The sequence below is a fragment of the Carassius carassius genome, chromosome 15, assembly GCF_963082965.1.
Source record: "Carassius carassius chromosome 15, fCarCar2.1, whole genome shotgun sequence".
Classification (NCBI taxonomy): domain Eukaryota; kingdom Metazoa; phylum Chordata; class Actinopteri; order Cypriniformes; family Cyprinidae; genus Carassius; species Carassius carassius.
The window spans coordinates 10089110-10161198 of record NC_081769.1 but is presented as its reverse complement, the minus strand read 5'-3'; positions in this window follow the sequence as shown (position 1 = coordinate 10161198).

Sequence of the window (72089 nt, the reverse complement as noted above, 5' to 3'; positions counted from 1 at the left end):
TTGTCTTACAGAAATGCATTCATCCACTACAGAAGGCCATTATTTACCCCCCGGAGCCATGTGTGGCACGTTTTATTATGAATGTGTTCACGCTTTATTTGATGACTTGTGGACTGTTCAACTGCAACACCCGCTGACTGCAATGATAGAGCTTTAAATAGCCAGCACAATTTTTTATATAACTCCGACTGGATTTGTCTGAAAGAAGAAAGTCATATACACAAAGGATGACTCGAGGGTAAGTAAAACACAGTCAAATTTTCATTTTTGGATGAACTAACCCTTTAAGGCAGTCTGCTGGAGCTGCAGGAACAGGCACAGCTGAGCAGCAGGAATACATCAGGGCTAGGCTTCTAGAGTTATTATTGTGGTATGAATGAAGCACAGAGGTGCCCTGTGACACTCTGTGAGGTTGACTGCCAGTACATCTTATGATTTACAAGGCTGATGCAGTACATTGTGTGCTGTATACTTCCATGATTGTTCTTGGTTTAATCACTGATATATTATAGACCAGTGGGTTCACTACAATATGTGATATATTTAAAAAATATTGCAACAATACAATACACATTAATATGAGACTAGGTTGAGAATAACATAATTTAGAAATATAATATTTTAGCTCCTGCTGTAACCATGTAAACCTAGCAAACATAGCAACACCCATGTGATACATTAAATAATAATATATATGGATATAGACGTGCCTGTCTGCAATGTTTGTATAGAGTAAAAATTAATATCGTATTTCCATCACTCCAGGACTATTTAGAAAACTTGACCACATAGCACATTTTTGTATAAAATATGTCTATATAAATTCTTTAACAAACTGCTTTTGCTGTGGAATGACTAGAAGAAGTAATTATGTGGTAATCAATAGCATGCCACAGATGCTGCCAATATAGCTTAACTTGTATTGGGCCCAGAATCATGAAAAAATTTAAATATACAGACATTGACAAGAGACTGTGATTTCTGAATGATATATTTAAAAACATGATCTTGGGTACTTTGAGATTTTAAACAAAAAGCACAATAATGAAAATAAGGAGAGAGCCGACTGTGGATTTGCCATTAGAAGCTTTTGTGAATACCTTTTTTTTCTGGGTAACATGCTTTCCAAAATCATATTTAATGGCTTTTTGCAATTTGTGATCTGTACATGTTGTTCCCAATGAGTCCTCGGCGAGTCTGCAGATTGATGAACTACTATGCGATTATCATGCTGGTTCATGTAGTTTTGCTTCATAAAAGCATCAGATCTGAAATTTAATCACTGAGAGAATAGGTAGCCTCGTGGTAAGAGAAGTGGCCCATTACCTAGAAGGTCAATTTGATTCCCTGTGCTAGCACTGCACATCAAGCCAGTTAATACCATTTCCCTTCTTTGCTGCACTGTAATTTTTCTCATTCTGTTTCAACAATAGTGAGATCATCATAGTGAGATATTGTATTTACAATAAGAGGTTCCCACGTATGTACCATTGCAATTTAGTGTTCCAAGAACAGAGAAGAACTTCATTGTTTAGGCAAGATGATCGTACTTTTTTTTTAAATTCATAAATAAATGAATTTATTAAATTAAAAAATAATAATAATAATAATTAAAAGGGAGTCGATACTTCAAGTCAAGTCAAGTCACCTTTATTTATATAGCGCTTTAAACAAAATACATTGCGTCAAAGCAGCTGAACAAAATTCATTAGCAAAACAGTGTCAATAATGCAAAATGACAGTTAAAGGCAGTTCATCATTGAATTCAGAGATGTCATCTCTGTTCAGTTTAAATAGTGTCTGTGCATTTATTTGCAATCAAGTCAATGATATCGCTGTAGATGAAGTGACCCCAACTAAGCAAGCCAGAGGCGACAGCGGCAAGGAACCGAAACTCCATCGGTGACAGAATGGAAAAAAAAAACCTTGGGAGAAACCAGGCTCAGTTGGGGGGCCAGTTCTCCTCTGACCAGACGAAACCAGTAGTTCAATTCCAGGCTGCAGCAAAGTCAGATTATGCAGAAGAATCATCTGTTTCCTGTGGTCTTGTCCTGATGGTCATCTGAGACAAGGTCTTTACAGGGGATCTGTATTTGGGACTCTAGTTGTCCTGGTCTCCGCTGTCTTTCAGGGATGTAGAGGTCCTTTCTAGGTGCTGATCCACCATCTGGTCTGGATACGTACTGGATCCGGGTGACTGCAGTGACCCTCTGATCTGGATACAGACTGGATCTGGTGGCTACGGTGACCTCAGAATAAGAGAGAAACAGACTAATATTAGCGTAGATGCATCTTCTAATGATGTAGCAAGTACATCGGATGGTATGGGAAGTGTTCCCGGTTCCGGTTTACCTAATTAATGCAGCCTAAAAATCCTTTAACGGATTTGGATATTAAAAGCATATTAGTATGTTATGTGTAAACCAGGTTAAAGAGATGGGTCTTTAATCTAGATTTAAACTGCAAGAGTGTGTCTGCCTCCCGAACAATGTTAGGTAGGTTATTCCAGAGTTTAAGCGCCAAATAGAAAAAGGATCTGCCGCCCTCAGTTGATTTTGATATTCTAGGTATTATCAAATTGCCTGAGCTTTGAGAACATAGCAGACATAGAGGATTATAATGTAAAAGGAGCTCATTCAAATACTGAAGTGCTAAACCATTCAGGGCTTTATAAGTAATAAGCAATATTTTAAAATCTATACGATGTTTGATAGGGAGCCAGTGCAGTGTCGACAGGATCGGGCTAATATGGTCATACTGCTGCATTTTGGACTAGCTTTAGTTTGTTTACTAAGCGTGCAGAACAACCACCCAATAAAGCATTACAATAATCTAACCTTGAGGTCATAAATGCATGGATTAACATTCCTGCATTTGACATTGAGAGCATAGGCCGTAATTTAGATATGTTTTTGAGATGGAAAAATGCAGTTTTACAAATGCTAGAATAGTGGCTTTCTAAGGAAAGATTGCGATCAAATTGTCACAGTGTCTGGGTTGTGTTCCCTGGGTTTCCACTAGGTGACCTCCTTTCTCACGGTGTCTTTCTCCTTATCACTTCCTGTTCCCTTATTTGGTCACCTTCCTCCTGGTTAGTAATTGATTGTTCCCCACCTGTCTCCTGTTCCCTCATTATCCTTCTGTGTATTTATACCCGGTCTGTCTGAGTCTGTGTTACGGAGTCCTTGTTTAATGTTGATGTTAATTCATGTCCGTCATCTTGCCTTGCCTTGTCTTCGTGTCTTGTTTATGTTGGATTTGGATTTGTTGGATATCGACCCCTGCCTGGACTGTTTATTCTTTGGATTGCCCCTTTAATAAATACATACCCGCAATTGGTTCTATCTCCGTGCCTAATTGGATCCCTGCCGTGACAGAAGGACTCCGTCACACAGACTCAGACAGACCGGGTATAAATACACAGAAGGATATTGAGGGAACAGGAGACAGGTGGGGAACAATCAATTACTAACCAGGAGGAAGGTGACCAAATAAAGGTACAGGAAGTGATAAGGAGAAAGACACCGTGAGAAAGGAGGACACCTAGTGGAAACCCAGGGAACACAACCCAGACACTGTGACACAAATAGCACACCTAGGTTCCTAACTGATGACGAAGAATTGACAGAGCAGCCATCAAGTCTTAGACAGTGTTCTAGGTTATTACATGCAGAGTTTTTAGGTCCTATAATTAACACCTCTGTTTTTTCAGAATTTAGCAGTAAGAAATTACTCTTCATCCAGTTTTTTATATCGACTATGCATTCCATTAGTTTTTCAAATTGGTGTGTTTCACCGGGCCGTGAAGAAATATAGAGCTGAGTATCATCAGCATAACAGTGAAAGCTAACACCATGTTTCCTGATGATATCTCCCAAGGCTAACATATAAAGCGTGAAGAGTAGTGGCCCTCGTACTGAGCCTTGAGGTACTCCATACTGCACTTGTGATCGATATGATACATCTTCATTCACTGCTACGAACTGATGGCGGTCATATAAGTACCATTTAAATCATGCTAATGCACTTCCATTAATGCTAATAAAGTGTTCAAGTCTATGCAAAAGAATGTTGTGGTCAATTGTGTCAAACACAGCAGTAAGATCCAATAAAACTAATAGAGAGATACAACCACGATCAGATGATAAGAGCAGGTCATTTGTAACTCTAAGGAGAGCAGTCTCAGTAATATGATACGGTCTAAATCCTGACTGGAAATCCTCACATATACCATTTTTCTCTAAGAAGGAATATAATTGTGAGGATAGCACCTTTTCTAGTATCTTGGACAGAAAAGGGAGATTCAAGATCGTTCTATAATTAACTAGTTCTTTGGGGTCAAGTTGTGGTTTTTTGTTGAGAGGCTTAATAACAGCCAGTTTGAAGGTTTTGGGGACATATCCTAATGACCAATAGGAATTAATAATAGTCAGAAGAGGATCTGTGACTTCTGGAAGCACCTATTTTAGGAGCTAAGATGGTATAGGGTCTAACATACATGTTGTTGGTTTAGATGATTTAACAAGTTTATACAATTCTTCCTCTCCTATAGTAGAGAATGAGTGGAACTGTTCCTCAGGGGGTCTATAGTTCACTGTCTAATGCGATACTGTAGCTGACGGCTGAATGGTTACAATTTTATCTCTAATATACGAAATACCTCTAGTCCTCCAGCTGCGCTCCATTTTTCGGGCTGCTCTCTAGAGTGAGAGTATGCTCATTATACCATGGTGTCATACTGGTTTCCTTAACCTTCCTTAAGCGTAAAGGAGCAACTGTATTTAAAATGCTAGAAAAGAGAGAGTCCATAGTTTATGTTACATCATCAAGTTGTTCTGAGGTTTTGGATATGCTAAGGAATTTGGATACATCAGGAAGATAACTTAAAAAGCAGTCTTTTGTGGTAGAAGTAATGGTTCTTCCATACTTGTAACAAGAAGTAGAATTTACAATTTTGGCTATATGAAGTTTGCACAAAACTAAATAATGATCTGAGATATCATCCCTTGGCTGCATAATTTCAACACTATCAACATCAATTCCATGTGACAGTATTCTAGAGTATGATTTCGACAATGGGTAGGTCCTGAAACGTGTTGTCTAACCCCAATAGATTTCAGAATGTCTATAAATGCTGATCCCAATGCATCTTTTTCATTATCAACATGGATATTAAAATCACCAACTATTAAAACTTTATCTGCAGCCAGAACTAACTCGGATGTAAAATCACCAAACTCTTTAATAAAGTCTGTATGGTGCCCTGGTGGCCTGTATACAGTAGCCAGTACAAACATAACAGGGGATTTATCATCAACATTTGTTTCTCTGGATAATGTTATATGAAGCACCATTACTTCAAATGAGTTATACTTGAAGCCTGCCCTCTGAGAAATCCTGAAAACGTTGTTATATATTGAAGCAACACCTCCCCCTTTGCCTTTTAGACACGGCTCATGTTTATAACAGTAATCTTGGGGGGTGGACTCATTTGAAATAATGTAAACATCAGGTTTTAGCCAGGTTTCTGTCAAACAGAGCACATCTAGATTATGATCAGTGATCATATTATTTACAAAAAGTGTTTTCGTAGAAAAGGATCTGATATTCAATAATCCAAGCTTTATTATTTGTTTATCCGTATTGCATGTGTTTTTTAATTGTTGAACCTCAATTAAATTGTTAATCTTAACTTGGTTTGGACGTTTTTTGTATTTTCTAGTTCGAGGAACAGACACAGTCTCTATAGTGTGATATCTAGGTGAAAGAGTCTCTATGTGCTGAGAATTAGCTGACCTCTGTGACGTGAGACAGCTAGCAGATGGTCGGCTTAGCCAGTCTGTCTGCTTCCTGACCTGGGCCATAGTTAGTCAAGTATAAACACTAAACTCACGGATATAAAATAAAAGTGAACGATCAAAATAAATCTGATAAGATTGATCGATAATATCAGAAATATGGTGTGAATTAAGTAATATTTTATCACTTTAAAAAACAGAGAGTTATAGTAAGATAAAGATTCAGTTAATTATACCCAAAACAAGGCAAGACTAAACCGAAAACTCAATAAATAACTAGTATAACAACAAACAACAGACAAGATGTGAATACAGGAGTATAAATTCCACAGACACCAGAATAGGAGACTGGGAATGGCTATAACACAGTTTGTTTTAACATCTGTAACTTTTCAAAATGTATCTGATACCCCAAACTGTAACTCATAAAAAAAATAAAAAAATGAATAAATAAATAAATAAATTTAAATAAATAAATTTATTTAAACTTGCACAAAGACATACTGTTTTGTGGAGTGCTACCCACACGAACTACGGCTCAGGAATGTTTCCGTTGCATGGATAACTACTTCAAAGAGAACTGCCTAGACTGGCAGAACTGTGTTGGGGTGTGCAGCGATGGTGCAGCGTCAATGACAGGCAGGCATCACGGTGTCGTCAGGCTGATACTTGGTCGTGCCTCAGAGGCTAAATGGACCCACTGTTTTCTTCACCGTGAAAGCCTTGCGGTAAAAAAAATGTCACAAGAGTTACATGAGATTTATTTATTTTTTTAAATAAAAAAAATAAATAAATACATTTTTTCCCCCTGTGATTTAACACTCAGTAACCTGTGAATCAAATTATAATTTTTGTTTGACTATTATTTGATAGGAATTTTATTCCCTTGCTGAATTTCCAATTTGTTAATTCTTACAAATTGAGCTAATAAGAATATAACTTTAGTAAATAATAATGGCTTAATAAGCATTGTTTATGTTTGTTCATATCACTCTACACGGCCTTATTGTTTCACATAATAATATAAAAAAAATTTTCTTGATGTCGCCCAGGAGGTGCTTCGTTGGACATGAAAGCCTGTCCACCAAAAGATGCAAAGTGAGTTGAGCTGAGCAAGCTCTGACAATTCTAAAATCTAACAATTCTCCTTTTGCACATTATTGTGCCAATGCACAGTTCACAGCTAAACTTGCCTACCTCTGTGACATTTTTTCACTGCTGAACCAGCTGAATATCTCACTTCAAGGGAGAAATAGAAACATATTTTTTGTTGCAGATAAAGTTCAAGCTTTTAAGAGGAAACTTGCTTCGTGGATTAAGAGGGCTCAGGAAAAAAGGATGGACATGTTTCCCCTTTTGTCTGATATTTTGGAAAACTCCCCCCAGGTGAAGATTAGTGACTTAGTCTCACAGCACCTCTCACAACTGGCAGTGAAATTTGATGACTACTTTCCTGAGGATCCCAGAGAGGGACACATGTGGATTGTGGACCCATTTTCTGTGGATCCCACTAAAAATTATGTTGCTTTGCACTCAAATCTAGAATCCCAGCTTCTGGAAGTAGCCACTGACAGTACTTTAAAGTTGCAGTGGGGCAAACTGGATCTGTGCTCCTTCTGGATTTATGTCTCAAAAGAGTACCCATGTTGAGCACTGAGGGCAGTGAAACTACTCCTCGCATTCACAAATACATACCTGTGTGAATCAGGATTCTCCATTGTGGCCACAACTAAGACCAAGGCCCGAAACAGACTCAAAGCAACACTGGAGGCTACTCTGAGAGTGAGCCTTTCCCCCATTCCACCCAGACTGGATCTGATAATGTCTGTGAAGCAGGCCCAAGTTTTTCATTGAGAGGGGAACATAAATAGGGAGTTGTAGCTTGTTCAAATTGCACTGCTGTGACTGTTATTGTTCATTTATAACAGATATGAAGAGCAACTTCAGGTTCTGCGATGCAAAAATTTAGACTTCTGAAACAATTATACAATTATTTAGCAAATTATAAAGCTATATTTATTCATTTGCACTTTATTTCAATTTTCATTTACAACTAATTTAATTTGAAAAATATAATTTTGAATTGAATTTAACATTTTATTGTTTTTTATTTATTTTTATTTATATACATTTTCTATTTTTTTGTAAGTTTATTGGTCAAATCGAACTGATTTTTGTGTCAATATGCCTGACTTGAGCCTTTAAATTTGTTCTTGATGCAGATTGATTTGTTCCATGAATTGTTGTGTATTTGGCATCTTGTTGTATGTGCAGGTCTACATGAATAATAAACTGTTTAACTGCATGTTGATTTAATTTAGTTATTGAATACAAATCAAACCAAGGGTGAGATCAATAAACCAATACAGTGCTAATATTTGAATGGGCCCTGGGCCACTTTGTTCTGTAAAATTTGGGGCCCGAAAAAGGTTAACAACCCCTGCTCTATGCTGGCCGGCAGCAGAGTATGTGAGCAGTGGGTGCGGAGCGAGGACTGGAGTGTTGTGATTTTGCCTGGAGCTAGGAGTGGATTTTTTGAAAGTCGCAACATTGAAGTTTTCATTCGCTCCGAGAACGCTCCGCTACAGCTCCGTCACAAGCACAAATTATGTCAACTCACGCATTACAACTCATGTATGTGAATCACATACAAAGGTTTACAACCATGGCAATTGATGAGTGCAGGAGGTTAAAGCATGTTGTAAGTTGTACAGTTTGTTAAATTTCATTAAAAACGAATGTGCTGCTACATTTCTGCACACGGACAGAGCACACAAGCTCACACATAACATACAGATTGCATGCTGTACATTCAGGAATGAAGAAAAACTGAAAAGTTACAGCATATTCTTTCTGTTTCGGAAGTTACTACTCTCAGCTTTGCCATAGTAGAGAGTGACGTTGCACAGACAAGTAAGCTAAGCGAGTTAAGCAGTCATTTAATCTGGACTTGGGCTAATTGTAGTGTTTTAATAAACCATGTTAAAACTATTCTTTTAGTATTATGCATTTATTTTTCGTTTAATATACTTTCTGTACAGAACTTTGATTTTCCAAGAATAGTGAGATATTATAGAGAAAAACTCTTGGAAAGTGTTTTCTCTACTTCCTGTTGGCCTTCTGTAGCTAATCGTAGCTCCGTGTAGCTGTTTTTATTTTATTTTTTCTCTAGAATCTCTATCTTACTATCACTCTCTGTTTTTTAAAGTGGTAAAATATAACTTAATTCACACCATATTTCTGATATTATCGATCAATCTTATCAGATTAACTTTGATCGTTCACTTTTATTTTATATCCAGAGTGCAGTACACCTGCAAAGCGTTAGCACTCGTTAACTTGTCATTAGCGTTTTCATTCGAACCTATCGCTGTTTTCTTTTCTCTTCAAGTTCATCAAACAACCGCAGTAAGAATATTTCATCAAACACGGTGAGTAATGGCTTCTCCTGCTATTGTTATTTGCACCTCTTGCCACATGTACAGTTTATCTATCTCTGTCGCTGATGAGGGATTCACATGTGATAAATGCAGGGAAATATTTAGGCTGACAGAGAAGATTTCAGAATTAGAGACACGCATCCAAACTTTAATTGAGGACAGTAAGAATGTTAGGGCTCTAGATACGGCTTTGGATGCGTCTAGCTCAGGGATTCCTGTACATTGTTCGGTTCCGGAAACAGAGCCCCTGCAGCAGGGCAACTGGGTGACGGTGAGGCAGCATAGTCGTGGGTCAAAACACCGCTCTTCTGTTCTGATAAAAACATAAAACAGGTTCTCCCCACTCAGTGATGCACCCACTGAGAAACCTGATGAAAGTGCTCTAGTTATTGGTGATTCTATTGTACGGAACGTGAATATAGAGACACCAGCCACCATAGTCAAATGTTTACCGGGAGCCAGAGCGCCTGACATCTTGGCAAATTTAAAAGTGCTGGCTAATGCTAAACGTAAATACAGTAAGATTGTTATTCATGCCGGCGCTAATGATGTTCGACTTCGCCAGTCGGAGATCACTAAAAATAACATTAAAGAGGTGTGTGAACTTGCAAGCACGATGTCAGACACTGTAATATGCTCTGGTCCCCTCCCTGCTTACCGTGGTGATGAGATAGCATAGCAGATTGTCATCACTCAATGGCTGGATGTCTAAGTGGTGCCCACAGAATAACATAGGTTTCATAGACAATTGGACAAGCTTTTGGGGCAGACCTGACCTGTTGAAAAGAGATGGTCTTCATCCCTCCTGGGGTGGCGCCACTCTTCTCTCTAGAAATATGGCAAATCGTCTTAGTGTTTATACTTGACTAACTGGGGCCCAGGTCAGGAAGCAGACAGACTGGCTGAACCGACCGTCTGCTAGCTGCCTCCCGTCACAGAGGTCAGTTCATTCTCAGCACATAGATACTCTTTCACCTAGATATCACACTATAGAGACTGTGTCTGTTCCCCGAACTAGAAAATACAAAAAACGTCCAAACCAAGTTAAGATTAACAATTTAATTGAGGTTCAACAAATAAAAAACAGAAGCAATATGAATAAACAAATGATAAAGCTTGGCTTATTGAATATCAGATACTTTTCTACGAAAATACTTTTTGTAAATAATATGATCACTGATCATAATATAGATGTACTCTGTTTGACAGAAACCTGGCTAAAACCTGATGATTACATTATTTTAAATGAGTCCACCCCCCCCCCCCCCCCCCCCCCCCCAAGATTACTGTTATAAACATGAGCCGCGTCTAAAAGGCAAAGGTGGAGGTGTTGCTTCAATTTATAACAACGTTTTCAGGATTTCTCAGAGGGCAGGCTTCAAGTATAACTCGTTTGAAGTAATGGTGCTTCATATAACATTATCCAGAGAAACAAATGTTAATGATAAATCCCCTGTTATGTTTGTACTGGCTACTGTATACAGGCCACCAGGGCACCATACAGACTTTATTAAAGAGTTTGGTGATTTTACATCCGAGTTAGTTCTGGCTGCAGATAAAGTTTTAATAGTTGGTGATTTTAATATCCATGTTGATAATGAAAAAGATGCATTGGGATCAGCATGTATAGACATTCTGAACTCTATTGGTGTTAGACAACACATTTCAGGACCTACTCATGGAATTGATGTTGATAGTGTTGAAATTATTCAGCCAAGTGATGATATCTCAGATCATTATTTAGTTCTGTGCAAACTTCATTTAGCCAAAATTGTAAATTCTACTTCTTGTTACAAGTATGGAAGAACCATCACTTCTGCCACAAAAGACTGCTTTTTAAGTTATCTTCCTGATGTATCCAAATTCCTTAGCATATCCAAAAACCTCAGAACAACTTGATGATGTAACAGAAACTATGGACTCTCTCTTTTTTAGCACTTTAAATAAAGTTGCTCCTTTACGCTTAAGGAAGGTTAAGGAAAACAGTTTGACACCATGGTATAATGAGCATACTCGCACCCTAAAGAGAGCAGCCCGAAAAATGGAGCGCAGCTGGAGGAAAACCAAATAGAGGTATTTCGTATTCCTTTACAGGAAAGTAACCTATCCTACAGAAAAGCATTAAAAACTGCTAGATCCGATTACTTTTCTTCTCTTTTAGAAGAAAACAAACATAACCCAGGTATTTATTCAATACAGTGGCTAAATTAACGAAAAATAAATAAATAAGTGAAGTGAAGTGAGTAAGTGAAGTGACATTCAGCCAAGTATGGTGACCCATACTCAGAATTTGTGCTCTGCATTTAACCCATCCGAAATGCACACACACAGAGCAGTGAACACACACACACACACACACACTGTGAGCACACACCCGGAGCAGTGGGCAGCCATTTATGCTGCGGCGCCCGGGGAGCAGTTGGGGGTTCAATGCCTTGCTCAAGGGCACCTAAGTCGTGGTATTGAAGGTGGAGAGAGAACTGTACATGCACTCCCCCCACCCACAATTCCTGCCGGCCCGGGACTCGAACTCACAACCTTTCGATTGGGAGTCCGACTCTCTAACCATTAGGCCACGACTTCCCCTCAACAATAAAGCCTCAACAAGTGTTGACATTTCCCAACACCACAGCAGTAATGACTTTATGAACTACTTCTAAAATCAATACTATTAGAGATAAAATTGCAACCATTCAGCCGTCAGCTACAGTATCACATCAGACACATCAGTGCACTATAGACCCCCTGAGGAACAGTTCCACTCATTCTCTACTATAGGAGAGGAAGAATTGTATAAACTTGTTAAATCATCTAAACCGGAGGAAAACCAAATAGAGGTATTTCGTATTCCTTTACAGGAAAGTAACCTATCCTACAGAAAAGCATTAAAAACTGCTAGATCCGATTACTTTTCTTCTCTTTTAGAAGAAAACAAACATAACCCAGGTATTTATTCAATACAGTGGCTAAATTAACGAAAAATAAATAAATAAGTGAAGTGAGTAAGTGAAGTGACATTCAGCCAAGTATGGTGACCCATACTCAGAATTTGTGCTCTGCATTTAACCCATCCGAAATGCACACACACAGAGCAGTGAACACACACACACACACACACACACTGTGAGCACACACCCGGAGCAGTGGGCAGCCATTTATGCTGCGGCGCCCGGGGAGCAGTTGGGGGTTCAATGCCTTGCTCAAGGGCACCTAAGTCGTGGTATTGAAGGTGGAGAGAGAACTGTACATGCACTCCCCCCACCCACAATTCCTGCCGGCCCGGGACTCGAACTCACAACCTTTCGATTGGGAGTCCGACTCTCTAACCATTAGGCCACGACTTCCCCTCAACAATAAAGCCTCAACAATAAAGCCTCAACAAGTGTTGACATTTCCCAACACCACAGCAGTAATGACTTTATGAACTACTTCTAAAATCAATACTATTAGAGATAAAATTGCAACCATTCAGCCGTCAGCTACAGTATCACATCAGACACATCAGTGCACTATAGACCCCCTGAGGAACAGTTCCACTCATTCTCTACTATAGGAGAGGAAGAATTGTATAAACTTGTTAAATCATCTAAACCAACAACATGTATTTTAGACCCTATACCATCTAAGCTCCTAAAAGAGGTGCTTCCAGAGGTCATAGATCCTCTTCTGACTATTATTAATTCCTCATTGTCATTAGGATATGAGGAGCTCTTTTCCAAAACGGTATAAATCCATTTCAGTAGTTTTCAGGAAAATTACATTTTTTACCTAGACCCACACATTTTGTGAATATTCAATTTATCCTGTTAAAATGTTTTTTTTGGCTCAGTCTGAACATGTTGAACAATGATTATTAAATCAAACAACAATTTTGTTGATGATAAATTCAAAGTTTATTTTTTTTTTCCCAAAACGCTATAAATCCATCAATTTTTAAAAAAAAATTATGGATGGTTGTTTAAAAAACAAACAAACAAGAGAACGTGCAACATATAATCAGGTACTCATAGTATAGATTCATATAAATTAAATAAGTGCAAATGCATGAAATAAATAAAAGCAAAATTAAATAAATAGTAAAATAAAATAAATAGTAAAATAAAATAAATAGTTAAAATAAAATAAATATTTCCAGTGACATGTTCTAATATTGTCCACCACATAAAACAAATAATTTAAAAATAACACACATACAAATACCAGTCCTTAAATACAACAATGTTAAAAATACATTCAAATCATTTAGTAACATATTTAGGCTAATAGTCATTCGGTGCCGAACCTGAAAACAGTTTTTTGTTATTTTTTGTTATTAAGTAATATATTTAGAGTCATTTTTAGTAAAGTGTCAAACCTGTAACAAGCAGGACCAATTTGTCCAACAAATATGCATGAAAAACATTCAGTATTCAATAATGCATTCAATAGTGCAATACATTCAGTAAGGCATACAGTAAAGTGTCGAACCTGTAAAACAGTTGTCTGCTATACATCTAAAAAAAAAAATCACAGTGTCTGTGTGTGAGATGTGCTTTGAGTGTGTGAGAGGACAGAGAGAGAGAGAGAGAGAGAGAGAGAGAGAGAGAGGGTGTGTGTGTGTGTGTGTGTGTGTGTGTGTGTGGATCACTCGTCATCACTCAGGCCTGCATTGTCAGTCATCTGATACAGTGCATCATCATAAAAAGCCATCTTTGCACATATCCCTGCACTGTTTACTGGCCGCATTTTGTACTTTTGCACTATCATCACTACACACAATCTACCATAGCACCTTATCATGGTCAGTGTATCAAAGGCCAGTCTATCTATCAGTAGGCTAGTAGAACTATTCAGTACTTTTAATGTCACGTTAGCCAGGGCTGCCAACTTTTGAGTTTAGCTTGGAGTGAGATTTTTTTTTTTTTTAATTTTATGACTGGTAGGATACAGTTTTTATTATTGCTTGACAAAAAATTCAAGATAAAAATTCCATTCTTGTGATTTGATTCCGATTTTGATTCAATATTGACTAATTTGGATACATGTTTATTTTAAATTTTATTTAAAAAATAATCTCACCTAATGCTGTAAACATAGAGGGCCCAATCTGCTGGTATTATTAAAGGTTAAAAATAACAAATTAAATTAAATATAAATGCAGTTTTTGTTATAATAACAATTATTTAATGACATAAGTAAAAATATAATAAATATGTAATATAGTGCTCAGCAAAATCTCCTCTCTAGAGATTTTTTTCTATTCAGTTAACATGCTATGGTCATTAAATGGCTTTCCTGAGGTAAATGTAACGTTATGTGACATAATTGTTCTCCTGCTGTTATATTGGTGCGAGGGGGAAACCTACAAAACGGTATTATACTAGTCAATTCTGAAACGAAAGTTGTACTCACCAAACACCTTTATGAAGGTCGCCTTGCAAACGGGCAACTTTCTCCGGATGTCTGTTGCACAAGAGACTGTACTTAACAGATACGTTCCAGTCTTTTTGTTTGTTAATGTCCTGGACTTTCTGACGCTTCCTTGTCACTTTGCGTGATGTCCAGGAGATGAAGTGTGGCCTGGTCCTCGTCAACCTTGTTTGGTTTTTCATAAAAATACTTGAAATTTACCATCAGATCGTCCGGCGACAGCCTCTCGGCCTGAAAGAAACCTTTGGCGGCAGCTTTGTGTTGACATCGCACTTGTTGGTATTAACGCGCCACCCGAGTGACGAACCTTCTTTTTTTGTTGTTTTTTGTGATTTTCTTTGTCCAGTCTGCGTTTTCTACCATCAGGTGTAGGTCTCACTGGCTCATCAAGGCCATCAAAAGTGTTACTACAGTTTAAAGCACTCATTTTGAGGAATGAATGAACATAAACAAAGTAACAAACCTCTGTTCAGATCGCCGCCTATTTGGATTACGTAGAATGCTCGCCGAATTCTAATTGGTTGAGAGGATATATCCTGTTTGGGCTAAAAATAGGTTCGGCGCTTATCTCGTTTTGGAAAGAAACTGCATCTTGCAGGTCATTTTAAACAAGGAAATATAGCGATTTGTCATGAAACGTTGATGGAGCAGTTAATAGGTTCAGTACACAGCAAAATGACATGACAAACAATTTTTTTTTTAAAATGGCGTTTATCCCGTTTTGGAAAAGAGCTCTTCATATGTCCCCAAAACCTTCAAACTGGCTGTTATTAAGCCTCTCATCAAAAAACCACAACTTGATCCCAAAGTTTTCCCTTTTCTGTCCAAGATACTAGAAAAGGTGGTATCCTCACAATTATATTCCTTCTTAGAGAAAAATGGTATATGTGAGGATTTCCAGTCAGGATTTAGACCGTATCATAGTACTGAGACTGTTCTTCTTAGAGTTACAAATGATCTGCTCTTATCATCTGATCGTGGGTGTATCTCTCTATTAGTTTTATTGGATCTTAGTGCTGCATTTGACACAATTGACCACAACATTCTTTTGCCTAGACTTGAACACTTTGTTGGCATCAGTGGAAGTGCATTAGCATGGTTTAAATCGTACTTATATGACCACCATCAGTTCGTAGCAGTGAATGAATATGTATCATATCGATCACAAGTGCAGTATAGTGTACCTCAAGGCTCAGTACTAGGGCTGCTACTCTTCACGCTTTATATGTTACCCTTGGGAGATATCATCAGGATACATGGTGTTAACTTTCACTGTTATGCTGATGATACTAAGCTCTATATTTCTTCGCGGCCCGGTGAAACACACCAATTTGAAAAACTAATGGAATGCATAGTCGATATAAAAAACTGGATGACAAGTAATTTCTTACTGCTAAATTCTGAAAAAACAGAGGTGTTAATTATAGGACCTAAAAACTCCGCTTGTAATAACCTATTACACTGTCTAAGACTTGATGGTTGCTCTGTCAATTCTTCGTCATCAGTTAGGAACCTAGGTGTGCTATTTGATCACAATCTTTCCTTAGAAAGCCACATTTCAAGCATTTGTAAAACTGCATTTTTCCATCTCAAAAATATATCTAAATTACGGCCTATGCTCTCAATGTCAAATGCAGAAATGTTAATCCATGCATTTATGACCTCAAGGTTAGATTATTGTAATGCTTTATTGGGTGGTTGTTCTGCACGCTTAGTAAACAAACTACAGCTAGTCCAAAATGCAGCAGCAAGAGTTCTTACTAGAACCAGGAAGTATGACCATATTAGCCCGGTCATGTCAACACTGCACTGGCTCCCTATCAAACATCGTATAGATTTTAAAATACTGCTTATTACTTATAAAGCCCTGAATGGTTTAGCACCTCAGTATTTGAATGAGCTCCTTTTACATTATAATCCTCTACGTCCGCTACGTTCTCAAAACTCAGGCAATTTGATAATACCTAGAATATCAAAATCAACTGCGGGCGGCAGATCTTTTTCCTATTTGGCGCCTAAACTCTTAAATAACCTACCTAACATTGTTCGGGAGGCAGACACACTCTTGCAGTTTAAATCTAGATTAAAGACCCATCTCTTTAACCTGGCTTACACATAACATACTAATATGCTTTTAATATCCAAATCCGTTAAAGGATTTTAAGGCTGCATTAATTAGGTAAACCGGAACCGGAAACACTTCCCATAACACCCTATGTACTTGCTACATTATTAGAAGAATGGCATCTACGCTAATATTTGTCTGTTTCTTTCTTATTCCGAGGTCACCGTAGCCACCAGATCCAGTCTGTATCCAGATCAGAGGGTTACTGCTGTCACCCGGATCCAGTACGTATTCAGACCAGATGGTGGATCAGCACCTAGAAAGGACCTCTATTGCCCTGAAAGACAGCGGAGACCAGGACAACTAGAGCCCCAGATACAGATCCCCTGTAAAGACCTTGTCTCAGAAGACCACCAGGAAAAGACCACAGGAAACAGATGATTCTTCTGCACAATCTGACCTTGCTGCAGCCTGGAATTGAACTACTGGTTTCGTCTGGTCAGAGGAGAACTGGCCCCCCAACTGAGCCTGGTTTCTCCCAAGGTTTTTTTCTCCATTCTGTCACCGATGGAGTTTCAGTTCCTTGCCGCTGTCGCCTCTGGCTTGCTTAGTTGGGGTCACTTCATCTACAGCGATATCGTTGACTTGATTGCAAATAAATGCACAGACCCTATTTAACTGAACAGAGATGACATCACTGAATTCAATGATGAACTGCCTTTAACTATCATTTTTGCATTATTGACACACTGTTTTTCTAATGAATGTTGTTCAGTTACTTTGACGCAATGTATTTTGTTTAAAGCGCTATATAAATAAAGGTGACTTGACTTTACTTGACTATAGCCGCGGAGTGGTGTTTCTGATCATTGGAGCGAGGAGTGGAGCAAGGAGTGGGAAATGGTGAACCTGGAGCGGAGTGATTATTGAATGCTTGGAGCGCAGAAGGGAAATTGTTGGCTCTCCACTCCGCTCACATACTCTGGCCGGAAGTGAACAACTTGACCCTGCTCACAAACACGTAATTTTACTGACTGCTGCTTCTCTAAAATCTTGGGGGGTTCAGCGCAGGATTCACTAAATGCTTGCTCCTGAAAGATGGCTCAGTACCCTGTTTATTTAGACCAGCTGGCTCCACTGAATCACAAGTATAATAAATCACAACAGACTGGGCCATCTGACTAATCAGACCAGAGTAGGCTCACAGAAAGGAGGGTTTTAGAGAGACTGAATATCAGAACTGCTTTGAACAAATCATTTAAGAATCTCTGGAAAATTAGGTGATATTTAATGCATATTTTGAGAAAACAAAAGTGTTTTTTGACCTCGCATGCATGTAATCCTATTGTAGGTGACTCCCAAAACAATATTAGGAACCTTAAAAATGGCATAATAGGGGTACTTTAAATCTATTTCACTGCTCCCGCTTTGCAGTAAACATGTCAATATTTGATTCATCTTGTCTACACCCACACCCACACACACACTCACACACACAAACAGAGGCACAAATGCATTCACAGCCACTAACACCGACAGCTGATTGGCAGGCCATGACTGCCCAAGGGAACTTCATGCTCAATGCAGTGTGAAATGAGCTCACTTTGGCAAACTCTAAATCCATTACTTGCAGCTGAAAGAAATCAGATTAAAAGCCTTTTGTTTAATTAACCATTTCTGGAGCACTGCAACTATAGGGAAAACTGTTAATCCACACACAAGACTGCATTATACAATATATGTCATGACATACCAGAAATCCATGCTATTCAAGTGTCATTACGTTCAGTCTTTGCCTTTGAATGAGTTTTGATTAGACAAAACATTCAGAATATTTTTCTTTTATGTATAGTTTATTGAACTGTTGAAAGTCCAAACCATTTTTTGTCAATGTTATTTAATATATTCAAGTATAAATAAATATAAAATAAACATTTTATTTAAATGTAAAAAATACATTATAAAATTCTGTCATCATTTACTTACTGTCATGTTGTACTAAACATTTTTATAGGCCATAAAATAATATTATCTGAGAAATGACTCATAAGAAATAAGTGCTTTTTGTCCAAACAGCGAAATAAATTGTAACCAAAACTGAGTGGCTACCAACACCTTCAACATCTTCATGCAGATGTCAAAGATACCAAAAACATTTTTATCAACTATCCATTCATGGTTCAGTAGATAATATGGGGTCATATTTTTGACTCTTTTATAAAAATAATAATAATAATAAATAGTGTAAAAACTGTAAAATAAACAACAATGCTGTTTAAATTGTGATTAGGTTTTAGAGTTGTACAGCACCCCACAGAACATGACAATGTCTCATAATAGTTTAATGTCAACTTTCCAAATAAGTATCAGAATCATTTCATTTCATTCATACACTTTTGTGTACATGTGTGTATGTGCATTAACATATTTTGTGTCATAAGAAACAGTGGAAGAGCTAGTTTGATTGAGAAGCACCAGAAGAGGAACCAATCCCAAAAGCATATGACCAGGCTTTGGACTGTTTCAGAAAACTGCTATATATATATTTTTTTTTTTTTTTTTTTTTATTATTTTTTTTTTAATGACAGTTAATGGTGTTTTCATTAGAGCCTCTTTTTTGATTAAATTAATTAACTGAATCAACATTGTACTAAATTAAGTAGATTAATATTTTGTAGACCTGCTTTACAACCATAAAATTTACTCTGAGAAAGTTAAATTTTGCAACACCGTTTTTCCGTTTATTTCTGTAAAACTAATTTGAACATATCTGTATTATATAAAGCACTATATAACTATATAACGCACACCACCATGGCCATGTACAAAAAGGCCTATTTCTCTCAAATATTGTTCACAAATCCCTGTCTAAATCTGTGTTAGTGAGCACTTTTCCTTTGCTGAGATAATCTACCTCACAGGTGTGGCACATCAAGATGCTGATTAGACAGCATGATTATAGCACAGGTGTGCTTTAGGCTGGTCACAATAAAAGGCCACTCTAAAATGTTCAGTTTTACTGTATTGGGGGGGCCGAAAACCAGTGAGTATCTGGTGTGACCAACATTTGCGATCAACACATCTCCATTGCATAGAGTTGATCAGGTTTGTTGATTTCTACTAGTCGATTTTTTAATAAAAAAATATTTGAGTTACTCGACTCGTGGTTCATGCTATTGTAAATGAAAACATATCAAATCGTTATTGATCAATAAATGCTTATTAATGTATAGCCTTGTGCAACAATTACATATGTAAATGTTATACATATTAAAATTTTCATGTACCAGCCAGTATTTGTATCTGTAACACAAAAAATTGTGTATCTGCATTCGGATACAACGTCGTACAGTTACCTGATAAGACCACTTTATTTTCGTACAGTAGTTATCACTGAACAAGTGTATCGTGTTAAACTAAAATAATTATTAATTTCTAAAATAATATTTATCATGCAAGCAGAGAGATTTTAACACGACTGAATCCATACAATGCACACATTTTCATTATGCAGAACTCTTTAAGCGAGTCTATAATGTTTAGTGAACTTAACTAAACAAATGTGTGTGTGCCGCGCAAACCAGCAAAATGTTAAGATGCAAACATGTAGGAGGATTAGATAATGTATCCGTATCTAAGCTGATTATTAGCCTACTCTTTAGTGAGAACTGGTTTGGTTTTTGAAAGCCTGAGATGCGCAACACGGCTGTTTGACTGGTGAGTGCGCTGTGCTTTTCCATTCATTCTTTTCATATCGCAGCCTAAGGTTTAAATCATTGCCTTTTAAATATATACAAATAATATTGTTACGTACATGGACTTTGAGTTTCCTTATTTGGTATTTTTCCTGTTCTTGTTTGGTTGACTTGATTAATCCCCACCTGTCTCCATTTCCCTGATTACCTCCAGTGTTCTTAAATACCCTGTCTGTTTAGTTCCTCCTCATCCGTGATTAAGTTAAGTTTATGTATTATGTTGGAAGTGCCCTTGTTCCTCCGCAATCATTAAAATAACCCCTTTGTATATCATCTTCCTCGTGTGCCTTCATTACACACCAGCAACCAGTAATAGAACCACGTACCAAACTGTTTATTTATCAGCGTTTTTCTTTCGTTTTGTTTTCCTCCCTCTCCCGGAATGGCAATCCCAGCTGTCCAACCCCTGTGCCTGGAGCAACTTGACCGTTTGCTGGAGGACCATACCAGGGACTTTGTAGATCTGGCATGCCTTACCCACTTACCCGACTGCTCACTCTCTAATTTCAATTACACCGGCCTGAGTGAGAGCGGTGTAAGGCACGCCTGCCAGTGAATGTTCCCAGAGAGGATTTCGCCGCCTTCGTGGAATGGGTGCTGGAGAAAAAATGGATCTTCGTATACCATCTGCAGCGCTGAAGAGGATATCTCCAGCCCCACTCCCGAACCAGAGACCAGCCAGCCGCCATCCCGCCACACGGAGCTAGAGCCCACCGCAGCCGCAGAGTCCGAGCCTGTCATTGTCGGGGAGCAAGGACTCGAGAGCGCGACTGACCAGGTGTGTGAGTCAGCAACACCGTGCGTCGTGGGAGTATTAGTGGAGACTGAGGGCGTGGAGGAAAGCCCTTCCCACACTTTTGTGACTGAGGGTGAGCTGCATTCGGTTTCTGGAAATTATATGGAGGAATTAATGGACATTATGGACTCGTTTGTGGAGGTAATTCCTGAATCCCCTGTGACTCCGCTGGTTCCGTCCAGCCCTGAATCTCCTGTTTCTCAGCTGGTTCCGTCCAGCCCTGAATCACCTGTCTTCCCTCCCAGCCTCCCTCTCCCACCTCCTCCTAGACCAGTCAGTTCTTCTTCTCCACTTCCGCTGGTTCCGTCCAGCCCTGAATTTTCTGTCTCTCCGCTGGTTCCGTCCAGCCCTGAATTTCCTGTTTCTCCGCTGGTTCCGCCCAGCCCTGAATCTCCTGTTTCTCCACTGGTTCCGCCCAGCCCTGATCCTCCTGTTTCTCCGCTGGTTACGCCCAGCCCTGATCCTCCTGTATTCCCTCCCAGCCTCCCTCTCCCACCTCCTCCTAGACCAGTCAGTTCCTCTGCTCCATTTCCGATGGTTCCGCCCAGCCCTGAATCTCCTGTTTCTCTGCTGGCTCTAGCCAGCCCTGTTCCTCCTGTGTTTCCTCCCGGCCTCCCTCTCTCATCTCCTCCTAGACCAGCCAGTTCCTCGACCTCATCTCCGCTGGTGCCAGTCAGTCCCGCAGCTCACCCTCAGTCAGCGCCATCTGGGCACGATGGTTCGCCGCGGGACTTCCAGTCTCCAGCTCTGCCTTGGCTAGTGGTTTCCCTGTCTCTGCCTCCAGCCTTCGAGCCCTGGACTCCACCACGGTCCTGCGACCCTGCGGCTCCGCCTTGGCACACTGCTCCCTCGTCTTCACCGTGGCCTGTCATCCCACCTTCTCCACCAGGCTCCCTCGTCCCTCCGGCTCCACCTTGGTCAGTCGTCGACCATCCGCCACCTCAGGACTCCACTCCTATGGCTTCTCCTCGTCAATCCATCCCTCCGGCTCTGTCAGGCTCCTCCTTCCCTCCGGCTCCACCTCCGTCCTCAGTCACTCCGACTCTGCAGCGGGCTTCCGGAGCCCTGCCTCCGCCTCGGCTAACGGTGCCTTCAGCGCTGCCTCGAACCTCCGGACCCTCTGCGTCACCCTGACTCTGTGGCTGCTCTGCTCCATCTTGGGCTCCTCACCCACTGGCGCAGTCTCCGTCTGTCGGCCCCCTTGTTTCGTCGGCTCCTCCTCCACCATGGTTCCTCCCGCTGTCGCCTCCCCCTGGGTCATCATCCTGGCTGGTCTCTGGAGCACCATCTGGGTCCTCCTTCCATCCACTCCGCCCTGGTTCCAAGCTCCTTGCTCCCTCTTTGCCTGCCCCTTGCCTGCCCCATGCCCACCTCCAGAACCCCCACCCTCCCTCCGCTGGTATTCCTCTTGCGGTGGGAGGACACACTGTTCCGGGAATGGGCGAACTGTTGCGTACATGGACTTTGAGTTTCCGTATTTGGTCTTTTTCCTGTTCTTGTTTGGTTGATTTAATCCCCACCTGTCTCCATTTCCCTGATTACCTCCAGTGTTTTTAAATACCCTGCCTGTTTAGTTCCTCCTCATCCGTGATTAAGTTAAGTTTATGTATTATGTTGGATGTGCCCTTGTTCCTCCGCGATCATTAAAATAACTCCTTTGTATATCATCTTCCTTGTGCACCTTCATTACACACCAACAACCAGTAACAAATATAACATGTATGATGTATTATTATAGGCAGGGGTGCACATAAGTGGTCCGCAGGTCCGCATGCACGACATGGTTGACAGCTGTTAATACACAATTACCATTTTAGATCACAGACTGTACTATATAAGTTTTATTTTCAACCTGAAAGCACAATGGAAAACTGTAAAATTCATCCACTGTTGCTCTTTTAATCAGCAGTAGCGCTAAATCCGGAAGCACTTATACTTACTTGCCGGCTACCCGCCAAAATAAAAGCCTGCTGATTTTAAGTTTGAATACGATGATGAAAATGCTTTTAATGTATTTATTTTCAGACTCTTTTATCCAAAGCGACTTAAAATTGGGGATAACATAAAGTGATTCTTCTTAAAGAGGCAAACAAAAAAATTAGTAGTAAATATTAGCATTTTATTTTTTAATTTACTGTAAAATAAATGTATTTGTATTTAATACTAGGACTGCCTTTTATTTTTAATAATATTATCACACACTTTTATTTAATTTATTTACTATTATTTTATTTAAAAAAAAGAAATAAAGTGCAATAATATTATACTTATTATTAATTTATATTTTTATAGTTATATTTAATGGGTCACGCTATTTGCAGTGTGAGGACCAAACCAAATCTCCAGGTTCTCTCATGAGAACCAGGCTGAAAAAATTATGTGCACCCCTGATTATAGTTGAAATTACTCTTGCAAAGCTCTGATTTCTGAGAGATGAACTAGAGGCAAAAGCAATGCGGTGTTTGATTTGTGCTCTTTTCACTCATAAAGTTTACATTCATTTACTTTACATTCGTGACTTTTTAGAGGTCTGTGTATAATATTGTGCTGATCCCCTGACTCAACCCTTATCTAGTAAACCCCAGACTGTGTCAGCTTCAGCCAAGTACTCAGGCAGAATTATTCCTTGTCCATTATTCGTTTTTGAAGCCATTATCTGTGCCATTCCGAATTAGGTATTCGGCTTCAGGCACAACCATAATTAATACATTAAATATGTTATTTTTACATGCAGCAAAGATAAGATCATAGAAAGTAACAGCTCCACGCAATATTGTAATCCTAAAATTCACATCGTACTTGCAAACTCTTTGTATGCATTATGGTTAATGCATGCTGGAGTAGTCATTTGTTTCCGACAGCTTCGACTAGTCTATGCAAGCTCTAGTACAGTATGACAAAAATGTTGCTGTATTTATATGCGCTTGCCCAGTAGAGCCAAACATATCCCTTCTAGCCTTAACCGAGCGCATGCGTCATATCCTGAGCTTTGTGTATGTGCACTGCACCAAGGCATTTTTGACCACAGACATAATGTCAGCAACAGCAGGATTATAAAGTAAATAAATTGTAAAGTACATAAAAATAATTTGACCCTACAGCTCCAAACTGGGTCCAGTGGGCCAGTGTCCTTTATAGAGTTTAGTTCCAACCCTAATTAAACACACTTGAACCAGCTAATCAAACTCTAACTAGTCACACTAGAATCTTCCAGGTGTATTAAGGCCAGTTGGAGTTAAACTTTTTTTTAGAGCATTGGCCCTCAAGGATCTAGTTTGGAGACCCCTGTCCTACAGAATTGTTACTTTGCACATGCTTTTTAATCATTATAAATAATAATGTAAAATTATTTTCTTAGAATAGAAGATATGCTGTCTCTCGCATCACATACATTATCAGTAGTTAAGTATGTGGTCTTGAAAAGGATCCTTTTTCTCTCTGGACTCGGTCTTGATTGGACTCGAAACTTTTGGACTTGGACTCGACTTGGACTCGAACCTCTTTGGACTCGGTCTTGACTCAGTCTCGACTAGTCCTGGACTTGGACTTGACTTGGACTTTACGAAGCTGGACTTGACTACAGCTCTAGGGATAAAGGCGGAAAATTCATGGACCCAAACTTCTGCAGCACACCATAGCTACTGTATGTACATACTCAACCATTGTTGATGTAAAAAATAAAAATTGCTCCTGTGTCAGTTTAATATATTCAAAAACAACAATAAACCATTCCTAGGCTGATTCCACCCAAAAAGTGTTTATTTTATTTATTTTCTCTGTTAGGGAGGCTGGGCTTTACTTCAAAACTGTCATTTGGGTGTGCATTTTATGGATGAACTCATGGATACAATCACAGAGATGGACAGCATGCATGAGACTTTCAGACTGTGGATGACCACTGAGGTCCACAGACAATTTCCTGTCACTCTCCTGCAGATGTCAATAAAATTTACCAACAAGTTTTCTCAGGGACTGAAAGCTGGACTTAAGAGGACTTACGGAGGTGAGCCTGGCATCTCTGGATATTTAGTCTTTCTTCAGCTGTCAGTTTTCCATGACTCTATGTCAAGCTCAGGCTATCTTAGAAGCTTTTTTTACTCTGCCCGTTTGAGATGAAAGATTCAACCATCACTTGTGGCTACTGGTGGATTAGAAACATTAATGGAGCTATTTTCAGTTGAGGCCCATGTTGTATGGTGTGGCATTCCTCCATTCCACTGTCCAAGAGTGGTGAGAATATGGACATTTAGGTTGGAACATACATATTAGTTTAACCAGGCTGACTTCAATGAAACGATATAGTTTGTCCAGAATCACCTGGATGATATGGACACCAGTAAGGTAAGAGTTGCAGTATGGAGCAACTGTGTTACTGGCATCACAAATATAACATAAAAATGAAATCACTCAAATATGTCATAAACAGATTCCAAAAAAGTTTTTTGCTTAATCTGAGCTAAGATTTACAGATAATTTCTGTAATTGTGCACCTTTAATCTTGTCACATGAACTAAAAAAAAAAAAGAAGTCTTTGTTACACTTGTAAACCTCGTTCCCTTAAAGAGGGATCTAAATGTACTAATGCACAATGGTATGCAATGATTGCATCCAGCTGTCACTGGATGCAATCCTGAGGTGCAAGTATAACTGGCAGCAGTTGCAACGTTTACTCAGGTTTCGCTGAGGAGCCAAGCCTGTGACCAGGCTGCTCAGTGGTGGTATAGCAGCTGTGGTGATGTGACATGACATCTCTGTTCCATTCTTCAGGTAACGAGGGTTACATACCTAACTGAGATGTTCCCTTTCAATCAGTCCCTCTCGACATCACATTGTTAATTACCAACGAATTGGGATCCCTACCAAAACGCCATGGATGCTGCCTCTTCCAGTGTCCTGTGCGAGCCTCCTGCACCTCCTCTTCAGCGTAGGCTGTAACTAGAAGGCCAATCACTGTTATTGTATCACTACCCAATCAGTGAGATTGGATAACACTGGGAAAAGAGCCTGGTGTTGCAGAAGCCCCATCCTTCCAGAAGAAGGTTTCGGAAGCACTTATACATATGAACAACCATTTAGGTGCATATGGAAGATTAGAGGTTATTGTTACTGCCACGTCTGGTTGCCGATGGGAAGGAGAAGCTTGACAGGGTCTTCAGTACAGACACTCTAGAGCAGTTTTAACAAGCTGACACTAAACCGGGGCCTCTCAGTGCCTCTACCCGTTTGAGGTGAGAACACAGGCAGATAATAGCTCCACATTAAGGCTATAGAATCTAGCTAATGTGTTGGGTGTTGCCCAGCCTTCAGCTCTACAAATATCTGTCAGTGAGGTGCCACAAGCCACCTACCAGGAGGATGCAACACTTCTAGTAGAGTGAGCTCACAACCTGAGCAGGCAGGGCACACCCTGTGCCTGATAAGACAGGGTGATGGCATCCACTATCCAGTGGGCCATCCTCTGCTTAGAGATGACATTCCCCTTCTGCCAGCATCTGTAACAGACAAACAGCAGATCTGAGGTTGTGAAGCTTTGTGTCCAGTCTACGTACCATCTCAAGGCTCGGACGGGACAAAGCAAAGCTAGGGCTGGGTCAGCCTCCTTTGGGGGCAGCACTTGCAGGTTCACTACCTGATCCCTGAAGGGGGTAGTAGGAACCTTGGGCACGTAGCCGGGCTGGGGCCTCAGGATTACCTGGGAGTCAGCCAGCCCAAACTCTAGGCATGATTTGTCGACCAAAAATGTATACAGGTCTCCTACCCTCTTGATTGAGGCCAATGCAATCAGGAGTAGAGTTTTCATTGAAAGAAAGCTCAACTGACTGCAAAGCCTCAAATGGGCCCTGCTGTAGTGCTTTGAGCACTAGAGTCAGGTCCGAAGATGTTATAGAAGGGGGCCTTGAATGATTTAACCTACTCACTCGCCTAAGGTGCTTGACGACCAAGTCATGTCTCCCTACCGACTTCCCTTCCACTGGGTCATGGTACACAGCAATCGCAGCAACAAAGACTTTAGGGGGAGAGAGACAGCCTTCACTCCAACCCTTGCTGCAAAAAGGACAGCATGACTTTGATTGTGCATCTTCGGGGGTCCTCTCAGTGAGAAGAACACCACTTGATGAACAGGTTACACTACAAGGCATAAGTGTGTCTTGTAGATGGTGCTCTTGCTGAAGTGATGGTGTCTACTACCTCTTGGGTTAGGTCACTTAGAAACCTCCGCCTCCCATCCAGGTACCAGAAGTGAAGTTTTCAGAGGTCTGGATGTGGGTGCCAAAGGATGCCCTGTGTCTGAGTCAGTAAATCCTTCCTCAGAGGAATCTGTCAGGGAGGGGCTCTCACAAGGTTTAGGTCCAGGAACCAGGTCAAAGTGGGCCAGTAGGTCCTGTCAGTAGGTCAGTAGTGTCTGTGCAAGAAGGCTCACTGGGACAAATGCATACTTGCACAGGCCCCGTGGCCAGCCAGCTGTGTACCAGTGCATCCATGCTGAGAGTCCCCTAGGTCAGGGAGTAAAACAACTGGCAGTGAGAGGTCTCTGGAGAGGCAAACATGTCTAGTCAAGTCACCTTTATTTGTTTAGTGCTTTTAACAATACAGATTGTGTCAAAGCACTTTACATATTAAATAGGAAAATAGTGTCAATAATGCAAAAGGACAATACTAAACACTCAATTGTCAGTTAACCCTCTGGAGTCGATTAACGCGTTATGAGTCATTTTCTCCTGATAACCCCGAAAAGAATTTAAGTTACACTTTCAGTTTTTATCATACAGATAAGAGCAATAAATCATTTGAATCTGTAAAGGGTCTACTTTTTTTGTATACAGACATAATAACAAACAAAACGTTGTGCACTTATAAAATAAAGATAAGGCAGTTCATCATTGAATTCAGTGCTGGCATAATTCAGCTCAGTTCAGTTTAAATAGTGTCTGCAATCAAGTCACCGACATCGCTGGATATTAAGTGTCCCCAACTAAGCAAGCCAGAGGCAACAGCAGCAAGGAACCAAAACTCCATTGGTGAAAGAATGGAGAAAAAACCTCAGGCTCAGTCGGGGGGCCAGTTCTCCTCTGGCCAGATCAAACCAGCAGTTCAATTCCAGGCTGCAGCAAAGTCAAATTGTGCAAAGGAATTCTCTGGTTTCTGTGGTCTTATTCCGGTGGCCGTCTAGGAGACAAGGTCTGCACTGTGGATCTATCTCTGGGGCTCATCTATTTGTCCGCTGACATTCAGGGCTGTCAAGGTCATCTCTAGATGCTGATACACCACCTGGGCTGGATTCAGGTGATTGCAGTGACCATGTGATATGGATACAGACTGGATCTGGTGGCTGGGAAGTGTTTCCAGTTCTGGTTGTCCTAATTAATGCAGCCTAAAAATCCTCTAATGGATTTGAATATTAGAAACGTGTTAGTGTGTTATGTGTAAGCCAGGTTAAAGGGATGGGTCTTTAATCTAGATTTAAACTGACAGAGTTTGTTGGACCAGCATGTACTTCCCTCGTAAGCACCCTTTGAGACTGTTCAAGGCCAGGCATACTGCTAACAAATAACTGTTGATGTGCCAGTGCAGTTGGGGGCCTGCCCATACCCCTGTCACTGCAAGCCTGTTGTACATGGCCCCGCAGCTTGTTGCAGAGGCATCCGTGTGAACCACAGCATGCCTGAAAACCTGCTCTAGGGGCACTCCTGCCTGGAGAAATGCTAGGTCTGGCCACGGGGTGAAGGTTTGGTGGCAAGCCACTGTGACATGTACCTGGTGAGTTCTGTGTTGCCACGCCCACCTCTGGACTTGGCCATGGAGACAGTGTTGAAACAGTCTCATATGAAGCAGCCCCAGTGGCGTGACTGCCACTGCAGCTGCCATATGCCCCAGGGAGCCTCCAAAACTGTTTCAGTGGGACCGTCATTCTGCTCTTAAATATATTCAGGCAGTTCAAAACAGACTGTGCATGTAGCATGCTGTTTGTTCGACTGAATCCAACTCCACACCAAGAAAAGAGATCCTTTGTGTCGGCAAGAGTTTTTTCCCAGTTGACCCGAAGGCCCAACTGGCTGAAGTGTGAGAGCACCAGGTCCCTGTGTTCGCACAAATGATCCCAAGACTGAGCTAATATGAACCAGTCGTCAAGATAGTTGAGAACGCAAATGCATTCAGGGAGCGACAGGGACAGCACGAAGGGCAGGACCTTGTACTGATATGCCTGTCCTTCGAACACAAACCTCAGAAATGGTCTGTGGTGCGGATGGAATGAAACATGAAAGTACAGACCCAACATCATCTTTACAAAGATGCAGCATCGAGTGGCAAAGATGCAATTTCGTCTTTAACAAGACGTCCACCTGTGAATGCTCTTTTAGAAGTTGCTCTTTTAATGTGCTGAAGTGCACAGGGGAGATGGCATGTTGCAACAAAAACAGGGGGTAGTGCAGCCTGATGTGTGTAATCTACTCGACACAGGAAACCACCACTGCTGGAGTGCCGTACCGCCAATACCAGAGCTCTTCAAAGAGCACGCTGAACTTGTTCTGTCTTCCTGAAGCAGAAATATTCAGGAGCAGAATGATATGACTGGTCGGCTCCAAAATGAAAAGCTGAGTATGCGTTGCACCTGCTGCCTACTCACGCTGTGATTAGCGGCAACTGAATACAATCATCGCATGCCAATGTGCATCAGCTCATATAGTTTAGACTGAAAGTGTATCGGTCTCTCTAAGAGAGATCCCTATTATCAGTTATTACCGATGTGATGTTGAGAGTGAACAACTGAAAGGGAACTTGGAGTTCATTATGAATTATGTAGCTTCTAGTCAAATGTTCTTCTTTTGCCTTATAATTGAAGTATGATATGAACATATCAGCTTTTTCAACCCCTGTGGGAAAGTCCTTTTACATAAATTGTATGAAAGAAAAGTATATGATTTAATCTGTCAGCTTTGTCAAGGGACTATGCAAAAAATTTCCAAATAGACCTAACACCTGCCATTTTAATTTGAATGAGTATTTTTACAGGGTGTGTCCTGGAACACCTTATGATACATGATCGGCGAAATCCAATAGGGTGGTAGGGTGACTGATGACTATGACAAGTGCCTCTTGAACACCTTTGCAAAGGTGTGGTTCAATGTGAATGATATGACTGGTCGGCTCCAAAATGAAAAGCTGAGAATGCGTTGCACCTGCTGCCTACTCACGCTGTGATTAGCGGCAACTGAATACAATCATCGCATGCCAATGTGCATCAGCTCATATAGTTTAGACTGAAAGTGTATCGGTCTCTCTAAGAGAGATCCCTATTATCAGTTATTACCGATGTGATGTTGAGAGTGAACAACTGAAAGGGAACTTGGAGTTCATTATGAATTATGTAGTTTCTAGTCAAATGTTCTTCTTTTGCTTTATAATTGAAGTATGATATGAACATATCAGCTTTTTCAACCCCTGTGGGAAAGTCCTTTTACATAAATTGTATGAAAGAAAAGTATATGATTTAATCTGTCAGCTTTGTCAAGGAACTATGCAAAAAATTTCCAAATAGACCTAACACCTGCCATTTTAATTTGAATGAGTATTTTTACAGGGTGTGTCCTGGAACACCTTATGATACATGATCGGCGAAATCCAATAGGGTGGTAGGGTGACTGATGACTATGACAAGCGCCTCTTGAACACCTTTGCAAAGGTGTGGTTCAATGTGAATGATATGACTGGTCGGCTCCAAAATGAAAAGCTGAGTATGCGTTGCACCTGCTGCCTACTCACGCTGTGATTAGCGGCAACTGAATACAATCATCGCATGCCAATGTGCATCAGCTCATATAGTTTAGACTGAAAGTGTATCGGTCTCTCTAAGAGAGAGCCCTATTATCAGTTATTACCGATGTGATGTTGAGAGTGAACAACTGAAAGGGAACTTGGAGTTCATTATGAATTATGTAGCTTCTAGTCAAATGTTCTTCTTTTGCTTTATAATTGAAGTATGATATGAACATATCAGCTTTTTCAACCCCTGTGGGAAAGTCCTTTTACATAAATTGTATGAAAGAAAAGTATATGATTTAATCTGTCAGCTTTGTCAAGGGACTATGCAAAAAATTTCCAAATAGACCTAACACCTGCCATTTTAATTTGAATGAGTATTTTTACAGGGTGTGTCCTGGAACACCTTATGATACATGATCGGTGAAATCCAATAGGGTGGTAGGGTGACTGATGACTATGACAAGCGCCTCTTGAACACCTTTGCAAAGGTGTGGTTCAATGTGAACATGTTCAGCCAGGATTTCAACTTCTACAAAGGCTACATTATTCCCATATGCAATAGCGTGGACCAGTACTCCCAATATGTGCAGGTGAGATACAAGGTTCCAATGAAACTGCTCATTTTGTTCCTTTGGAGTCAGTACTATTTGTTATACAAGTTTAGTCACTAGATAGAGGTGAGAGATTGAGATGTGATGGTATGTTGGCAGATAGACAGTGGTGGTGTATTACAACTTTGTGGGCTGTTGGCTAGTTGGATTCACAACAGATCGGCACCAGTAAACATTTGCAATGAAATAAGCAGATACTGATTTCCAATGCTTAAAAATAATGAAATAAATAAACTGCTCCAAGTAGAAACAAATTCCCTCTATATCCTCTAGACAAAAATTAGGCAACTGCTTTGCATAATGCAAAGTACCTTGCCATAGAAGTGTATAAGCTGTACTGTATTTTCTTTTGCAATCATAAACTGTAAATTTAAGTGTCTTTATCCACATCTAAATCTAAATCAAGTTGTCATTTCAACTTAAGTGTAAGTTCTTTTTTTCACACTCAGAAGGCTCTGACAATCATGTTAGCAATGGGACAGTGTTTTCTCTACTTCCTGTTGGCCTTCTGTAGCAAATTGTAGCTCCGTGTAGCTGTTTTTATTTTATTTTTTTCTCTAGAATCACTCTCTGTTTTTTAAAGTGGTAAAATATAACTTAATTCACACCATATTTCTGATATTATCGATCAATCTTATCAGATTAACTTTGATCGTTCACTTTTATTTTATTTACGTGAGTGCAGTACACCTGCAAAGCGTTAGCACTCGATAGCTTGTCATTAGCGTTTTCATTCGAACCTATCGCTGTTTTCTTTTCTCCTCACCCTCGCTCCAGTTTTTCACAAGTTCATCAAACAACCGCAGTAAGAATTTTCATCAAGCACGGTGAGTAATGGCTTCTCCTATCATTGTTTCTTGCACCTCTTGCCACATGTACAGTTGAAGAGTTTGGTTCCAAAACGCTATAAATCCAAAATTGTTAAATTGAGAAAAAAGGCATTTTCTTTCCCAAAAGACTGTTTGTATGAAAACTGTTATTTTCTGTTTCAAACTGTAATATATCATTATGAGTTTGTAATAACATAAAAAAATCAAATCCATATTTTGATTTTAAACATTTATTAAACAAAGACATTTTTTTTTCTCCAAAATGCAATATATCCATAACACGTTTTTCCCCAAAATGCTACAAATCCATTTCATCAACAAAAACTCACTTTCTGTATGAAATTGAGCAAAGACATAACAATAAATAACAAGGAAAGGCTGTCTATACATATGACAAACCCCAAAACTTGAACAACATCACTTATATTAAGCCATTAAACCAATTTTTAAAAGTACATTCATCTCGCTGCCTTTTCCAGATTGCATTCATTTCAGTCTGATATTAATGCTGTTAATAGCAACATTTCAAATTCATCCTGAACTCATATGTAACATTAGAGCAAAATTTTGTTTCTGTTGCATTCATCTTGTTATTCTGTACACTACATTCATTAAATTTTCAAAACAATGTACGAAGCTGTACAATTATTAAGTTAAATAGTATTAAATAGTAAGTTATCTATACAAGTCCCAAACTTGGACAACAGATTTCAAAAAAATACATCCATCACAATGCTTCATAAAAACATGTTCATAAAAACAATATTTCTGTGTCATTAAAAAACATAACAATATTTCTGTGCAAAATATAACTTTAAATAAACAATACATCTGTGTGAGATTGTGCAACATAACTAGGCTATAAGCAACCATGACAGTCGATTTACATAATGCCAACTTGAACAAATTTCTTATAGTGGAACACAGATATATGATTACATTAATCATGTTGTAGTGCAAGTTATTTATTTATTTATTTATTTATTTATTTATTTATTTATTTATCTATTTATTTATTTATTTATTTATTTATCTATATATCAATTTATCTATTTATCTATCTATTTATCTATTTATTATGGACAACTACAATTCAGTGCCATTGTGAAGTGCCATTATCTAGACACACCCAACCACACACAGACTTTCTCCGCACTCACTTAACTCCTCTTCCTGTTTGCTCAGGTCTTTCTCACACACACGTTCACACACACATAATATGCACTGAAACAGTGAACTCAAAAGGCACAATCGGCAGAATTATTCTTCAGGGCTGTCACGGTCGGCATCATTTACAATGAGTGCTCCATCATAGAAGGCACGCACAGTGTCACTGGCACCAATTTCAGCAAGCAAGTTAAGCACATCTTTTCTTTTTGCATCCTTCACTGTGCTTACATTTGGGAGCTGACTCGGCTTGAAGTTTGCCCAGTTCTGTCCTTGCTTCAAAACCGAGTGATAGCAGAAGTCACTGTTGTACACAGTCTTGAATCCAAGTTTGTCATTCCTGAGTTCCAGCATTCTAGCATCACTGAGCTTGAATGACTTCTGTGGCTTTACAAAAACCTGTGTTGCCGTCTTGAAATCATAAGCTTGCCAGTCCTGGCCGTAGACATGGACATGTCCATGGTTCCTCAAAATGTCATAGTACTCTTCTGGCATGAGGATGGTATTGTGCTTTCGAATCTGCTGCTCAATCCTCCCGAAAATGCGGTCAACAGGAAGGAAACTGTGTCCCCTGATGGGAAACACATATTCCGTGATCATATTAGGACAATTCTGCTTTGTTAAAGCAAACAGCATTGACAGAACATTCACATTTTTGTTTTGTCCAAAACAGGAATCACTGAATAATCTCAACTTCTGAACATTGCAAAGTGCAACATTCAATGGCTGACGAAAACAGTGGTTCAGAGCAGAAGCAGTCAAATTACTGTCTTTTCTATTCTCGTGTTCCATCCATGTGTAAAGATGGATGTCATCCTTGCTTTGCTTGCTGCCTTTCCCAGCATGGACAACAACACCAAAGATGTACATGTAGAGCTGGCGGGAGTAGTACGCCTGACCAATGGGGGTTTTTGGGAGTACCAGATTCTGCATCATGTCGAAGCAGACTGTCAATGCTGCATTGTCACTTTGCCCAAGCAAATCATAAAACACCCTTGCTCGTCTGCGATGCAAAATGAAAGATGCTGATGCTGTACGCTTCTCCTCTTCGGGCAAACTGGGGTTCTTTACTGTGAGATGAAACTTTGCACATGTAGAACATGCGTCGGTGGCTGGATGTCCAAATGCAAGGTTGAAACTGTATCGGAAAACACTGTAATAGAGAGAGTAGCTAACAGCATCATGATTTTGCTGCTTGAACAAATCATGCATTTTTTTTACGCTGAGGTCACTGGGAAGGTATTTCCGCCCAGGTGCTCCTCTTCTGCCATAGTGGCTTGCCCTACAAGTGAATGTTTGAATGTGATCCATCACAAGTTTCTTCTTTTCTTCATGTTCTTTAACTTTGCGAGCACCACCCCTACGTTCTGGTCTTGCCTCAGCATTCTCTGCATAATATTTTGCCACTCGAGCTACTCTATCTTTGCCAATACCTGCAACAACAAAAGTTAAAATAACATTTTATTTCTTTGTTAAGAGGAAACTGAGATAGCGTAGGCTAATGGCTCATCAGAATATACAGTGGCAGTCAACCACAAACCCATTTCAGCCTGAAATGGGTTGGCCTATAAAACCAATAACTTGAATAACTTTTTACATAATATCTCACTTTTAGCATGTTATATATTTATCTATTTGTGTATTTATCTATCTGTTTATTCATCTATCTATCTATCTATCTATCTATCTATCTATCTATCTATCTATCTATCTATCTATCTATCTATCTATCTATCTATCTATTTATTTATTTATTCAGGAACAAAACTATTAAGTAGCCTATCAAGCTACTTTTGACAGTTTGTAACTTAGCTTGCTACACTTTTATGGGTGGTAGCTTCTGTGTAGTGAAGCTGCATTTATTGTAGAGTAGCTGGTAGCTGAGCTCACTACACATATCAAGTAGCTTGCCTATCACTGACTATTAAGGCAGTGATCTAGTGTCATGAAATAAAACAAATAAACTCACCCAGCGCTGCACAGAAAGTTGCCTTGCAGACAGGAACCTTCGTGAGATGATCCTTGGAGAGCAAGTAGTAATCGTTCGTGACCTCCCTCTCCTTCTGTGCATCTTCAATTGCCACCTTGGGACGTCTTCGCTGTACCCGTTTTACTGTTATCAGGCGTAAAATTGCTTGGTCTTGTTCGGCCTTCGTGGTATGACAGTAGAGAGTGTCGAAGTTTTTTATAAGATCGTCAGCTGTCAGTTTGTCGGCATGACAAAAGTTTTTTGATTCACTGTGAGAACAAGCAATCGCCGGTATTTTGCCACCGCCTGAGTTTCTGACTCTCTTTCTGACTTCCCTTTCGTGGTTGTCTTTTGACGGCTTCCGCTTCTTTCCCACAGACGACACGACCACTGGCTCCTCAATACCATCAAAGTTATTCATTTTATTACCTATATAAAAACTTAAAAGTCTGAGGCGAGTGTTTACCGGCTTCTACTGACAGGGTGCCGCCATGACAGTTTGCGTCATGGAATGGTGCGCGGTGATTGGTCGAATGGAACTGTAGGGCTTTGCGGAAAAACAGGACTGGCGTTTGTCTCTGTTTGAGAAAAAAGGGAAGAAACAGGGCAGCGAAACACGGCGGATATCGCGTTTTGTTAAAAACTGATTATCGAACTTTGAATAGAGAGTCAATGGGGAGCTTGTTTTGGCGGTAACTCGTTTTTTTCAAAATTGGCGTTTATCGCGTTTTGGAACCAAACTCTTCAGTTTATCTATCTCTGTCGCTGATGAGGGATTCACATGTGATAAATGCAGGGAAATAGTTATGCTGACAGAGAAGATTTCAGAATTAGAGACACGCATCCAAACTTTAATTGAGGACAGTAAGAATGTTAGGGCTCTAGATACAGCTTTGGATGCGTCTAGCTCAGTGATTCCTGTACATTGTTCGGTTCTGGAAACAGAGCCCCAGCAGCAGGGCTACTGGGTGACGGTGAGGCAGCGTAGTCGTGGGTCAAAACACCGCTCTTCTGTTCCGATCAAAACATTAAACAGGTTCTCCCCACTCAGTGATGCACCCACTGAGAAACCTGATGAAAGTGCTCTAGTTATTGGTGATTCTATTGTACGGAACGTGAATATAGAGACACCAGCCACCATAGTCAAATGTTTACCGGGAGCCAGAGCGCCTGACATCTTGGCAAATTTAAAAGTGCTGGCTAATGCTAAACGTAAATACAGTAAGATTGTTATTCATGCCGGCACTAATGATGTTCGACTTCGCCAGTCGGAGATCACTAAAAATAACATTAAAGAGGTGTGTGAACTTGCAAGCACGATGTCAGACACTGTAATATGCTCTGGTCCCCTCCCTGCTTACCGTGGTGACAAGATGCAAAGCAGATTGTCATCACTCAATGGCTGGATGTCTAAGTGGTGCCCACAGAATAACATAGGTTTCATAGACAATTGGACGAGCTTTTGGGGCAGACCTGACCTGTTGAAAAGAGATGGTCTTCATCCCTCCTGGGGTGGCGCCACTCTTCTCTCTAGAAATATGGCAAATAGTCTTAGTGTTTATACTTGACTAACTGGGGCCCAGGTCAGGAAGCAGACAGACTGGCTAAACCGACCATCTGCTAGCTGCCTCACGTCACAAAGGTCAGTTAATTCTCAGCACATAGAGACTCTTTCACCTAGATATCACACTATAGAGACTGTGTCTGTTCCCCAAACTAGAAAATACGAAAAATGTCCAAACCAAGTTAAGATTAACAATTTAATTGAGGTTCAACAAATAAAAAACAGATGCAATATGGATAAACAAATGATAAAGCTTGGCTTATTGAATATCAGAACCCTTTCTACGAAAACACTTTTTGTAAATAATATGATCACTGATCATAATATAGATGTGCTCTGTTTGACAGAAACCTGGTTAAAACCTGATGATTACATTATTTTAAATGAGTCCACCCCCCAAGATTTCTGTTATAAACATGAGCCGTGTCTAAAAGGCAAAGGGGGAGGTGTTGTTTCAATATATGAGAACGTTTTCAGGATTTCTCAGAGGGCAGATTTCAATTATAACTCATTTGAAGTAATGGTGCTTCATATAACATTATCCAGAGAAACAAATGTTAATGATAAATCCCCTGTTATGTTTGTACTGGCTACTGTATACAGGCCACCAGGGCACCATACAGACTTTCTTAAAGAGTTTGGTGATTTTACATCCGAGTTAGTTCTGGCTGCAGATAAAAAAGTTTTAATAGTTGGTGATTTTAATATCCATGTTGATAATGAAAAAGATGCATTGGGATCAGCATTTATAGACATTCTGAACTCTATTGGGGTTAGACAACACGTTTCAGGACCTACTCATTGTCGAAATCATACTCTAGATTTAATACTGTCACATGGAATTGATGTTGATAGTGTTGAAATTATGCAGCCAAGTGATTATATCTCAGATCATTATTTAGTTTTGTGCAAACTTCATATAGCCAAAATTGTAAATTCTACTTCTTGTTACAAGTATGGAAGAACCATCACTTCTACCACAAAAGACTGCTTTTTTAGTTATCTTCCTGATGTATCCAAATTCCTTAGCATATCCAAAACCTCAGAACAACTTGATGATGTAACAGAAACTATGGACTCTCTCTTTTCTAGCACTTTAAATACAGTTGCTTCTTTACGCTTAAGGAAGGTTAAGGAAAACAGTTTGACACCATGGTATAATGAGCATACTCGCACCCTAAAGAGAGCAGCCTGAAAAATGGAGTGCAGCTGGAGGAAAACAAAACTAGAGGTATTTTGTATTGCTTGGCGGGAAAGTAACCTATCCTTCAGAAAAGCATTAACCCTTTAAAACCGAACGTGTTGGCGCCGACACAATTTACCATGCGGTATTAATGTTTTCATAACTCAGCAACCGTTTGCACTATGAAAAAAAATCTAATTGCGTCTGATAGAAGACAGCTTGTGCTTTAAGACAATATACAGCTTAATACGGTAACTGCATGCTTTCCAGCAGCAAATCCAACAGCTTTCGGGGAGAGGGGGAAGGGCGGAGTTGAAGAGGGAGATACGGAGCGCAGCAGGTTTGAAAGTTTGAGAGTGTGAAATATAAACAAAAACGAACAAAAACATGGCGAAAAAAGGTTTTACACGAGAGGAGGCGATTGATTTGATCTCTGATTACACCTGGGAAGAAGCTGAACATGATTCATCGGACCCGGAGTCTGTATTCAGACATTGAGGAGGTGTACTGGTTTTGATCCAGTCGTGGATTGGTAAGTGAAGCGTATTTATTTGTTTCTTTCTGATGAATCGATGAGAAATTAATAAAATAGTCAGACTCCCTGTTTCTGTTCGAAAAAACACTGTTTTACACACTTATATGTGCGTTGCACACACGTGTAAGTGCGTATGTGCACATGCATGCATGCGTTCATATTTGCTTATGTAACGTTAGCGTTATGTGTATGGGTGCGTGTGCATGCATACATAATTGTGTATGTAAGTGCATGGACATATCTCTCTCTGTGTGTGTGTGTGTGTGTGTGTGTGTGTGTGTGTGTGTGTGTGTGTAAGTAAGTAAGTAAAGGTGTGTGTGTGTGTGTATGCGAATGTGTGCGTGTATGTGTTACGTTATATGTACGTTTGTGTAAGTGCATGCATGTGTGCATATGTTTATGTGTGTTTGTGTGTGCTACTGCTAATGTGTGCATGTGTCTATCTGTGTGTATGTGTGTGTGTTTATCTGTTTGTGTGTATCTGTGTGCATGTGTGTATCTTATACAGTCTATGATGTGTATGCAAATGTGTGTGTGTACGCGCTTGCATGACTTTGTGCATGCATGCAATGCATTTATGTCTATATCTGTATATTTGCGTGTGTGTGTGTAGGTGCATGTATGTGTGTGTGATTGTGTGTATGCAAATGTAAGTAACTGCAGGCTTTATTTTTATTATTTTATTGTATTATTATTATAGTTATTTATTTATTATATTATTATATATTTATATATTATTTGTACAAATTTTCTCTTACTAATAGATTGCTTCATAATGAAAAGTATTTTAACGTACATATATAGTGAGTTTGTAATACATGCTGCTTTTCTTTTTTTTTTTTTTTTAGTGTGGCTTACTCCAGTTATCTATGAAGAAGCAAATGGGCCATCTACATTTTACACAACACCATCTCAGAGGGGCCGGGGCATTGGTCGCTGCTGTAGCTGTACAATAAGTACATGGGGGGACTTGACACCTCCAACAAGATGCTCAGAACAAAGTCGGTGCCCCATAAAACAAGTCATATGTGACCATTTTCCAGCACTTCCTGGACATTGCAGTGACCAACAGCTTCATTTTACACAAAGAGATGTGTGCCATCCACCATGATAAGCTCATGACACGGCAAAACTTTCAGGAGCTGCTAGCAGCTCTGCTCACAGGTGTTCACCTGGATGGCAGCTGGAGAGAGATGCGATCATCTGCCTGTTCCTGTGAGTGATACTCAAGACCTTTCACAGAGTTGCATATGATGTAAAAGGAGTGCCCCATGGAAGTGCAAGGACTGTGATGTGGGATTATGCTTGCAGTTAGACAGGAACTGCTTCAGAGAGCACCACATTTAAATGACTGGATTGAAGGATCAAAAAACACCTGGAGGACTGGAGTACAACAAATGGCTCCTGAGTGAAAACTGTGCAATCCAGTTTCTCAAAAAGACTTGTATATATGTATTATAGTTCCTTTTTCAAGATTGAGGCATTAGATTCTTTCGATCATGAGTTTTCAGATTTTTTCTAAATAAAAACCAGTACAATTTCTTCCCGTTTTTAATTTTTTTGTCCATTTAAATTCTATTTACTAACTCATTACACAAAATAATGTACAATAACTGTAATTTCCTGAAAGCCTGTAATTTTCTGAAAAAGATGACACCTTACACTTGAAGATACCACATTATGTTCTAATTTCTATACTCAAAAAAACAAAATGAGTGAAAACGGCCAATTTTAGCTTTAGGTTCTAAAGGGTTAAAAACTGCTAGATCCGATTACTTCTCTTTTAGAAGAAAACAAACATAACCCCAGATATTTATTCAATACAGTGGCTAAATTAATGAAAAATAAAGCCTCAACAAGTGTTGACATTTCCTGACACCACAGCAGTAATGACTTTATGAACTACTTTATACTTTATAACAGGGATCAGCAACCTTTTCGGCATGACGTGCCATTTTTTATTTTTATGGTTAACCACTGTGCCAACACAGCCCCCCACACACCCCGATATAATTCTGTATTTAAACGGTACATACACAATTTTTTATTATACGATAAAAAAAAGTTTTAACGTTTAATCAACATTAATGCACTGCTTTAATTGATGAACGTGCACACACACACACACACACAACACACACCACTCGCACACAGAGATCTGAGATCGTGCTGTGCAAAAAGTAGCATTCAGAGTGTTGTCACGCTACTTTTATTAATCGATACTGAATCGCTACATTATATTTCTCAACAACAAAGGGGCAAAATCGCTTCATTGTCTGCAGAGAGAGACAATTTACCCCCCCCCCCCCCACTTTCTTTCTCTCAAAATGGCCATATTTCAGAAAATTTTTCATCACTGGATATAGCTTTAGGTCATTTAACATTTCTATGGTAAAACGTATTATTAAAAGTTGACTAATGTTAATTGATTTGCAGCTTCATCTTACCTCACTCTCTTTAACGTTAAACTGATGCTTCGCGCTCTGCTTCTGTGAACAGTCAACCCCGCCTACTTTGATCTGATTGGCCATCTCAGTGATTTTGACATTGACGAGTGCTGTTAGACCGAGGCTTTGATCTGAAGCACCTAGTATGTGCAGTGTTTGCACGTGCATCCATGCAAGTTAATTCTCACACTTTAATAGTATTTGTATCTCCTGAAAGGCTGTGTGACTATGAGAAGTTATTACATCAAACTGTACGTCATTATATAGTTTTCCTTATTGCTTGCGTGCCAGCGATTATCCCTCTGCGTGCCACTGTTGGCACGCGTGCCGTAGGTTGCCAACCCCTGCTTTATAAAGTACTTTATACTACTATACTTCTATTAGAGATAAAATTGCAACCATTCAGCCGCCAGCTACATTATCACATCAGACAGTGCAATATAGACCCCCTGAGGTACAGTTCCACTCATTCTCTACTATAGGAGAGGAAGAATTGTATAAATTTTTGTCATTAGGATATGTCCCCAAAACCTTCAAACTGTCTGTTATTAAGCCTCTCATCAAAAAACCACAACTTGACCCCAAAGAACTAGTTAATTATAGACCAATCTTGAATCTCCCTTTTCTGTCCAAGATACTAGAAAAGGTGGTATCCTTACAATTATATTCCTTCTTAGAGAAAAATGGTATATGTGAGCATTTCCAGTCAGGATTTATACCGTATCATAGTACTGAGACTGCTCTCTCTATAAATTTTATTGGATCAAAGTGCTGCGTTTGACACAATTGACCACAACATTCTTTTGCCTAGACTTGAACACTTTGTTGGCATCAGTGGAAGTGCATTAGCATGGTTTAAATCGTACTTATATGACCACCATCAGTTCGTAGCAGTGAATGAATATGTATCATATCGATCACAAGTGCAGTATGGTGTACCTCAAGGCTCAGTACTAGGGCTGCTACTCTTCACGCTTTATATGTTACCCTTGGGAGATATCATCAGGATACATGGTGTTAACTTTCACTGTTATGCTGATGATACTAAGCTCTATATTTCTTCGCGGCCCGGTGAAACACACCAATTTGAAAAACTAATGGAATGCATAGTCGATATAAAAAACTGGATGACGAGTAATTTCTTACTGCTAAATTCTGAAAAAAACAGAGGTGTTAATTATAGGACCTAAAAACTCTGCTTGTAATAACCTAGAACACTGTCTAAGACTTGATGGTTGCTCTGTCAATTCTTCGTCATCAGTTAGGAACCTTGGTTGTGCTATTCGATCGCAATCTTTCCTTAGAAAGCAACGTTTCTAGCATTTGTAAAACTGCATTTTTCCATCTCAAAAATATATCTAAATTATGAAATGTTAATCCATGCGTTTATGACCTCAAGGTTAGATTATTGTAATGCTTTATTGGGTGGTTGTTCTGCACGCTTAGTAAACAAACTACAGCTAGTCCAAAATGCAGCAGCAAGAGTTCTTACTAGAACCAGGAAGTATGACCATATTAGCCCGGTCCTGTCAACACTCCACTGGCTCCCTATCAAACATCGTATAGATTTTAAAATATTGCTTTTTACTTATAAAGCCCTGAATGGTTTAGCACCTCAGTATTTGAATGAGCTCCTCTTACATTATAATCCTCTACATCCGCTACGTTCTCCAAACTGAGGCAATTTGATAATACCTAGAATTTCAAAAGCAACTGCGGGCGGCAGATCCTTTTCCTACTTGGCGCCTAAACTCTGGAATAACCTACCTAACGTTGTTCGGGAGGCAGACACACTCTTAAAGTTTAAATATAGATTAAAGACCCATCTATTTAACCTTTTACAAGGCTGTAACACAGCTCTGATTGACCTTGAGACGCAACTGACCGGATATCCACGCTCTGCACGGTACTCACGCTTTCAGCCAGAACTGCAAGGGGCGCATGCGGAGCAGGCCCAACTGAAGAACTGGTGATGCTGAGGCCATGAGACCTAGCATCTTCTGAAATTCTCTGAGCGAGAAGGTCGCATCGCAGCGGAGAGAGCTCGCTGCGCGCTGAATGCCCAACGCGCGCTGTGGTGACAGCTGCGCCGTCATGGAGCGTGAGTCCAGAGCTATACCCAAAAACAGTAACGTCTGACTGGGGTTCAGCGAACTCTTCGTCCAGTTGACACTGAGACCGAGTTTCTCGAGGTGATCGAGTAAAATGGCCCCGTGTTCCACAAGCTCTGATCGTGATTGAGCCAGAATCAGCCAGTCGTCCAAATAGTTCAGCACTCGCATGCCTCTGAGTCTGAGAGGAGCAAGCGCTGCGTCCATGCACCTCGTAAACGTACAAGGAGCCGTGGACAAGCCGAACGGCAGGACTGTATACTGGTATGTCTGGCCCTCGAAGGCGAATCTCAAGTATCGCCTGTGACGTGACGCTATCTGTATTTGAAAATACGCGTCCTTCAGATCCATCGACATGAACCAGTCTCCTCTGCGAATATGCGCGAGGAGTTTCCTGGTCGTAAGCATTTTGAAACTGTGTTTCACCAATGCCTTGTTCAGCTGTCTTAGATCCAGTATGGGCCTGAGACCCCCGTCTTTCTTGGGCACTAGAAAGTATCTGCTGTACAGCCCCCCTTCGCTTTGAGCTTGAGATACAGGCTCCACAGCCCCTTTGCTCAACAGTTTTTGTGCTACTTCTGTTTTGACCGTACTTTCGACGCGCGCTAAAAAGCGCGGAGGGCATCGGAAAAACTGTAGCGAGTAGCCTCTCCTTATAATGTCTAGCACCCAATCCGAAACCCCTGGAAGCACTGACCATGCATCTGCATGAATGGCTAAGGGTTGGATGCGAAGCGCGCCCTGTTGGCTGGGCTACGGCAGCGCTTCGATGTGCTGTAACATGGGCGTTATGCCTATGACGTTTGAGGTGGGGAGCGCGCTGATCACAGCGGGCAGATCGCTCTTCCTCGACCCCGCCACGGTGCTTAACCGAGTGAGGGAGGGCTGAGCGGGTCCTGTGGGACTCGTGCTGTCTGTGAGTAATTGTGGGCTGTAAGCATGCACATTTACTGCTTTCGACTCGCTGTCTGCCTGGGCAGAACGCACGTGCACGGATTTCGTTTTTACAGAAACCACACGCCGTGTGTGACATAGTGTTTGTGGGCACTGAGGAGTGGGCACGTTTACTATATAGTGCGCGCGATCGACCTGAGTCACTCTTATGGGCGCGAGCCCTGTGTGAAGGGCTGTGCTTATATGTGGAGATGGGCACTGAGCAGTGGGCATCGTCACTACATTTATAGCACCATCGGCCATGGCCGGGACACCAGAAATTACACTCTTTTCGGGAAATATCTGGGTAGCCGTGATAACGGCTTTTGTGTGCAGGCAAGCGGGCAACTGTACAGGCTTGCGCGTTGCAGAAAACGCTGAGACAGTCACAATTCCTGGAACTGAAACAGCGGCGCGCTTGGGTGAGAGCTCGGCCACAGCGGAACTCGGCCACAGCGGAACTCGTACACCGGCGCTTTCCTAGAAGTGCTAGGATGACTTCGGGGATTCCGGCCTCACCGTAATCCTCTACCGTGGTCCCCGCGGCGCGGGGCGACGGCTGGTAGAACGAGAACGGGGTCTCGAGCTGCGTTGCTGAAGCTGTTGCGATGAAGCAGCAGGAGGCGGGGGGCGTGGCTGAGAGATTTGCGGGGCCGGTCTAGCACGACTCGCTGCAGAACCGGAGCGCTTCGGGAGGAAGTGCTTGAAAGCTTGCGACGCTTTCTGGTCCTCGACGAATCTCTCAACAAACTCGTTGACAGACGATCCGAAGAGGCCAGCGGGAGTCAGCGGGGCGTTGAGGAACGCAGTGCGCTCAGACTCTGCCATATCTGATAGCGTCAGCCATAGATGCCTCTCAGCCACCGTAGCGGAAGACATAAATCGTCCCATGGCCTGTGCAGCGGACTTAGTAGCGCGGAGAGAGAGATCCGAAGCACTCCTCAAATCCGCGAGACAGATAGCTTCAGGTCCCATCTCATCCAGCTTACGGAGGAGATCACCCTGGAAAATCTGCAGTGTGGCCATGGTGTGTAACGCAGACGCAGCCTGCCCAGCAGCAGAAAAGATCCGCACGAGCAGAGATGACGTCATGCGGCAGGCTTTCGATGGCAACGCCGCTTTCGTCCGCCGTCCAGCAGAGGGCGGGCAAAGGTGCGTCGCTATCGCCTGTTCCACCGGCGGAAGTGACTGGTAGCCTCTGTTTTTAGCATCATCCAGTGCGGAGAATGCTGGCGAAACAGACGAATGAGTTCGCGCTGAGTATGGAGCTTTCCGAGCTTTCGCCCCCTCTTCATGAAGCTCAGGAAGAAACGGGGCGGGCTTTGAGCTAGGAGAAGTACGCTCATCCGGAAGAAAGCTACCATCCAGCCGGGAACGAGAGGGGGGCGCTGGTGCAGACCACTCGAGGCCGAGGCTCGTCGCGGCCAGCATGAGCACTCGCAATCGCTCCTTCTTGATTCAGCCCGTCTGCTGGGCTTCTGAGCAGAAGGCGCGAGATCCCCGGAGCTCGCCCAACCTTCACTGCCCGAAGCTAGCAGCGAGCACGTGTCCTCTTCCCCCGACGCGGCCCTGAGATCCACTTCCTCGGAAGACGCGGCAGCAGACAGCGGGCGCTGACAATCAGGAAACGATGCAGGGGAGGCCGGTGAAGAAGGGAGAACTGGCGAGCTCGGTTGAGCTGGAGACGGTTCCGGAATTCGCTGGGAGTGGCGCTTTTTACAACGCGGCAGCGCAGCGGGGAATGCAGGCTCGGAGAAGAATGCCAAGCGAGTCCTCAGAGTCACCATTGGCAGTAGCTCGCAGTGAGGGCAGCCGCCGTCAGCGAGCGCGAGCGCTGCATGATCCTCACCCAGGCAGGAGACACAGATGACGTGACGGTCTCCTTCGCTGAGCGGGGCTCTGCACGAGCCGCACGAGGGCATCTTTAAAAAGACGCAGCTCTTTTACGAGTGTGTGTCGCATGGCGAACACACACGAGGATACAAAAAGGATATAGGCGCCGGAACGCGCAGCAGGAACGGCAGTGGAAGGCGGCGTAGGCCAGCGGCTTCAGGAATGGCTCGTCCCGCTGAGATGCTATCTGACGACGCTTGCTTCCTCTCGTGATCCAACGATGCGTGAGCTTCGCTGAAGAGATAAAAAATCAGGTGAGTCAGCCTTTTCGAGCTCCCTTTATAGGGCTAGGCCACACCCGTTTTGGCAGGAAGTGGCATGGAGGGCGCCAGCGCCCTCATTGGTCTGATGTTGCATCAGCCTGCGTTCGATAGGCTTGTGCAGTTGAGAGACTTTTCCCGTAGCGTCTTAGCTAAGACGCAGTACGAGAGAACTCTCGTAAGAGAACCATGGGTTACTACAGTTTTACTATAATAAAACCATGGTTATTTTCCGTAAGGGTGTATACAGTAGCCAGTACAAACATAACAGGGGATTTATCATTAACATTTGTTTCTCTGGATAATGTTATATGAAGCACCATTACTTCAAACGAGTTATACTTGAAGCCTGCCCTCTGAGAAATCCTGAAAATATTTTTATAAATTGAAGCAACACCTCCCCCTTTGACTTTTGGACGCGGCTCATGTTCATAACAGTAATTTTGGGGGGTGGACTCATTTAAAATAATGTAATCATCAGGTTTTAGCCAGGTTTCTGTCAAACAGAGCACATCTAGGTTATGATCAGTTAGCATATTATTTACAAAAAGTGTTTTCCGAAGATCGGGATCTGAAATTCAATAAGCCAAGCTTTATCATTTTTTTTATCCATATTGCATCTGTTTTTATGTGTTGAACCTCAATTAAATTATTACTCTTAAATTGGTTTGGATGTTTTTTCTATTTTCTAGTTTGGGGAACAGACACAGCCTCTATAGTGATTGTTCTTGTCAGGAACACGCTGAGTGACCTGGAGTTGGCCATTGATGGAACCATACTGTATGTAGGTAAATCCGTTGCTAAACTCAAGAAGTTGAAAATAATGCAAATAAGAACCATCATTATGAGGGAGAGTCTGTGAGATGCGCTGGACTCCATGTACAGTACAAGGTTGTTGTCTGGCTTTGGGATCTGTGAAAACTCATGAACGCTTCACTTGTTACTGCCTGCACATTAAAGTTACAAATTACTTTGTTTTATAAATAGTCAGTTGATTAGACATCTGTTTTCATTATTAAAATGTAATTAAAGCATTAAAACACAGAAAAAAAAGAAACGCAGAAAACTGAATTTTGTAAAAATTTAAATGGATTTCATAAGTGCCATAAAATGAGAGAAAAATTCAATAAAATAACTTGCCCATAATAATACATATCTTTTAATTTTTTTTTTTTTATTGGCATATTTCATGTGCAGTCATATGTGTATATATACCTGTTCGGACTATTTATCTTTGAACTTAACATTTTGGAACCATTTATATATGTTTTATAAATGATCTGTTTATCAAACCCTGAGGTTCTGGGATCAAGCTTAGCAAATAGGTTTACATAATTGCTCACTTGAACTAGAGCCAAGCAGCACAACAGCTTTAAATGTGTGTGTGTGTGTGTGTGTGTGTGTGTGTGTGTGTGTTTATACACGCACACACACACGTTTGTTTTTGTGAAAAGTGGGGACATCCCATAGACCTAATGGTTTTTATACTGTACAAACTGTATATTCTATGGCCCTACACCAACCCTACACCTAACCCTCACAGGAAACTTTGTGCATTTTTACTTTCTCAAAAAAAAAACTTATTCTGTATGGTTTATAAGCGTTTTTAAAATTGGGGACATGGGTTTGTCCTCATAAGTCACCCTCTCCTTGTAATACCTGTGTCATACCCATGTCATTATACAGGGTTCTGTCCTGATATGTCACAAAAACAAGAGCACACACACACACACACACACAGTGTTGGGAAGATTACAGATTACAAGCTACCCTATTTATAATGTAATAAGTAGTGTAACTATTTTAATTATTTTATTAAAGTAATGCAACTGATCACATTTGATTAGCTTTTGATTACTTTTCTAACTTTATAACAAATGTTTTCAACGTTAATTATTTTGAAACCTTTAAATCCGTGTTAACCTTACAGTAGTACTCAACACTGATTAATGTCAGACTTTCAAAATCCTTCATCATTTTATTGTATTCATTTTATTGTAATCCTTCATCATTATTTATTTTATTGGAATTAAGATTATAATAATTGAATTTAATGTACAGCCACCAGCACCTCTTCTTACTTTGAGATGATTCTGAGACTAAATACAGATTTAAAATAACAAGAAATTGTTTAGTAGCTATGATACTGTTTTTGAAATTAAATATTTATATAGTTATGACAGGAAACATCTCAGTTACGTGTGTAACCCTCGTTCCCTGAAGGAGGGAACAGAGACATCACGTTGGTGATTACTGAAGAAATTGGGATCTCACCAGAGAGACCAATTCACTACTAGTGTAACTAAACGAGCCAATGCACATTGGCATGTGATTATTGCATCCAGCTCCTGCTGATCACAGCGTGAGTATAAGAGGCAGTGGGTGCACTGCATTCAGTCATGCATTCACTGAGGAGTCGAGCCAGTGATCCAGCAGCTCAGTAGTGAGACAGCAACTGTGGTGATGGGACGTGATGTCTCCGTTTCCTCCTTCAGGGAATGAGGGTTAAATATGTAACTGAGACGTTCCCTTTCGGTCGGTCACTCTCAATGTCATGTCAGTGATGATTGAAGAATTGGAATCCTTACCAACACGCTACAGTTGCTGCCGCCTCCAGTGCCCTGTGTAGACCTCCTGACCCTTCCAATTAGGTAGACAATAGGATTGGGCTCTATACAGAGAAGGTCGACTATAGTTGTTCCTCACAACCCAACAGTAGGACTTGGATAACGCTGGGAAAGCATGCCCTTCCATTTGGAAGAGGACACACTGTGGAGTCAACTGCTCCCAGAGGGGGTTAAGTGACATTGACTCACGTGGAGTAACCCCAAGGGGCCCTACTGCACATTGAAGTCTCTGAGAGGGCTCATGGCTGCATCGTTTACAGACGGCAGAACTTGGACTGCCAGAAGAAACACGGCCTTAGTAGGTGAAATACATATATGGGATCCCAACCGGGTCACTCATATGAGCACTAGCCTCACAACAGATTTCAGGAGTTCATTGGCGACAGGGTCTGCCCAGTCAGGGGACTCTATTAAGAACTAGGTGTCCAGGACAAGCTAGGGCTGGGTCTACCTCCTCTAGGGGCAGTGCTTTTAGGTTCACCACCTGGTCCATGAAGGGAGTGGTAGGAACCTTGTGCACATAGCCGGGTGGAGGTCTCAGTGTTGCACTGGAATCAGCCGGCCCAAACTGAAGGCCAGTTCATTCAGTTCATTTATAAAATAATATAATAATATTTCAAAGAAAGATGAAAGAAAGATTATTTTGAAGCAGGGTGAGTTAGTTAGTTTGTTTGTGTGTGTGTGTGTGTGTGTGTGTGAGAGAGAGAAAGAAAGAGAAAGAGAGAGCGCTATATATCAGGTTGACGAAATGATATCGGATGCAGTTAATGGTAGGATGAAATTGAAAGCTTGTAATACTCTCAATAGTTTGTATGTGTGTGTGTGTTAGTATTAATTTGATTTTTTCCCATTCACTTTGAATGGCTGGACATTTTTGACCGAGAACACCACAAGTGTGAATTTGTGCCATTTTGTACAAAATAAAAGCATTTAAAACAAACTCCCTGATTAAACATTAAAGTACACTAGTGTGATAAACAGTGCAAATTTTCATAAGTTTTTATGTAATATTGTAAAGACTATTCATAAATAATGCTTATTTCACTCAAAAAATTAGATGTTTACTCACAGAAAAATGAGGCCTACAATTAATCAGATCAAAATATAAATAAAATACCAGTCCTAAATGAAAGAAAATAAGTTGACAAAAAGTTTGAATCCAGTAATTGGTGATAATATAGCATAATGAGTGATTTACAAGCATTTTTTTTTTAGATTGGGTTATTTTTGCCCAGGAACACCACAATTGAGACTTTGCGCCATTTTGTACAAAATAAAAGCATTTGAAAGCAAACTCCCCGATGAAACATTAAAGTACTCTAGTGTGATAAACACAAAGCAGATTTTCATTAGTTTTTATTTAATATTGTGAAAATTATTTATAAATAATGTTTGTTTGTTTTTTTAAATGAGGTGTCTACTCTCAGATAAATGAGGCCTACGATTAATCATTTGCAAATATAAATACAAAACCAGTACTAAATGAAAGAAAACAATTTTGACAAAAAGTTTGAATCCAGTATTAGGTGATAATATCCATGGGTTCCAAAGACGTTTCACTTCCACTTTGTCCGCCGCCATATTTGTGTCCGACATGGCATCAAACACAGCACATCTAAATGAGTTTGAAAAGAAACGATATTTGGAAGAAAGAAAAAAAAAACATCTGTAATTGGTTGCGATCCTTATATATTGCCTCAGTCTCTGTTGTGTCCATTAAAATCTGTGACTCATCTGCCCCAACTTACTTTTTTTACGGACATTTATATATACAGGGTTGCCAACTCTCACGCATCTGGCGTGACACTCACGTTTGGACTTTAGCGTGAGATTTTTGGACTTTAGCGTGAGTGTCAAGCCAGATGCGTGAGCGTTGGCAACCCTGATATATATCTTATATATATACATAATCCATCACTATAAACCGGAAAAAACCTGAAGGCCTTCAACAGTACAGATGCTTATCAATACGCTGCTGCAGGATGGGTTAACGACACCAGGATATGATATCTGGAGACAAAAAAATCTATTGCCACGTTTCCACCGAAATTACGCGGAACATTTGTACCAGGAACTATTTTTCCCAGGAACTTTTTTCCCCCCAGACCTGTTGCTTTCTGCGTTTCCACCGCGGTGTAAAGTACCGGGAAGATTAGGCAAATAGACTGGTGACGTAAGTCTGCGCGCGTTTCTCAATACAAAGTACGCTGATTTTGGACGTGCATCCTCCTCGGTAGTTCAGACTTTGTGCATTCGACTCGGGAGTGTGATGTCCGCGACGACGCAAATCCAGTAAATCTGCAAACAGCAGCATATACTTGATAACTTCTGTCAGCTGACCATGGCTACTATTTTCCTCTCTGTATATTTACAATAAAACGAAATAGGATATCAAATACCACTGCCTCCTTTCGTTTTCATTTAAGCATAATAACAGCTGCAGAAATGTACTTAGTTCAGCGATATGTGTATATATACAGCCATTACAATGAAACGAAATATTATATAAATTTGCCTTTTTTTATTTTCATTTTAACATATAGATAAATTGAATACAGACCAAAGATAACCTGTTAGATTTACCCAAAACGAATTATATTTTATGTTTAACCACTAAAGAGACATCAGAGCCAGCGGCACATATCAGAAGGTCTAGCCGAGGTGAGGCTGCTTCTCAGCGGATAGATGATCAATGAGCTCCCGCTGGTTGTGTCGAGCTGACCGTCTCTGAGATGGGCGAAACACATTTTTAAATAGGCGCTGTCTTTATAAATAAACCACAGATTTGAGTTTTAAACAACTACATTCTCGCCTGAAATACTTTTAAAATTACATTTCATGACACAATAACAGTAATATTTTGAAAATGTTGATCCGAATAAATGGTGGTTGAACTCAACCAATCAGGATGTTTAGCGGCCAAGTCCCGCCCCCGAAAGTTCAGGAACTTTGAAAAAGTACCACCTCGCCAGCAGGGACTTTCTGAGGGGCATTTTTTTACTCGGAACATTATTTATTTCCTGGTTCCTGCAATGGAAACACACCGAGTACCAGGCCAAAGTCCCTAGTTCCTGGGTAAAGTTCCTGCGGTGGAAACGGGGCATATATGTGATCACAGGACATGAGAGTCTACAATTATCAACAGTGTTTCTTTGGTAATGGTAAAGTCTATAGTAGTCATGTTAGTGAATTGTAAGCTAAAGGGCTAACAGCTGGTTAGCTTACATCAGCACTCTAGCTCACAGATAAGTAACATTAGAGTTTGGGGTGTAACGGTACATGTATTCGTACCGGACCGTTTCGGTACAAGGCTTTCGGTAAGGTACACGTGTGCGGAACATAGGTACATTTTCGTGTTTCCACACGAACATATTAAGTGGCGGAAGTCTCTGCATTCAGTGCAAATCCTGCCCTGCAGCTGATTCTAAAGTTTTCATTGGTCATGTCAATATGTCAATCACTGTACAGATTTCCCTACACCAGTGGTTCTCAACCCGCTGCCCGCACGAATTCAAATGCGGCCCACCATATGCTGAACACAATAATAATCAAAAAAAAACTTTCAGTTTTACAATTAATTTTATTTTTTACATTAATAAAAAAATGTAGGCTACTAAATAAATATAAGCTATAGCCTAATGTTTTATGTGAAATTATTTTGTTTTTCATATATTATTTTCAGACATGAGCAGACTTACATAACATTACGCATTTAATGAACACATACAAGCGCGCACTTTGGCAAAATTCAATTCAAATAGTCATCAACAGCCATTAGTTCAGGTAAAATTGAGCATCAGAAATGAGAAATTTGTTTTTAAGGGAGAAGAAAGAAATGTGGAGAATGCCAGCGAATGAACGCATACAAACAAGAATAGTCGCAGTATCAGTAGTGAAGGAGGATTTTCGGTTTTGCCCCGCAACTCACTTGAAGATGTTCAGGCAAATTGAAACACCATATACTACGTAGCAATCATCCTTAACTGAAGAAATGTGGCAAAACATCTCTGGAGAGAACCTCATATTATTAAATTCGAAAGTGCTTTCCATATTTTGGATCAGAGGCTACATTTGTGAATGCACATTTTCTGCAATGTCGCGCGTCAAGTCATGCTCCCGTGCACGTCTTACAGACTGCATCTTAAAGCCTCTTATATTCTGCGTCCGCGAGTTCGCTATGGACCGCTAGGTAGGCGTGATGTAAAAATCATCCTCGGAGAGTGTGTGCCGAGGCTCTGAGCAGACGACCGCGCAGACAGGTGCGTGTGGTCAGTAGGCTTCAAAAGCACAACTGCACATGTGCAGGCAGTGTTGAAGAAGCCCAGTGCTATTCGAACCTGTTCAATCCTTCAATAAAAGAATAATAATTCTGGGCAATTGTTTGTTCACATGTTTGTTGCAGAGCGGACCATCAGCGTACACTTTCGGAAGTATAAATGGAAGAGGTCCGCATCCGCGCTGGCCGTGTATGCGTCCGGATTTCTCAGGCTTTACAATCGCAACTTCTTTGTGCTGTTAGTCCTTTTGAGTCGAATTTCACAAAATTGGTCAGCTCCTGACAGCATCAGGTGTTTTATTTTTGGGGAGTAGAATTATTTATTTATTTCAGTGAATGTAATCGATTAGATATCATAATATTTAGGCTATAATATTATAAATCAGGTTGTTTCTTATTGGTGACGTAATATGTAAATTATATGAGTGCGGCCCGCGAGACTTGCACTTGGACCACAGTGCGGCCTGCTGGAAAAAAAGGTTGAGAAACACTGCCCTACACCAACACTGATCTCTAAACCTACCCGTCGTCACTGTAACCTTAACCAATGAAATCCACTGCAGCGCGTGATTTCCGCTGAACTGGTTTGAAAAAAAAAAAACACACACACACCGCGTGCTGTACACCAACATACACGACATGCTTTAGCCCAGCCTCTCGCTAGCTAGCATCATGGCCATAGACCGTAAAAGGGTCATGGCCAATGCAGACAAGCCCATAGACAGTATGGACAAACCGGAGCTTGAAGAGTCACCCATATCATTAAGGTCTCCTGTCATAGTTATTTATTTATATTTTCATTGCATTTTATTATGTGATATTGGTTTGAGACTGAGATTATTCTATTTAGTGGAGAACTTTGCAGCAGTATTTTATTTCTTATTCTTTTTTTTATTTTATATATATTTTATTATATTTTATTAAAAAGTGTTTAGAAAAAAGTGTAAACAAATTCTTAATTTTTTTTTATAGTAATAAACAACCTACAGTTTAATGTTTGCATTTCTTTTCCTTACTGTACCGAAAATGAACCGAACTGTGACTTTAAAACCGAGGTATACCGAACGGTGATTTTTTTGTACCGTTACACCCCTAATTAGAATTAATATTAGTCATAGATGTTCTTGTTTTGTTTTAGAACTAGGTACGACCAATCATGTAGATAGGTTTTCCATCCAACTCATTTGCATATTTTAAGCGCATTCATGAAAATACGGCTAAACAAAATGCAAATAATGGCCACATGCCTTTTCTAATAAACAAAACAATAGACTACTACACAAGTTTAATTGTCATATCGTTAGATATTTGAACAAGCTCAGACGAGATTTGCTTTTATAAGGCATAGTAATTATTTGCAAATTATATTAAAGCTACATTTTTTCTTAACAGGTCAGTCATTCCCAGGCTCTGAACACAAACCATGCATGGCAGGGTTGGGAGAGGTTTATTCCCATGCTGCGGCTCTGATGTACATAGTTTTGGCTGCTATTGACAAGAGAGAAGGACAGGCATGCACTGAGAAGACATGCACATGGACAAAGCCAAGTATGAAAAAAGTGAAGTAAAATGAGTTGTCTAACATCTTCGCTAACGAGGAGAAAATTGCAATTCAAGACCATTCGTCACACATGGGACCATCTGCTGATGAGTTCAAGTTGTTCTGTGCACAGCTCCACCAAAGTGAAGGCCAAGAGGCAAATTCCAAGAAAAATGCAATCCTCTCTGTCATCAAAGGCCACTCCCTCAGATACATGCCCAAAACTGTACTAATGGATTTGCCATCACCTCTGACCATTCTCTACTCAAGCACCAGGCTTGAAATGGATTTGCCAGCACTGCTGGAGGAGGATGCCAAGACTTTTGATGAGCTGCATCTCACACCGGAGCAGGTAAGAAATGAGAATGGCTGTCATTAAAACAAGTGTGTTGTTAAAACAAGCAGCAAGTGTAAATAAAATGTTCCGCATTGATTGTAGTAAAGCACTTTGTTGCCTTTATTAAAAATTCTATACAAATAGAGCTGTTATTATTATAAGAATGTCAGATTCCCTATATATAAACATCACCTAATCCATTAAGAATAGCTTAATTCCTTTGTGATAATTACAGTTCTTTTGATAGTTCAATTCTTTTTTGAGTGTTTGTTGAGGAAAAGACCAGGGAACAGAGAAAGTCGAGTGTGTGGTTTGATCAGAGAGCAGGAAGAGTTACTGCATCTTTGTTCCATGAGGCAGCCAGGACAGAAAAATAATCATCTTTGATTAAGAGAGTTTGTTATCCTCGCTCCTGTCAGTTTTCAACTGAAGCATCTAGGTATATATTGATATGCTACAAAGGGTTCATGCCTACACATCATGTTCTAAAGAAATTAAGAAAATATCTTTGTTTGGTACACATCCTTCTTAAAACACAATTTCTGTTTTTAATTAAAATGAGAATTATGTAAATATGATATCCTTACAGTATCGCAAATCATAGCAGAGTTGCAATATTAGTTAAAATCACAATTAGATATTATAAATAATAATAATAATAATTCAGCCCTTATATAAGTGCAGGAATGATTATCTAATGTTAGACTAGGAATTGTACTGAAAAATACTAAAATAATATGGCTCCCTTTTTTATTTTTATTTATCTATTTTTCATCAGATAGGGTCTCGTAAATGAGGACACTGCAAGAGAGTCGTACATGATGGCGATGCAGGACCTCCATGTAGATCTCAACGTTGCAGCATCAGGGCTTATCATTAACCTGGAGCTGCCATGGATTGTTGCATCACCTGATGGTGTGGTGACCTGTGTTGCCATGAGCCTGGTGTGTTAGAGATCAAGTGTCCTTTCAGCACAAAAAGACTGCACTCTAAATTAATGTGTCAAAGTTCTGCTTGACTGTCACTGAGGAAGGTGTAATGAGCCTAAAGCTAGATCACAGCTAGATTGCACATCTGAGTAATACAAATGAAAACACTTCCACAAGTCTTTTCTGAAGCTGAGCAGAGTACCAAAGACTTGTAGGTCATCAACTTTTGTTTTCAAAAAACTTTGTGAACCATTTTACTGAGAGATTTCAAATGTCTCATATGCATAAATGTTAAAAATGAAGCTTGATCTTTTCTCAGTACTACATTATTGATATTAATAAAAATCAAAAACAAAATGTTTTTCTTTTTTTCTTTATCATTATGGTCATGTATTTGTGTACTCATTCATCTGACAACACAATCATACATTTCCAAATATCTTAGATTTATCTCTGACATGTTTCTTTCTTATTAATCTATACTGCATATACAGTGTTGGCCAATGACAGATCTGAAAATATTGATCTTTTTTGCCTCCAGAATCTGATTTAATTTCATAATGTTTCATAAAACATGCAGATGGTTGCTCTGAGCACAATAAATATCAGATGAAGGGAGTCATAATGTGCTGATCCACTGATCCACGCTCAGACACACTTGACACAGACACAGACACACCAAATTATGCATCACATAATTTGTGACTGCAGTTGTATCTGATCAAATGTGCATTATTATTCTTTAGCTTGGGTGAAACTAATTAATTTTACTTTGAACAGCATCTACGCTAATTATGTCTCTATTTGTTTATCTGTTTTGCCATGGAATTTACATCCCGTGTTAACTAGGATTTACACAAGCTCCAGTCTGGATCCACCTGAGAAGAGATGATATCATCCCCTCAGAGGACCTCAGATGATGCCAACCCTGAAACAACATACAGAACATTTTTCCAAAATTTCTGCCATATGCACAAACTGACAGTCACCACTGATAAGCGACTACTAAATATAGTGTAAACTTAATTTTCTTTAAAGTTACTTTGCATTGATTTGTATCATATTTGTATTTACAGTACGTAAATACTGTAAGATTGTTATTCATGCCGGCGCTAATGATGTTCGACTTCGCCAGTCGGAGATCACTAAAAATAACATTAAAGAGGTGTGTGAACTTGCAAGCACGATGTCAGACACTGTAATATGCTCTGGTCCCCTCCCTGCTTACCGTGGTGATGAGATGCATAGCAGATTGCCATCACTCAATGGCTGGATGTCTAAGTGGTGCCCACAGAATAACATAGGTTTCATAGACAATTGGACGAGCTTTTGGGGCAGACCTGACCTGTTTAAAAGAGATGGTCTTCATCCCTCCTGGGGTGGCGCCTCTCTTCTCTCTAGAAATATGGCAAATAGTCTTAGTGTTTATACTTGACTAACTGGGGCCCAGGTCAGGAAGCAGACAGACTGGCTAAACCGACTGCTAGCTGCCTCCCGTCACAGAGGTCAGTTAATTCTCAGCACATAGAGACTTTTTCACCTAGATATCACACTATAGAGACTGTGTCTGTACTCAATACTAGGGCCGCTACTCTTCACGCTTTATATGTTACCCTTGGGAGATATCATCATGAAACATGGTGTTAGCTTTCACTGTTATGCTGATGATTCTCAGCTCTATATTTCTTCGCAGCCCGGTGAAACACACCAATTTGAAAAACTAATGGATTGCATAGTCGATATAAAAACTGGATGACGAGTAATTTCTTACTGCTAAATTCTGAAAAAACAGAGGTGTTAATTATAGGACCTAAAAACTCTGCTTGTAATAACCTAGAACACTGTCTAAGACTTGATGGTTGCTCTGTCAATTCTTCATCATCAGTTAGGAACCTAGGTGTGCTACTTGATCGCAATCTTTCCTTAGAAAGCCACGTTTCTAGCATTTGTAAAACTGCATTTTTCCATCTCAAAAATATATCTAAATTACGGCCTATGCTCTCAATGTCAAATGCAGAAATGTTAATCCATGCATTTATGACCTCAAGGTTAGATTATTGTAATGCTTTACTGGGTGGTTCTTCTGCACGCTTAGTAAACAAACTACAGCTAGTCCAAAATGCAGCAGCAAGAGTTCTTACTAGAACCAGGAAGTATGACCATATTAGCCCGGTCCTGTCAACACTGCACTGGCTCCCTATTAAGCATCGCATAGATTTTAAAATATTGCTTATTACTTATAAAGCCCTGAATGGTTTAGCACCTCAGTATTTGAATGAGCTCCTTTTACATTATAATCCTCTACGTCCGCTACGTTCTCAAAACTCAGGCAATTTGATAATACCTAGAATATCAAAATCAACTGCAGGCGGCAGATCCTTTTCCTATTTGGCGCCCAAACTCTGGAATAACCTACCTAACATTGTTCGGGAGGCAGACACACTCTTGCAGTTTAAATCTAGATTAAAGACCCATCTCTTTAACCTGGCATACACATAACATACTAATATGCTTTTATTATCCAAATCCGTTAAAGGATTTTTAGGCTGCATTAATTAGGTAAACTGGAACCGGAAACACTTCCCATATCAACCTATGTACTTGCTACATCATTAGAAGAATGACATCTACGCTAATATTTGTCTGTTTCTCTCTTGTTCCGAGGTCACCGTGGCCACCAGATCCAGTCTGTGTCCAGATCAGAGGGTCACTGCAGTCACCCGGATCCAGTACGTATCCAGACCAGATGGTGGATCAGCACCTAGAAAGGACCTCTACATCCCTGAAAGACAGCGGAGACCAGGACAACTAGAGCCCCAGATACAGATCCCCTGTAAAGACCTTGTCTCAGAGGAGCACCAGGACAAGACCACAGGAAACAGATGATTCTTCTGCACAATCTGACTTTGCTGCAGTCTGGAATTGAACTACTGGTTTCGTCTGGTCAGAGGAGAACTGGCCCCCCAACTGAGCCTGGTTTCTCCCAAGGTTTTTTTCTCCATTCTGTCACCGATGGAGTTTCGGTTCCTTGCCGCTGTCGCCTCTGGCTTGCTTAGTTGGGGACACTTCATCTACAGCGATATCGTTGACTTGATTGCAAATAAATGCACAGACACTATTTAACTGAACAGAGATGACATAACTGAATCCAATGATGAACTGCCTTTAACTATCATTTTTGCATTATTGACACTGTTTTCCTAATGAATGTTGTTCAGTTGCTTTGACGCAATGTATTTTGTTTAAAGCGCTATATAAATAAAGGTGACATTGACATTGACATTGACATATCATAAAAAGCTTCAACTTGATCAACTTGAAGTGAATTGAATCCACTTCTGACTTTAATGTTTAGTATGTCCACCTTTTGCAGCAATAAGTACAGCAGCACATAGTATCAATATATTTCCTGAGAACTTCAACAACAATATTATTCCATGCCACACCTGACAATGGTTACTCAAGTAATTTGGGTTTTACTACCATTTACTTCAGCAAGCCTTGAACTTGATTGTAATTTTAAGACCCTAACATACACTGTAAACCCTAATGTTGTCTTGACTTAAAAAATCAAGTAATGTTGACTAAACATTACTTAAAATTTTGCGTTTTGGCCCTGCCACTTAAAAATATGAGTTAATTTAACTAATTTACCTTCAAAATGCATAAACTTAAGATTTCAAGTGTTGTGAGCTCAAAATCATGAGTAATCCTTTGGAAAAACTCAACGTCACTCTGTTCTTCCTTTAATGTGATTGGCCATGGGAGGAATTCTGCCTAGCAACAAGAGAACAAAAGCACTGATTGGTGGATTATAAAATTCATCCTTTTGGTCTGTTTGGTTTGCTGAACTACATTTCAAGATGACATTTTTTTTTTTGTGTATTATGTTAGGTGAGTAAAGTTATGTAGATATAAAGTTGTTTTGCATGATTTCTACTAGTGAAATATGTTATCCTTGTGGTACGTGATTTTGATATGGTATGATTATTGAAACGACAACTTATAGTATTTGATGAAGTGGCCCAATCGTTTTCCTTTGAGAGAAAGAAAATGGCAGCTAACGTTACTGCTTAACTCGTTAAACCAATACACTGGAAACCCTGGAAAGTTGACTGAACTAAATTGATTGAGTAAACTCGTTGCCTCAATTTAATTGAGTAATGGAGTCTCCCAAAACTTACATATTTAAGTTTATTTAACTTGACGCTTTTGTAGAAAACCCTAATAAGTTGACTGAACTAAATTGATTGAGTAAACTCGTTGCCTCAATTTAATTGAGTAATGGAGTTTCCCAAAACTTACATATTTAAGTTTATTTAACTTGACGGTTTTGTAGATTGTACTTAAATCACTCAGTTCACCAAACTTGGTGCTTATTTAATGTACTTAAACGATTATGTTCACTTAACTTGGTATTAATTTCAAGTGTACTTATATATTTAAGTTAACTCAACATGTAAATTTAACAGAAAATTATGTTCTTATTTTTGACCGCACACTTTTTGCACACTGAAGTAAAACAAATAATAGCATATTTAAACTTTGACCTTTTGACAAAATGTCACAATATTTATGAAAATACAGTAAACCCTATACTGCACTGTAAAAAAAAAGTTGTGTCAACTTAAAAAAATAAGGCAACTTATCACTAGCGCTTTTTTGAGTAAACTTAACAAAAAATTACTATGTTTGCGTATTTTAACATCAACCTAATCCATTGGGCAAAGTTACATCCAGTGGACGTCTTTTTATGTCTTTGCAGACGTTGAAAAGATGTCCACTGAGGAGGCAGAATGTTTTATGATGTCTTTTTTAAAATGTTTTTTATGTCTTCTGTACGTCCGATATAGACGTTCACAGATCCTCCTTACAAGGTTTTCTGTGACTTTATTTCTGTCAGACATCTAGAGAAGCTCTTATTGAGAATTAACAGAGGTTTAAATGTTGATACTTTATACATTTGAAGTCACCATTGTGGTGGAAAGTGTTTGGTTTAGTTGGGATCTTGGTCCAGTTACTTCTTGTGTAAGCTTGTCTTTTGCTGCTGTAACAGTGTATTTTAAAACACTGTTTTTGTGGCGAAGAAAGACAAACTTAAATGAGCTCAGGTGTCATCAGCTCTTTATTGGTGTTAGCTTGTCTCTTGCTGCTGTAACTTGTGTGTTGTAAAACACTGTTATTGTGGCAATGAGAGTTGAGATCAGACATGCACATCTTGCTTGTAATGGTGACAAGTTAAAATAAAATGTATTGCTGCAACTGTGGATTCACTTTTTTGGATAGAAACCTAATAGATAAAATAATGTACTTACTTTTTGAAAACAGATCACATCGTCACAAACAGACATCAAGATTTTGGATATGCATCACATCAATGGTGACAATCAGAACAAAAAAGGCTGTAAAATAAGGATGAGTTTGTGCTATGGAGCTCTTTTGTTTGTCACCGTTGTTGTGATGCATATGCTAAATCTAGAAGTCTGTGTGTGTGAATACTTGATTCTTTTACTCAAAATATTTCAAATGCATTCATTTTGTCCATCTTCAAAATAAGTATTTTGCTCTTGGTGCCTGTTAAAAATATCAAACAAAACTTATTTTATGATCTCAAATACGTATTATGTGATGACTTTCTCATCAACAAAAAACATCTGATAACACCTGAGCTCATTTAAATTTGTCTTTTTTCACCACAAAAACAGCGTTTTAAAATACACCAACCCAGCAGCAACTGGACCAAGATCCCAACTAAACCAAACATTTTCCACCACAATGGTGACTTCAAATGAATCAAGTATCAACATTTAAAACCTCTGAGTGATTTAGGTAGAGTCTACAAAAGCGTCAAGTTAAATAAACTTAAATATGTAAGTTTTGGGAGACTCCATTACTCAATTAAATTGAGGCAACGAGTTTACTCAATCAATTTAGTTCAGTCAACTTATTAGGGTTTTCAGTGTAGGTACAGCAAGTGTTAGAGTTATAATGTAATAATGTAAGGTCCTGATTAGTTGTAAACTTACAACCGACATCAGCTCAAAACACATGAGTCTATGATAGAAATGTTAGCTGGCTTACTAAAAAAATCTGAATTTAATGTTAATTTGGTTAATATTAGCATAATGCAAATAAGCTTGTGGTATGTTTAAATGATGTCATTGCTAACATTAATTATATGGCAACTGACATTAACTATGTTTAAGTGTTTTAAGCATTTTTCTTAAAAAGATAAAAGTTATAGTTGGGTTTATCGGAGACAAAGTGCTGACTGCACAATCTGGAGTTAGATGTTTGCTACCAGTGGTCCCTTCTGATTAACGGCAACCATTTATTCCACCGATCTAACTCCTTTGGGATTGAGCAAAGTTGTAGTTTGGGGTTTCTCTGACGATTGTTGTTACACCCGACAGCACGACATATGTCGTAATTTTTGTGATCCTACTGTTAGTGCTTTGTTAATCTTTCTCTGGCAGCTGTAACCACAGACTTAAAACAGGTAGCGCAGCTGTGACCATACACAAAAATGTTGGCGATAAAACATAGTAATGTCACATGGAACCCATCAATAGCATAATGAGAGATTTAAAATTTTTTGAGTCCGGGTAATTTTTGCCCTGGAACACCACAAGTGTAACAAGGTGAAAAATCTTCCCATAAAAAGTACAAAATGGTCTAAATATTTGAGTAGTAGTCAAGTCAAGTCAAGTCTGCTTTATTGTCAATTTCCACATGTACAGTACATACATACAGAGAATCGAAATTGCGTTACTCTCAGAACCCGGTGCATACAGATAACATTAACATTAAAGCCTAAAAATCTAGATCAAATATAAAATGTAGATACAACTATACAATAAGGGAATGTAAAAAAAGACATATAATAAAATTAAAAATAAAGTTAAATAAAGCAGCGCAAGGCAAATGGCAGATAGAGTGCAAATCAATGAAGTGAACAACAGTGCAGATAAAAGATTCTTAGTGCAAAAAAAAAAAATAGTTATACCCTTTGTGAACAAAGTCACTAAATTTCAGTCCAATGCGATAACATTTTTGAAAAAAAAAAAAAAAAAAATCTTCTTGCGGCAAAAAAGACCCAAACACCACATGAGTTGGTGAGGAACTGCTCTCTGAACTTTTTGTCACTTTAATCAGACTGAATAAGCTCTTTTGGACTACAATCATTTTATATGAACTGTTTTTTTTTTTATTTGTTTTTTTTTAATTCACTGGTTTGCACTCTATCTTTTTTTTACCTGCCCTTATTTGTATAGTTGTATTTTATATTTAATCTGTATCTGTGTTTTTATGCTCTACTGTTAGGGTTACCTGTATGCACCAAGGGCCTGAAAAGAACGCAATTTCAGTTCTCTGTATGTATGTGCTGTACATCTGGAAGAATTGACATTAAAGCAGACTTTGACTTTGACTCACCACCAGGTTTGGCGGGGACCTGGACGAGCTGGGCATCCTGCCTGCAACCGGCTCCATGACACTATTTGTGCTGCTGTGTGGGAGTGGGGGCAGCCGCAGTGGGGCACCCATGGTGACGAGCTGGCTAAGGGGCTGCAGCCTGGACATACTGTAAGCAGCCGGATTCCTCTGGTGCAGGATGTATTTGAATTCCTCAGTCTGCTTCTGGGCTGCCGAGAACTGATGGGTAAAGCTCTTGAGAGCATCGCTGAAAAAGACCAGTCCATGACATGGGAGCATTAAGGAAATGCACCTTATCATGCTACTTCATGTCGGCCAGACACAGCCATAGATGACTCTCCTGGACCACTAGTGTGGACATCGCACAACCAAGAAACTGTGTTGTCACCTTCGTCGCTCAAAGCGTGAGGTCCGTCGCAGTACGCAGTTCATGCAGAACCGTCAGTTCGTGGCCACCCTTGTGCAGGTCTCTCAGGGCTCTGGACCTGCAGCAATGCCATGGCGTGAAGGGCAGAAGCCGCCTCCCCACAAGCTCTGTAAACACTGCCAGTTAGACTTGATGAATACCTACAGGCCCGTGAGGGGAGACACAGAGAAACCACTCATCCAGCCTCGAAGAATTGGTACACAGTGGAGGATTCCACACGAGCGACCATGTTACTCTTTTAGAGTCTCATATGTCTCATATTTTAGAGCAGTCAGTGCAATTTGGAAAATAAATCAATTAAATCAGTATGTGGGTATGTGCGTAAAATTTCAGATGCAACCCCCTTTGTAACATTTGTAATTATATATATATATATATATATATATATATATATATATATATATATACTGTATATATCCCATAAACCGTGTTGGCCAGTAACGCATTACTATAATTCCCTTTTTTTAGTAACAGAGTAATTTAACGTGTTATAATTAAAAAAAATAGTAATTATAGTTACGAGCTGTCTGTAAATGTTACTGCTGCATTACATTGCTGACAGAATGCAGTGTTTTATAATCTAGAGATTGTAAAAAAGTATGTAGCACACGCACTTTTGAGTCAAGTGCCAGTGGACCTGGTCCTGCGAGACCTGACGCAACAGAGTGCAGCGTGAGGCAAGACTTGATAGGCGAGTGCAGAGACTTGTGTATGCGGAATGCGGGAGAATAAAATGATTCATGGGACTCCCGCAAAATATAAATATCTAAACATAAAATATCTAAAACAAATAAATTGTTACTTGTTGCATCTATTGCACAAAAGCATCATGAAGTAATATAAAACATAAACAATTAGCAAGCTTATGCAGAGTTATTAGGCTATAACACGTGTTCACTGTGTTGAGCAATGCAGTGCTAAAATTTGCGTGCTCATTAATCCTCTCATTATAACACACGAACTATAGACATTATGAAAGATTCATTATGCATATATTTATGTTTTAACACAGATTTGTGAGATTGCAATGAACTTAGATGTCTTTTAGAGATTATAAATGCAACGCTCTGTGCTGGCATTCTGCCATGTCAAACCATCCACGCAGCAGCAGCTTACTTTAGTTAAAAATAACAGTCTTCTTTGAATGTTGATGCTTTTATAACAAATATTTATCGGAAGCATGTATGCTGGGATTTCATAAATTTCATGGATAAAAAAGTAGCGTAACTATAATGTAACTAATTACTAATTACTTTTGAAATAAAGTAATCAGAACATTTACATGATTACTTTTAAAAGGAGTAATCAGTAATTTGATTACATTTTCAGAGTAACTTGGCCAACACTGGCCTTAAAAGTGTCAATGGGAATATAAAGTTCTGTGGGGGATATGCTGGCAATGTACAAATTAAAGAACACAGACGCACCAGCTCATTTCATAAATGGCCATTACAATCTACCAAGAGCAGCACAAATTAGTGTGGATAAAGATAACCAGGTTCAGGAAATCTACTAATAACACAGGTGCAAAATTGGTTAAGACATGCTTCTTTGTGAAGTTAATGGTGAAAATACTATTAAACTGACTACCTTAAATGTAGTAAATCACCTCACATGGTTAATTTAAATACTTTTCTCCCATTAATTCTGTGTCTGAAAGAGAAACCTCTTACAAATGCATATGCAATGAATTTTTATCACTGATTTTTCACTGCCTGTCTTTAGTAAATCCTGACAGTAGGTTTTTGTATGTTTGTTTGTTTGTTTTGTGTTTTTGTTTTTATGCCGGAAGAGGGTTTGCGCTGGCTGTTAGTAAATCTCCTAAATGTCACCTTTATAACCAACCAATCTGTGTCAAAACATGAAAATGCTATTGCTTTTTGTATATCTCATCAATGAATTTAAAATGCTAATTTATGGAATATGTACAAATGCAATTAAAGAGTTTCTGAGAAGGGCACAACTTTTTAATGAATGATAACTTATTTTTTTTTACCTGTTTCTCAAACAAAGAGCTGTTTTATATAATTTGAATGGTGGTTTTTGCTAATTTTCATGCTTGGTAGCCCAAAGCAGAATGAAAACCCTGTCTTCTGTGTATTTCTCTATCTTATCTTTGTATGTGTTAACTGTGGTTCCGCTTCAATGACTTTCTATATGTGTGTGCATGTGTCTATATGCAGGCCTCCTGGGCTCCCACCACATTGGGGTTTTGGTTTACAGAGTTGCTGTAGCAGAACTGGCAGTTCCACTCTTGGATTTTTGAGGGATGACCCAACTGCTTTTGGATGACAGGCTTCTTCAACCCACAGTGGTAACTGACAGCTATGAGACAGGTGGATAACTATCACACAAACACTTGTTCCCCTCCTGAATTCTTGAGCTGATCAGATATGTTTCCTTTACCACTAAAGACATTTTAATTTTGTCCTGTGTGAGATAGTTTTTAACCCTGTAAAGCTTGCTGTATCGCATTTATTAGAAAAATTTCTAAGGCCTCTACATTGTTGTTATGATCATGCCTTAAGCCCTCTGATTGATAGTTTATACTTTTATTTATTTATTTATTTTCAAGTAAAAGACATTTTAGAATAATTCTATAAACATTACATAATGGGACACTTGTGTTTTGCTGTGAAATCTTTTATGACTTTTTATAAAGTTCATGTAAGAATAACTTTTAAATTTTTGAATTTCAAGATAATCATGTCTGTCTGAAACTGCTCAGGTTTACTTGAATATCCATAGTTTATTTTGTAGAAAATCATATTTAAATGTAAGTATCAAATGCTGTATGATAACATTAGACCTTTCAAGAAGATTAATTTGTCTCTTAATCATTTTCTCAACACTGCATTGCATTACATTTTTATGTTTTGCCCCCACAATAAAAACTACAGAGCTTTGGTCATAATACTCAGCGTTCAAATGTCATCTTAAGACATGTCATTTGGAGATATAAAGACAGATGATTTTAATATGCATTTAATAAAAGTAGTCTGTTATACTGTAAAGAAAAAAAAATGATTTACAAGTTATTAGAGTTGCGTCTTACTTTCTGGTTATATAAATTACTCTATGTATATTAGTTCTATGATATGTAAGGCTTTCCATGGTTAAAATTCATATTGAGGCATCCTGTTTTATTTTTTTATTTTTACATGATTTACATTTGATGACAAATATTGTGTATTTTGCCAAACATCTGGGATAAATCTTACCTAAACATATCTTTTGAGTGGCAGATTAGTCTCTATAGGCATGATATCCCTAAAGGAATCAGTAATAGTGAGTTTAGAGGTCTTTTGGGCTGTGAGGGATCTGCTCAGTGGGACACGTTCTAGCTAATGCCTTGGGGGTAAACAGCTTGCGTAAAACAGGATTATTTTAATTAAAAATGGGCACCCATCCTTTTTTCTGTTCTCAGCTGTGTTTCTTTGCCAACACCTGCAGCTTTGAGAATAAATTTAGGAAAATAACCCAGATGCTTCATATCAGTCAGCTAAAAATGCTTTTTTTTTTTCAACACGGATCAGTTTATTCCTTTAATTGAGGGGCATTAAAACAATGAGAAGTTTTGTGCAAAGTATATGGAATCACTGATTATATATTTTAATATTCATTTTATCTTATGTATTTTTAAATATTATAATATATTATATTTCTGTAGATTTACATGAGATTTTTCATTTATTTTAGACCAGTTATTCTCAGATGCAGTCTAACGTGTAAAATTAATTTCAGAATATGATTTTCAGATTCAGTTATTTTCCATCTGACCCAAACAGACATGGACATATTTGAGTCACCCAAAATTATTTTTTTAACATATCATCCTAGCACTGAAAAGAAAACATCAAGCAAGTCTGAGAACACAGGACTGTGCCACAAAGAGAAACAAATTCAGGTTTTTGGTTAATGGATTGATTTCACATTGCCAAAACAGCTTCATCAAATTATTATTATAGATGTCACACTAATGCTAAGACACAACAGCATATAAATGCTAAGTACAAAATATAATTAAAAGTTAACACAAATCAATAGATTTTTAAAGTGTGGCTCCATCAGAGATGTCACTTTCCTCAGATGATTAAAATTAAAATGTCTTCATATATATATATATATATATATATATATATATGTGTGTGTATATACATATATATATCTTGTCAGCATCTTGCATCTTGTGACTCAGGCCAGCACTGAGTTGGGTTTGCATGTTTTGTGTTGTCACGGGTTTCAGTTGGTGCTCATGATGGAACATGGAAAAATGTTGATTACTGAACAAAAGTAATCGTGCACAGTTTAGAACCAGATATAATGTTAGTAATATTTTTTAAGATGAACACTGCACTGAAGCAACTTAGATTAATTAAATATCTGCACATAATTAAAAAAAAAAAAAAAAAAAAAAAAAAAAAATATATATATATATATATATATATATATATATATATATATATATATATATAAATCTTGTCAAATATATATATATATATATATATATATATATATATATATATATATATATTGTTAAAATATATCAAATATGATACATCACACTATTGAGGAACATTTTGTTTGTACATCTCTCACTCCCTGACTGCAGGTGCCGCTGTTGGACAGTGTTTTCTCTACTTCCTGTTGGCCTTCCGTAGCTGATCGTAGCTCTGTGTAGCTGTTTTTATTTTTATTTATTTTTTTCTCTAAAATCTTTATCTTACTATCACTCTCTGTTTTTTAAAGTGATAAAATATACCTTAATTCACACCATATTTCTGATATTATCGATCAATCTTATCAGATTTATTTTGATCGTTCACTTTTATTTTATATCCGTGAGTAAGTTAGTTTATCCGTCAGTTTATCTATCTCTGTCGCAGATGAGGGATTCACATGTGATAAATGCAGGGAAATAGGCTGACAGAGAAGATTTCAGAATTAGAGACACGCATCCAAACTTTAATTGAGGACAGTAAGAATGTTAGGGCTCTAGATACGGCTTTGGATGCGTCTAGCTCAGGGATTCCTGTACATTGTTCGGTTCTGGCAACAGAGCCCCTGCAGCAGGGCAACTGGGTGACAGTGAGGCAGCGTAGTCGTGGGTCAAAACACTGCTCTTCTGTTCCGATCAAAACATTAAACAGGTTCTCCCCACTCAGTGAAACCTGATGAAAGTGCTCTAGTTATTGGTGATTCTATTGTACGGAATGTGAATATAGAGACACCAGCCACCATAGTCAAATGTTTACCGGGAGTCAGAGCGCCTGACATCTTGGCAAATTTAAAAGTGCTGGCTAATGCTAAACGTAAATACAGCAAGATTGTTATTCATGCCGGCACTAATGATGTTCGACTTCGCCAGTCGGAGATCACTAAAAATAACATTAAAGAGGTGTGTGAACTTGCAAGCACCATGTCAGACACTGTAATATGCTCTGGTCCCCTCCCTGCTTACCGTGGTAACGAGATGCATAGCAGATTGTCATCACTCAATGGCTGGATGTCTAAGTGGAGCCCACAGAATAACATAGGTTCTCTTACGAGAGTTCTCTCGTACTGCATCTTAGCTAAGACGCTACGGGAAAAGTCTCTTTTCACGAAATACTGAAGCAAAAAATTATCCTTAATTTTGAATTTTTGTAAAGCGCATTTGCAGCAGCACACAGCCTCATTGGCTGCTCTGCGGCAACTGCACAGCCTATCGAGCGCAGGCTGATGCAACATCAGACCAATAAGTCGCGCCCTTCATGCCACTTCCCGCCGAAACGGGTGTGGCCCAACCCTATAAAAGGAGCTCGAAAAGGCTGACTCTTCAAAAAGACTGATTTTTCATCTCTTCAGCGAAGCTCACGCTTCGCTGGATCACGAAGGAAGCAAGCGCCGTCTGATAGGCATCTCAGCGGGACGAGCCACTTCTGAAGCTGCTGGCCTTCGCCGCCTTCCACTGCCGTTCCTGCTGCGCTCTCCGGCGCCTATATCCTTTTTATATCCTTGTGTGTGTTTGCCCTGCGACGCACACTTGTAAAAGAGCTGCGTCTTTTTAAAGATGCCCTCGTGCGGCTCGTGCAGAGCCCCGCTCAGCGAAGGAGACCGTTCGAGCTCGCGCTCGATGACGGCGGCTGCCCTCACTGCGAGCTACTGCCGATGGTGACTCTGAGGACTCGCCTGGCATTCTTCTCCAAGCCTGCATCCTCCACTGCGCCGTAAAAACCACGCTCTACCAAGCTCGCCGGTTCTCCCCGCTTCACCGGCCTCCCCTGCATCGCTTCCCGATGGTCAGCGCCCGCTGTCTGCTGCCGCGTCCTCCGAGGAAGTGGATCTCAGGGCCGCGTCGGAGGAAGAGGACATGTGCTCTCTGCTAGCTTCGGGCAGTGAGGGTTGGACGAGCTCCGCGGATCTCGCGCCTTCTGCTCAGAGGCCCAGCAGACGGGCTGATATCGACAAAGAGCTGATGCGAGTGCTCACGCTGGCCGCAGCGAGCCTCGGCCTCGAGTGGTCTGCACCAGCGCCCCCCTCTCGTTCCCGGCTGGATGGTAGCTTTCTCCCGGATGAGCATCTTTCTCCCAGCTCGAAGCACGCCCCGTTTCTTCCTGAGCTTCACGAAGAAGTGGCGAAAGCTTGGAACGCTCCGTTCTCGGCGAGAATTTGTTTATCTGTTTCACCAGCATTCTCCACACTGGACGATGCTAAAAACAGAGGCTACCAGTCACTTCCGCCAGTGGAACAGGCTATAGCAGCGCACCTTTGCCCGCCCTCTGCTGGACGGCGGACGAAAGCGGCGTTGCCATCGAAAGCCTGCCGCATGACGTCATCGCTGCTCGCACGGTTCTTCTCTGCTGCTGGGCAAGCTGCGTCTGCGTTACACACCATGGCCACGCTGCAGATTTTCCAGGGCGATCTCCTCCGCAAGCTGGATGAGATGGGACCTGAAGCGATCTGTCTCGCGGATCTGAGGAGTGCTTCGGATCTCTCCCTCCGCGCTACTAAGTCCGCTGCACAGGCCATGGGACGGGTTATGGCTTCCGCTACGGTGGCCGAGAGGCATTTGTGGCTAACGCTTTCGGACATCGCAGAGTCTGAGCGCGCTGCGTTCCTCGACGCGCCGCTGACTTCTGCTGGCCTCTTCGGATCGTCTGTCAACGAGTTTGTTGAGAGATTCGTCGAGGATCAGAAAGCGTCACAAGCGTTTAAGCACTTCCGGCCAAAGCGCTCCGGTTCTGCAGCGAGCCGCGCTAGACCGGCCCCACAAAGCTCTCAGTCACGCCCACCGCCTCCAGCTGCTTCATCGCGACAGCGTCAGCAACGCAGCTCGGGACCCCGTTCTCGCTCTTCCAGCCGTCGTCCCGCGCCGCGGGAGCCGCAGCAGAGGATTACAGTGAAGCCGGAAGCCCCGAAGTCATCCTAGCACTGCTAGGAAAGCGCCGGTGTACGAGTTCCGCTGCGGCCGAGCTCTCACCCAAGCGCGCCGCTGTTGCAGTTCCAAGAATTGTGACTGTCTCAGCGTCTTCTGCAACACGCAAGCCTGCACGAGTGCCCGCTTGCCTGCAAACAAAAGCCGTTATCACGGCTACCCAGATATTTCCCGAAAAGAGTGTTATTTCTGGTGTTCTGGCTACGGCCGATGGTGCTATAAATGTAGTGACGATGCCCACTCCTCAGTGCCCATCTCCACATGTAAGCACAGCCCTGCACACAGGGCTCGCTCCCATAAGATCGACTTAGGTCGGTCGCGCGCACCACATAGTAAACGTGCCCCCTCCTCAGTGCCCACAAACACTATGTCACACACGGCGTGTGGTTTCTGTAAAAACGAAACCCGTGCACGTATGCTCTGCCCAGGCAGACAGCGAGTCGAAAGCGGTAAATGTGCACACTTGCAGCCCACAGTTACTCGCAGACATCACGAGTCCCATGGGACCCGCTCAGCCCTCCCTCAATCGGTTAAGCGCCGGGACGGGGTCGAGGAGGAGCGATCTGCCCGCTGT